Here is a 72,089-nt window from a genome sequence, read left to right as displayed (position 1 = left end):
TCCTTTAGGCAGAGTTATAGTAGCTTTTCCAGAGCCTTCAATTAATTTACTACTACCAGAAATTGTAGTAACATCTGCCTTACACATATTTAAATGAGAGAAATATTTTTTCTCTTTGAATATTGTATGTGTCGTACATGAATCAATTAAACAAATATTTTTACAATTGAACTTTGATCCAAGTTTGCTTTGTGGAATATCCATATTTGCTTATCATTGTTTGACATACAAAAGAAATACGTGAATAAACATTAGTATTTTCACAGAAAAAGAAAAAGAAACGAAGTTAAATCAATGATAGAGATCCAACAAATATATCATTGAACGAGCACTGTTGTAGTCTTGCTTATTCCGTAATGATTGCATCTTTTGAAACCAATTCAATTTGGACTTTGTCCTACTAACGTGATAATGTTCTTATTCTTTAAAAAGTAACAGTATTCATTATTCGATAAAGTAACATGGTGAAAAATGAGAAGTTAAAAGGATTTTGATACTACTGGACAAAATAATCAACTTTGCAAATTTTGACCGGTAGTATTCACAAAGAAGACAATACTCAATTCAGCGGAAATAATAATATATATATATTTTTGAACCATATGCTGGAAATAATATTACCGTATTTAATTAAAACTAACTAACAGTATTGCATAAAATAAATAGTACTTATTGGTACTAATGACTACTACTCATGCAAAAAACTATGATTACATGAAGTTTATTCACTAGCTACTACGAATAAGAAAAATAAAAATTAAACTACTCAATCTTCTTTAACCACAGATCCATTACCGATCAAGTGGTCTATTTTTCCATCAGGGCGCTCAAAGAAGTCTGCCACATCCAAGTGGGTGATGTCAAAATCATTGTCAGAGACAAGATTGGCTTCAAGGCCTTTATTCTTTAGAGATGCTTGATAAAGCTCAACCAAATGTCTTGGTACACGACAAATATTTGCTCAATGCCCTTTTCCACCGCAACGATAACATTCAGTTTCTGAACCATTTGCCTTTGGCTTCTCATCTTTTCCTTTCCACTTTTGGTGATTATTTTTCTTTGGGGGGTGATTAACACCAGGAAAATTTCTTCCTTGTCTACGACCACGACCATGACCACGACCACGACTACGACCACGAATAGGGCCACGACTTTTTCCACGCTTAGCATAATGGGAATACACCTCACCCACTTCAGGCAATGGTGTAGACCCAGTGGGTCGATTTTCGTGATTTCTCATGAGCAAGTCATTGTTTCGATCAGCCACAAGGAGAAGAGAAATCAGCTCAGAGTACTTCTTGAAACCTTTCTCTCTGTACTGCTGTTGCAGAACTATATTGGAGGCATGGAATGTTGTAAACATTTTTTCAAGCATATCATAATCAATGATAGTATCTCCACAGAGTTTCAATTTAGAAGTAATTCTGAACATCGCAGAATTATATTCAGAAACAGACTTAAAGTCTTTGAGCCTAAGATGAGCCCAATCATATCGTGCTTGTGGAAGACTGACCAACTTTTAGTTGTCATATCTTACCTTTAAGCCATTCCACAAAACAAGTGGATCTTTGACTGTGAGATATTCTATTTTTAACCCTTCATCAAGGTGATGACGCAAGAAAATCAAGGTCTTAGCACAGTCTTGGCTGGATGCTTTAGTTTTGTCTTTAATGGCGTCTCCAAGACCCATTGCATCTAAATGGATTTCAGCATCCAACACCCATGTCATATAGTTCTTTCCCGAAATTTCAAGGGCAACAAACTTTCTTTTCATAATATCAGTTATAATTAAAAGAGGAGAAAAGTTGTACCTTAATCTTCTTGAGACGGTAGAGTCTCGTGCTGATAACGTGTTATGAAACAATAAAAGAAGAAGAAGAGTATTGCAGAGAAAAGTAGGGAGAGAGAATTCTTATTGATTTTGGGATGAATTACAATGGAATAGAACCCTCTATTTATAGGGAGAGAGTGACTTAGCCACCAAGTTATAAACCTTATAATCTCTCTATAAATAGAATTCTATTCATAACAAGTTTTTTTTGCATAACCCTTTAAAAATACATTTAACATATAATTATTTGCCTAATTTGCCCTTTATTAAATGATATACTATACTAACTTGAGCAGTAAATGTAAATTTGGCACAACAAAAAAAAATACTATTAAATGCTTCTTATCTTTTTAAAACCTCAAATTCAATTTATTAAAACGACTAATATTTGAAACCAAAAAGAGTATGTTTAACCAAGATATTTGATGAGAACTATGTTGCTTGTCCATTACCTGATCTTGAACTTGCACATTTTTCACCCATGTTTTCTCAATTTGGAGAGAAGGGATACTCTCCTATGTTTCAGTTAAGAAGGTACTGTGTACAGCTAAAATTGGGATTCGACTTTGGGGCTACTATACCGCTCCAAACCCAACCTCGAAGAAGCCCGAAGCAGAGCGTGAGGCGCGATCCCGAGGTATGTCCCTCGAGGGAGCACATCGAAGGATCACTATGGTCGCTCTCGGAGCAGTACAATCAACGATCGTCATGGAAAGGCGGGAAAGCTCCCAAGGACACGTGGTTAGAACTGACCAGGTATGCAAGAATAGTACAAATCCGTACTGAGCCATCACACAGCTGTACCAATAACATTTACCCTTCATTATTAGACATGTACTATGTTAGGATCCCCCACCCCCACCCCCCACCCCCTATATAAAGCTTGTCATCTTGTAAGGGAATTGGAAAAATATTGAATACAAGACAACATTCTTTGCTCTCTCTGCTTAAACAATTGTTCTACACATTTATTGCTTATTCTTTCATTGTACATTTATTGTTCTTTATTTATTGCTCATTATTAACCGCAAAAGGCCATCTTTAAGGCCCTCATTATCATTGATTCTTGATCAATTGTTCATTGCTATTATCCTCATCTAGACCTCGAGGTCCTGATTCAGCCAGCTCGAGGCCCAGCCTTGTGACCATATTGGTTCACATATCTTATTCTCTTTACTTAAACTTAGCATCTATTGTCTAACAACTAGTATTGAAATAAATCACGTATTTTTAAAGCCACTAAATCAAATATAATAGTAAATACCATTTTCAAGGTAAGCAGTTTGGCACCCACCGTAGGGTTAAAAATAATATTGATTGTTTTGGTGCTAGTATTATGATAACACACGTTACTCTTCACACTTTTTCTTGTCAAAGATTCATTGATTTCAGGCTTAATCATGTCTAGCACACAAAATGCACCTTTTCACGACACTGAAGGACTTGGAGAAAATAGCGGCATGGGGCTGGGTGTACCACCTGTAAACCCTGAGGGAGTACCAAACGTGGAGCTAGTTGATATCAGCTCCCACAACATTTAAATACGGAAGCAGGCACAGACCCCGTGAGGAACAGATGCAGGGAAGCCCAGCATGGAGGCCAAGAAGAACGAGTGATGGAAGAAGGAGGAGTCAACCTCCAAGTCATTTTTGATATGTTGCAAGCACAATAAGTAGTTATTACTCAGCTGCAAAGTCAACAAAAAACTCCAAGCACAGCAGCACCGAAAACGACTCCTCGAGTCGAGTAGACACCAGAGAGATCGAGTAACAACGTGTCAGCAACGGACCCTACTATTGTGAAGATGCTCGAGGACATCACTAAAAGGATTGAATCAGGAGAAAAGAAGATAGAGGATAAAGATAAAAAGGTGGAGACTTAGTTTATAACTCGAGGGTCGATCAGATCCTGGGCGCGCCCCTAATTCTGAAGGGCGTAGATCCAAAGAAGTTCATACAAAAACCATTCCCATCAAGTGCGGCTCCGAAGCCTATCCCGAAGAAATTCAGAATGCCCGATGTCCCGAAGTATAACGGGATCACGAACCCCAATGAGCACGTTACCGCTTATACTTGTGCTGTAAAAGGGAACGACTTGAAGGACGATGACATTGAGTCCGTCTTGTTGAAGATTTTTGGAGAAACACTATCAAAGGGAGCTATAATGTGGTATCATAACCTATCCCCAAATTCAATAGATTCATTTGCCATGTTGGCATACTCTTTTGTGAGGGCACACGCTGGTGCCATCAAGGTCGCCACCAGAAAGTCCGATGTCTTCAAAATCAAATAGAGAGAAAACGAGATGCTAAGGGAATTTGTATCTCGCTTTCAGATGGAACAAATGGAATTACCACCAGTCTCCGATGAATGGGCAGTATAGGCCTTCACTCAAGGTTTGAACGAATGAAGCTCTATAGCCTCGAAGCAGCTAAAACAAAATTTGATCGAATAGCCCACCGCAACCTGGGCGGATGTGCACAACAGCTATTGGTCGAAGATCAGGGTCGAAGACGACCAATTAGGAGCCCTTGGGCTTAGTATATCCTAGCAAGTTCTTAACAAAGGAACAAAAGTTTACAAAAAGGGAGTAAAGATCAAACAAGGAAAGATACCAGCCATATGTAGAAGATCAAAGAAACGTACCAAGGCGTAATATACCTCGAGGTGATCGAAGAACAGATCGAGGTCTTAGTTCCTGGGGACCCATAAGTAAAGTCGGTTTCAATAGGCACACTAGGCTGGTAGAGGCACCCCGTCTATTTGAGTACAACTTCAAGTCGATGTCTCAGATATCGTATCGACCATAGGTAAAATCAAAGATACTAGGTGGCCAAAACCCATACTATCGGACCCTTCATAGAGGAACCCTAACTTGGTATGTAAATATCATGGCACTCACGGTCATAGGATCGAGGATTGTAGATAGTTTCGAGAAGAGGTAGCCCGACTGATCAGTGAAGGGCACCTTCGAGAATTCCTCAGCGATCGAGCTAAAAACCAATTTCGGGAAAGAGAGGAACAGAAAGAACAATTGAAGAACCATAGTACGTCATCCACATGATCATAGGAGGGGTCAACGCCCCACAGGGACCCGTTGTCAAACGGACAAAAATATCCATCACTAGGGAAAAGCGAACTCGGAGTTATATACCAGAGGATGCTCTCACGTTCAGCGAAGAGGACATCGAGACCTTGTCTCAGTCTCACAATGACGCATTGTTAATTTCTTTTCTTTTGGATAAAATTCAAATTAAACATGTGCTCGTGGATCCATGTAGCTCGGCCAACATAATCAGGTCGAGGGTGGTGGGGCAGCTCGGACTGCTCGACCAGATCATACCCGCCTCTCAAGTCATCAATGGATTCAATATGGCAAGCAAGACAACAAAAGGGGAAATCATCCTCCCGGTCAATGATCGCAGCGGACTCGACCTGAGGAAGAGTGGGCGCTAATACTTTTACCCAATAGCGGTATCGAGGTCAATTTTCTACAGGGAACTTCAATTTGGAGTTGCGTGTTTGTATAGTCTAGGACTATGTTTTAGCTCCTAATTGACTTCTAACATTTTTGGTTTTCTTTTGATTAATAGCTACAATTTATCAACTACAATTGTAAAGCTAAGTTATGCTAAAATTATGATTCTAAGTTGTATGCAATATAGAGAAAGGCACTAGGGCCGTGGCATGTACCTAGGTGGTCAACTAACGGGTAGAGATTCCTAATGCAAGAATGATGACTATGGGACTTATGCTATAACCATTGCACTTTTGCACTCACTCTCACACCTCTCGGTAGAGAGAGTGATTTTGCCCAATTGACTCTCTCGAGACCAATTGGGTAGGCCAATTTGCCCAAGCAACTTATGGTTCAAGTTGGGTAATTACTCTCTCGAGGTTTAACCCGTTAATTGGGACTACCATTCTCATGGGTCCATCCCAATTCCTTGTTAGAATTAATCTTGGGGTCATAGACTCTCTTTCTCAAGAAGAGTCAAGACTCACTAAGCTAGACTTAGTGTTTGCAACCACCAAATCTTAATGAAAACATAAGATTAATTCAAATAACAAATACCCAACATCATTCATGCACTAAACAATCACACCTATTAATTACCCACACTAGGGTTGAGCCACAACCCTAGCTAATGGGTTCAGCTAGCCATAACAGGAACAGAAATTGAAGAAATAATAGATGAAATTGACATAACAATTAACTACAATGTTAATCTACTCAAATCCACGTTAATACTAGAAGAGATTACCCAAAATAGGCTAAATTCATGAAATCCCAAGTTCAGCTGCTCTATGCTCTCTAAAACAGATCTGAAAAACTGCTAAAAAGTAAAATGTTCTATTTATACTACACAGGAAAAATTGAACAAAAATACCCCTGAGGGTCTGGCGCGGACCGCGTACAAATGTCACGCGGCCACGGAGGGCAATAAGTCTTCAAGTCTTGCTTCTGGAACTGAGGGATGCGGACCGCACAGATATGTCACGCGGCCGCATAGGCTAAGACGCGCGGACCGCGTAGAAATGGGATGCGGCCACGTAGTAGATTTTGCCCAAAACTCAACTCTCTGAACTTTTACCCACGCGGACCGCACTGATTTGATGTGCGGCCGCGTGGGCTTTTGCCTTGATTTTCTGGGTCTCTGAACTTCCATCAGTGCGGACCACGTGGAATTGATTGCGGACCGCGTGGCTTGACTTCAAACTTGCAAGGTCTCTGAACTCTCTTGCGCGGCCGCGCACCAAATCAGTGCGGTCCGCGCAGGTCATCTTGTTCCCCACTTCAGTTGTCTTTTGACACTTGGCAGATTTCCCTCCTTTTTGAGCCGATCTTTGCTATTTATCATCTTGTCACTCAAACCTACAATAAAGTGTAATTTGTAAGCATTTTGGGACTAATATATGGCAATTAATGCAAAAAGCTCAGGTAAGAATGAGTATAAAACATGTAGAAATCACACTTATCAGTCAACTTGGCCGGTACAATCCAAAATACCAAGTTTTATGTCATCGAAGGTGACATGAGATACAATGCCTTACTTGGAAGGTCGTGGATACATAGTATGAGGGAAGTGCCATCAACCCTTCATCAAACGATGAAATTTCCAACCAAGGATGGAGTAAAGGCAGTACACGGGGAGCATCATGCAGCAAGAGAGATGTTTGCGGTGCATGACATGGCATCAGCATCGACACCCTCTACATTAAAGAAGCCAAAAGACAAGTAAACAATCAGACAATCAGGTAGTGACCACAACCGCATTCTTGGCTCCATCCGAACGAGTGAATAAAGGACCGTGCCGCGTCCCCGAAGCAAGCAATTGAAATTTATCAAGGCTTGAACGCCATCATTGCTAAGGTACAACCCTCTCCCTTTTCATTTATGTTTTATTCTAACTTTTTGCAGGTGTTCGTTAGGAGGAATCAAAGTGCCCTCCAGCTCGAAATCCTTGGGTTTTAAAGCATGTGTTGCGCTCTTTTTCCCTTAGACTAGATTTTATCTCGAACGGGTTTTATCGCCTAGGTTTTTAACGAGGCAACATTCATATGCTACCTAAGGAGAACTCATCAAGTATTCAAGGATGCTCTTCGATCAACCTCAAATATTGGGGGGGGGGCATCACCCCGTGAGGTCACCTCTTGGAAAAAACCAAACTATGCCTAGGAGGACCTCGATATGAGAATGTTGTATTGGGCCAAACGGTCAAATGAACCGTGTCCATGTAGAATAGTTGAGCCTCCAAAGGCAAAAAACATGTATGCATATATCAAGTAATTGAGGAAGCCCCTTTGATTATCAAAACACTTCATGCCTCAAAGAAGTTCACTGCTTTCCCATAAGACGGCCCACAGGTCAGAAACCCTCGAACACTCGAGGACTGTTATCAAGAGTCAGTTCATCGAGCCATCGAAAACTTGAATTCGTAAGACCTCGAGCAGGCAACTTCGAGCTCGTAAGCCCTCAGTGAGGCAATATCAAATCTGTAAGACCTTAAAAAGGCATAACCCCGATATTAAGGCCAAGGCTATATATCGAACTTATAAGACCCCTAAAAAGGCATACCCTCGATATAGACGCCAAGGTGGTGACACACGGGGACTAAAGGTTGCGACCAAACATAAAGCCTACGACCGAATTAATGCGGCTCGAAGACGTCCGACTGCCGCCATAAAACTAAAGGCCTCCAAATACTTCGAAAATACTTCGAAAAGTCAGGCTACCCTCGGCATAAGCAAAGGAGCTTCGATAATATTAGCTCCGAACAATAAAAAGCCTTCGAAAACAATTAACCTTCAATGAAAAGGTTTTGAAAACTCAACCTTCGAGCGAGCCTCCCGAGGTACTTAGCTATCGTCATATATCAACTCATAATCGAGGTTCTCGTTTGAGCCATCGAAGAGTCGGACGAACATAAAACATGCCAAGGCATAATCAAAACTCCAAAAGTCTTTAGAAAAAATGAGGGAAAACTATAGCCATATTAGAGGTCGCATCGACCCAATCTAAAAAGAGCCTAAGGTCCAAAACGTAAGAGCCTTAGGGACAGCCTAAAGAGCCTAAGAGCCAATGCGTAAGAGCCTAAGAGCCAGCCTAAGGGCCAATATGTTGAAAACCTAGGGGTCAATGAGCCTGAGTAAAAACTTGATTCGAGGACCGAGCCCTGAACGGTCAGCTATTATCAATTACTCATCAAGCACAACCTAAGGGTTCCTATCTTAAAGTCCAACATATCGGACTAATTATCAACAAGTATCAACACTCAAAACATAAACAAAGACACAAGCAAGTGGGAATTCATATGAAGGGAAAACCAAAGGTTTCCTTTTTTATTATAAATAATGGTACAAAGATACATTTACAACATTCTCGTAGGGAGTCCTATACAAAGAACAAGAAAGAAAAACCTAGTCTACCCTCGGGAACTTAGCCTTGCCCCCTCGGGGACCATGTCTCCATCGGCTCTTTCAGGATCATCTCCCTCATCGGCCTCCTCTTCGTTGTCTTTAGCATTAGAAACGAGGAACTTGGCGTCGAACTCATCTGCCTTGGCCCGCTCTATCTCCTCGGAGAGATCGAAGCCCTTACCATGAATCTCCTCGAGAGTCTCCCTCGGGGATCTGCATCAGGCATATTCATTGCTTCTCCTCTCTCAATTAGAAGCCCCCCTTAACTTCATACGAGCTTCGGGAACATCTTTCAGATAGATGTCCACCTTCTTATTGGCCTTTGCTCGTACCTCTTCGGCTTCGGCTCGAGCATCCACAACTTTGGACTTCATCTTCAAAAGATCTGTTTCAAGCTTAGCAACCCTACTTACCCGAACCAAGTTGTTGTCTCAAGCATTATGAAGTTGTATCTCGAGGGCGGAGGCCTTAGCCAAGGCATTCTTTTTGGCCGCAACATGAGCATTTATATGTGCCTTTAAGTCGTTGCATTCAGGATTGACCTAGTTGGTTTCGCCCCGAAGGCGCTCCAGCGCCTCTGTTTTTCTCTTCAACTGGGATACTGAAACGTTAGTTTCCGAAGATGGGAGAAGAAACATGTATTCCCTCAAAATAGAAGTTACCTGTTTTTCAAGGTTGCCTTCGTAATCACGACTTCGGTCCAACTTTGATCAAAGATATATCAGCTCTCTTGTCTTTTTATCACAAAGAAGCCTAAGAGATTTCTCCCCATTCAAGGCTTTACGCAACTTAGCCTCACAGCGAAGCAGCTCAGACTTGAGCTTATCGAAGGCCTATGAGAAAGAAAAGTTCAGTTAAAAAGGAGAAAGTGTGAAGTTGGAAAAGTTATAATAACTTCAAAACTCACCTTAAAGCAGAGCCGTTGAGCTTCCTTGAAGGTCAACTTCGCATCTACCGGCTCGGTCTTATCGGCCCGGTAGAGTAACCCGAGGTGCTCTGATTGGGCGGAGATACGTCAAAGCCCATTCCCCTCGGAGTACTTCCCGACGTCCAAAAACCAGCTGCCAAATCAGGCAATGAAGGACCTTCACCTTTCCTCGCTTGTGGAATCTCTCCCTCGAAACTAGGGGCCTCGAGCCCAGCAAGCTCAACAGTCTCGGGAGACCTCCTGGTTCGAGCCATCAATATAGAGTCATCATCTCCGGGTGCATTGATGTCCACAGAACGACTGATAAAAATGAGGTTTTCATCAGCGGCAATGTCCTCCTCGCGCCCCTGGGCGGATCCTGCTTTGCTATGGGAATCCTCTTCTTTCGAGGACCTTTTCCTTTTATTATCCTTCCTTGTTTCAGAAATCGAAGGCCCTTCCTCCTCCTCGAAAGGGGACACTCTCACCTTAGAAAACTCACGGATGCCTGCTACAAAGAAATTAGTGTGCGAAAGGGAAAGTACTCCTCAAGAGAAAGACCACATAGCACATACCATGGTGCTTAGCCTCCCATTTGCCCTTCGACATATCTCGCCAATTGCACTCGTCATAAGTCGAAGAGGCTGCCAGTTTGTGGGCCCAGCCCGCAAGATCAGGGACCTCATTTAGCATCCACGAGATTGTTGCGGAAAAGGAAAGAAAATGCCCTTACAGAGTCTGGCTCCACCGAGAACAAAATTAATAAAATACAATGTATCACTTACGCTTGAAATTCCATTTCTCGGGAAACGGCAGGAACTCCGCAAGAAAATGTCAATAGTTCTCACTCGAACGAACCGACTCATCCATCCTCGATCCATGTCCTCCTTATCACTGGAAATAAAGGGCTTGGTGGATTGGCATCATAGTGTAATTAGACCTTGATAATTTAAAGGCCGATACAATCTGATGAGATGGCTAAGAGTGAACTCGAGCTCGGCCTTTTCCGCGAAAAATCTCATCATCGGCATAATCCGCTAGAAAGACGGATGGATTTGAGCCAAAGTAACTTGATATCTTCGACAGAATTCGAGCACGAGTTGGTCGAGAGGACCCAACGTAAAAGGGTACATGTACACGTTCAGAAACCCCTCTACGTGGGCCATAATATCCTCTTCCCGGGAGGGTACCTGCAGCCTCACCTTTTTCTCCTCATCCGCAGTCTCTCCTCACAGCCTCGAGGTGTCTCTCTTCTATTGATCAAATGAACCTCGATGCATGTTCTCGATGGCCCAGAATGTCAAGAGTTTTCTCTATCGTAAAATATTTCTTTGAGACGAAACAGTTCGAAGTTAGCTCACCAAACACCGGCGGTGTACCACCGGCCGGGGGGGAAGCAGAGGTGGGGCTTCCCTCTTCTTGGTGAGCGGATTTGGGCATGGTAGCCATAGCTCCTTCAACACAAGAAAGGGAAGATGAAAACTCAGGCGAAAGCTTTGATCTGATATGACACTAGAACTAGCACAAAAAAGGAACTCTACAGAGAAAGGTAGTTGCAAAAAGCGGCAAAACCTTCAAAGAAAGGAAAGCAAGTATATATAAAAAGAGCGGCGACTATTCATTAACTTTGATAGCCAATCATCCCTCACGATGCAATTATGACTTTTTGGGAAATGTACCGACGGGGCCATTTCGATCACTTCACGATCGTGTCATAGGAATAACGTTACCACCCCGTCTTCGAGGCATCGAAGAGTCAAATCGAGTCTTTACCAACCCGACCTAGGGAAGGTATGCAATCGAAACGAGAACAACCTGATCTAGAGGGTCTATGTTACTCCGAGACCGAGTTCGAAGAATTTAAATTCAAGTTCGAAGCTTGACTTCGGCATGAACACTAAAAGGCAAAACTTTGAAGACATTAAACAAGAAAACCCTTTGCATTCCAAAAATATATTTACAAAGGTGCATATACAAAACTCCCACGTGGAGTCCAAGTACAAAAAAAGAAGAAGTAAAAAGAGCAAAGGTGGCCTAGTCTTCATCTTCGCTACTCCCCGAGCCACTCGCAGAGCCCTCACCCGAAGTAGTCGGAGTTGCTGACTCCTCTTCCAAGGCCTTTGTTTCTTCGATCTCGGCAGAGAGATCAAAACCCTTGGCATGCACTTCCTCGAAGGCCTCTCTCCGAGCCTCTAATCGAGCATATGCAAGGGTGCGAGCCAGTTTGAGCTCGGCCTCCTCAGATATCTCCCTGGCTCGAGTATTTGCTGCAGCAGCGTCATCTCGATATGAGGATAAGAGTGCATCGGCTTCAGACTTGGCCATGGATAACGCGGCAACTGACTCAGTATGAAGCGCCTGGAATTTATGAGCCTCTTCCTTAGCACCTTGAAGAAGACCCTGGGTCAAAGCCAGCTCCCCTCGGAGAGTATCCCTTTCCAAGGCCATGCTGTCCTTGTACTGTTTCAGCTCAAGGATCTCGGCATATTTGGCCTCAATCTCTCCCCAAAGATGCTCTTCTAAGGCATCGTTTCACTCAATCTGCAAATGCCGAGTCAAGATAATTAACACCAAGTTATGAAAAAAAATCAAGCTTACGAATACCGAACTACCTGCTCAATGAAGTTGGCCCGCTCTTGGAGCACTTTTTCCGAGCTTGCTCGAAGGTTGTTCAGTTCCTCCCCCCTTCGGGCGTATAGAGTTTTTAGCTCTTTCGACTCCATAGCAAGCTTCTCGAACTCCTCCTCACTCTGAGTCAGTTCAGCTCTTAACTTGGAGAAGGCCTGGTCATACACCATCATGACCTATAGCACGAAGGAAAGAAATTAGAAAAACGAAGATCAAAACTCAAGGAAGGTTATGTCAAAATCACCTGTTTTTGGAGTTTCGTGGCCTCCTCAAGAACTACTGAAGCATCGAGATCAACATCCTCTTCAACACTAGCAAAAAAATCTCCAAATGCTCAAAACGCATCATCCTCCCCCGGGGTGCCCCCACATCAGCAGTCTCCCTAATCTGGGCATCCTGTATTTGCCCTGGGGAAAATGACGGTCCTGATTGAAGGCCGCCTATGACATTAACCTCTATCGAGGCTTCTTCTTGCCCTCAAAGGGCCTCAGAGCAATATCCTCCGAATGCGCCAACCAGGGGTTTATCGGCACAAGTTGTAACCTGTTCAGTGATCAGCTCGGGAACTGCATCCAAACCCTCCTCGAGGGGCTCCTCAATACGAGGTGGGACCGCATTGGCCACCTCTGAATCGGCAGTCTTCTGCCCGGCAACCGTCGAAGCACCAATGCTTCGTCTTGCCCTATGTACCAGTGGGCAGCCATCATTGTCTTCAGCATGAAAACTCTCAGTCGTTCCTGAAGTTAGGACCGTTGCATCAGTCCTGGGCTTTCGAGCCTTAGCTCTCTTTGATGTCGGAGACTCCGCCGGCGTCTCTTTCTTTCTCTTTCTATCCTTTGCGGGTTTTTGGGTCTCCTCTTCGCCAGGAGGAGGCGATCTCATCGAAACAGCTTCCCCAAGGCCTGCACAAGCATAAAATGTCAAACATACCGCCAGGAAATCTATTCATAAGGAATTTAGAAGTGACAACGGTGAAGGCATACCATGATATTTGGCCTCCCATCGAGTTTTGGCCAAATCACGCCAAACGCGCTTGTCATATAATGAGGTGGAGTCTAAAAGTCTAACCCAGCTCGGGAGGTCCCTGACCGCGTCGGGGAACCACACGGTGGCTACGCAACTAGAGGAAAATCAATTCAAATAACAAAGGAATTAGTTCGAAAGAGGAAAAGAGGACATTCAGATGATAAAGCATGCTCGGTGTAATGACACTTGCGTCTCATATTCCATTCCTCAGGGAATGGCATCTTCTCAGGAGGGATGAGGTCCGAAGTCCTGACTCGAATGAAGCGGCTTATCCGTCCCCGGTCTTTATCTTCATCAGTGTTGGCAAAAAATGCTTTGGCAGATCGATGTTGCAGTTTGACTAGGCCCCCTCGATAGAGGCGAGGGATATACCATCTAATAAGATGATTGAGGGTGAACGACATCCCCTCGACCATGTTCGAGAAATATCTAAGCAAATAAACGATTCTCCAAAAAGAAGGATAAATCTGACCAAGCGTCACTCGATATTCTCGACAAAAATCGAGGATCACCGGGTTTATCGGTGGAGAAGAAGAATCTACAGGACCTAAGGAAAAAAGATACGTATACACACTGAGGAAACCGGGTTTATGTGTAGTTATATTCTCTTCCAAAGAAGGGATCTCTACTTGTATTGCCTCTCTCCGGCGGCAATCTATTTTCACCTTCTTTATGTTAGTTATTAGACCAATGTACCGAGACATGGGCTCGCATCGGCCCGCTACCGAAGCAGGTTTATCAATTTTGAAATGAGAGGCATATTGAAGGTCCCAAGAACGCACTCCTCAACGCTGGGAGCCACTACCTTTTTGCTCTTAGACGAGCGTGACGAAGAGGGGGCTTCCTCTTTTCGAGGTACTGTCTTAGAAGTTTTGGCCATGGTTGTAACAAAAGTTTCAAAGCAAGTTGACGAAGGAGTGAACACAGAAGAAGGGTGAAGACAGGAAACTTTAACGAAGGTTTGAAGATCTGAAGATGTTGCAAAGGTTGGAAAGATAGGGAATTGGAGTATTTATAAGTTATCTGTGTACGGCCAAAATTGGGAGTTCGACTTTAGGGCTACTATGCTGCTCCACGCCCAACCTCGAAGAAGCCCGAAGTAGAGCGTGAGGTGCGATCCCGAGGCGTGTCCCTCGAGGAGCACATCAAAGGCTCACTATGGTCGATCTCGGAGCAGTACAATCGACGATCGTCATGGAAATGGGGGAAAGCTCCCAAGGACACGTGGTTAGAACTGACCAGGTCTGCAAGAATAGTACAAATCCATACTGAGCCATCACACAGCTGTACCAATAGCATTTCCCCATCATTATTAGATATGTACTATGTTAGGATCCCCCTCCTATATAAAGGGGACCCTTGTCATCTTGTAAGGGGGTTGGAAAAATATTGAATACATGACAACATTCTCTGTTCTCTTTGCTTAAACAATTGTTCTACACATTTATTGCTTATTCTTTCATTGTTCATTTATTGTTCTTCATTTATTGCTCGTTATTAACCGCAAAAGGCCATCTTTAAGGCCCTCATTATCATCGATTCTTGATCAATTGTTCATTGCTATTAGCCTCATCTAGACCTCGAGGTCCTGATTCAGCCAGCTCGAGGCCCAGCCTTGTGACCATATTGGTTCGCATATCTTATTCTCTTTACTTAAACTTAGCATCTATTGCCTAACAACTTATTGAAATAAATCACGTATTTTTAAAACCACCAAATCAAATATAATTCTAAATACCATTTTCAAGGTAAACAGGTACAAAGAGGTAACAACTGTTACTAAAAATAGAACAATGTTTAGTGATAACACAATGCCCAGTGCCGAAATGCTCAAAACTCCAACAGAGAGGGTTCGTCTAGCATGAATACTGTTTCAGTATTTACACTCAGATCTCTTGCACTTAGGGAAGAGAATTGGGAAGGAGAGAAATGGCTTTGTTATTGGACCTAGAAACTAATTCATGCTCTAGTGTTCAAATAAATAGTTGCAGCAACATTTGGTCAAAGGGCATTACAACCTGCGCAGTAATTGACAAAACATGAAAGTAATCCAGAGATTAATACTATAACTCTGGTGGCCAATATGCTGAGGAAAACAAAAGATTTTCAAACAAGAAACATATGAATCGTACAAAAAACCTCCTCAAGGAGATGTTAGATTAGTAGTAAACATCACTCAAAAAGGAAAAGGACGCAAGTTAGATAGATGAGAACCTTTTCTATGCCAAAAAAGTATATTACACAAAATTGTTGCTATATTTTGCACCCTGACCTATATTTACAAATGTTTCTAACATCTATTTTTGGAGGTTTCAGCATGAGGAATCAATACATATGATCCTTCCCAACTTCAAGCTAAAAAAAAGACATTGGGAAGTTTGTCATGTTGACTGCGAGGAAAAGAGATGAACTCTATGGTATTGGTTAGTGTCTCTTCTACATATCCGTTAGGACAAATATCGGTTGTCAAACTCTGCAGTTGAGAGCAAACTCTTCTTGGACTAATCAGGCTTAGTATACTCGAGCAACATGTGCGGAGACCTATATATCTTCACCAGTGTCCAGTATAGGACTTCCTCCACTCCAAGCTCACCCTCTGCTCTTGCAGCATATATATCCTCACAGATGGCAATCAATCTGCACGGAACCAAAATTGCTCATTTTTCCTTTAACTAGGACTCTTACTCGATTTTCTTTACAACAATGTTAATAATCAGACCATGACGTAATATTACCTGTCACATGAAGGAAGATTTTCATATGGGATTCTCATTCGCAAGTCGGAGCACTGCAGTCTGATGAAGCGGCCAACTGCTAAAACAAATGTGATATAGAGACCCCATATACTGAATTTGCTGAGAGTTTCACCTAGCAATCCCTCTAAAACACAAACAAATTGTTAGTGAACAACAACACTTCACTTAATTTCTCATCCTATGCAAAAAAATAATCCATTACTTACGCGGTGTTTCCTCTGATACAATTATGGCCATAGGCCCTCGCAACCCTCCACAGCCTTTTACATCCAGCGAGTTGATATCATGGAAGGACCACCACTCAGAGACTCCCCGATTTAAAATGATATCCGCGCTAACATCATTTTCCTATAAAAACCAGTTATTGACACATAAATATCTTTAGGTGGCTAATACTAAATAGAAGTTAAAATGCAAAACATTAATCGGATGGTAGGTTTAACCAACTACTTAAAATATCCATCAAAATTAATATGTTGATATGTTTGGTATAATTCAGCTAACTTCGCATGACAAGAAAAATCAAATAACATAGAATACATATTTAGCTTAAGTGCGTTTAAAGGCCATCTCACCTCCTGTTCGATAGGCCTAACTTCCCCCGAACCAGTCACACGAAAATATCTTGGATATACATTATACACGCGGAAGCTATTGGTTGAACCATTTAGAACTTTCTTAACTTCCGATGGCTTTGGACAATCCGCAGGAGCAAGACTTCTTTCATATTTCACTACCTCCTTTCCCTTAGGCCTGTCCCTTGTAAGAACCCAAGAAAATTTAACATCCATCTCTTTAAGAGACAGAATGAATCTTCTCTGAACCACATCCGGAACCAGCCACAGAGTACTTGCATCAGGTTGGCAACAAATAAGTTGGATATCATTTACATTGTATGGGTAAAGATAGCCTTGCGGATCAAGATTCAAATCATCATTGAGCTGATTAAATGGAATCATTTCACAAAGAGTAGATTGGTAGAGGGTTAACCTTCCTCCAACTCTTCTGCTGATATCAAGCTGAACTCTCGCATCTTTTACAGGATTTGCAATGTTAGTTGGATTACCACTGCTGTACATCTGCATCGAAGAACAGCTTTAATTTTCCCAATATACAAGATCACCCAACATGGATTTCAAAGAACTGATTAAAAGTTATACAAAAGTAAAAGTTGAACATAGTAAAATTTAAGAAAGTTCTGAATGGATTCTCTTCTGAGTATCCTTCTTACACCTTTGTTTCCTTTCGTTACATCTCATTAATGCAGGTACATAGAAAGCCAAAACATCACTTATCATTTACAAATATCAGTCTTTAAAGATTCTTAATCCACAAACTGGCGGAGAACATCAGGAAGGAACTGTGAACTGTCTACTTACTGATTTTCTCTCTCTATTTTCTTGAGCTCTCAGGCACACTCCCCGAGGAGCCTGAGAACAAGGAATCTTGAGGATCCATAAACACCATGAGCATGCTCACTCAATTCCGACCAACCCTCTGAAAACAGTTCCGACAAACAGCCTCTCACGCGCCGCCACGCGCGGCACTTTCCGGCGAGCCAAACGCCACGCGCCGGCGCGTGAGCTCAATCCCGGCCACTTTTCAAAATTTTTGTTTTGGACAGCATGATCGTTGGGAAATTCCGAGCACACCCATACAACTTTTTCTGAATTTCGACAACTTTTAGTTTTTCCGGTGGCGGGGAATCTCTCTCTGTCCAGAATTCTGGTTTTTCTGTCCTTTTTTTCAAGCTCTATAGCTCACGGTGATAACGTCCAAACAACCCCTAAAATTCCATAACCTGAGCAGCTGTTTAGTACAATATGGGAGACAACAGGATATACTTCAACGCAGGATTCAAATCTTTTGACATCACCAGATGGAACTCCAACAAAGATACTTGGTTTGAATGGGTGGAGAGAAGCCGCAACATGATGAGAAGATCATCCATGGGTAGTAAGGCAATGGAATGGATATGCTTTGCACTTAAAGAAGCGTCGACTGATCAAAACAATCGAGTGATGAGATGGAAGTACAAGGAGCAAATGACAGAACATTTCTGTACTAGGAAATTTAACGCACATGGAAGATATATGAGTATTCTGTCACTGAAGAGAGAAGGGAGGTCAGTGATTATAATCCCAGAGTTAACTTTGAATTCTGGCTGGAAAGACATAGCAGCTAAGATAGAGAGATTCATATCCACCAAGTTGAATCCCATAGTACCACCCAGAAATACTGTGGAAAATTTCTCTTATGCCCAAGCAGTTAAGGAGAGTAAATGGCAATCCAATACTCTTCGAGAGGCAAGGGTCAGCACGAACAATGGCGATATCACTGTTTTGGAACCTACTGGAGGAGAGGACACAGGCCTACTAAAAAGATGCATTATCGGGTCTTTAGGGAAAGAAATCAATGAGAGACCCACTTTAGCAGATATAAGGCGATGGGCTAGTGCTTCATGGAACAAAGCATCCGGAGTAAACATATATGAAATGACAGGAAACATGTTTCTTTTTGAGTTTCCAAACAGATTCATGGCAGAGCAGATTGTGCAAGGAGAATGGAGATGGAAAAAATACAAGCTTCATCTGGATTGGTGGAATCATACAGCTGGTTGCATTCCAAACTCACAAATTGAGGAAACATGCTGGATTAGAGCCATGGGGATTCCTTTACATCTATGGTCACAAAAGATCTTCAAAGAAATAGGAGATCTCTGTGGGGGTTGGTTAGCTACAGAAGAAGAAACTGATCTCAAAAACCATCTTAAGTGGGCGAGAATCAAAATTGTTGGTGATGGCAGAAAGACTCCCAATGAGGTGGGGATTGAAAAAGATGGTACCAAATTCTTCATCCCAATCTGGGCTGAAAGAAACACACGGTATGAGCTAAACACTGGTAAAGGAAAAGCAAGTGGACAATTTACACAAGGTTCAACTTCGATGAATCAAAGCAGTAAAGTGTCAAAAGTCAAGCTGAGATCCTATGGCCCCGATATGGCTGCACAAGTCATTTTTAATGACCTCTCGTGTGAGATCTCTGATGATACTGGGCTGAAGCCTTATATCGAGGAAATGGGAGGCCATTCTCAATCGGGGGCAAAAGAGTCACCTCCAGGGGATCAAACCTTTAATATGAATCGTGAAAGTATGCAAAAGGAAACAATTACCAGTTGCAGTCAGCTAGAAGGTGGAGTAGATTTAGCAAGATTGGAACAGAAGGAAGGGGAACAAAGCATAAACTCAAAGATGGGGAATGATCACGTGGGAAGTACTTTGGAACATCTAAAGCAATTTAGCCCTATTCAAGAGTGGGAAATTGAGGAGGTGAATCCTTTAGCAGTTCAGCAACACAATCCATTATTGGATAAAGACATGGATGCAACAATATGGGTCCATCAAAATATGATCAAATTGGGGAAAATGTTTGGAGTAGATTTCCAAGGACATGAAGAAGAAGCACTGGAATTGTTAATGCAAATTGACAGCTGCAGACAGGTTAGAAGGGTGGAGACAGAGTTGGAGGTGAAGAAACAAAGATTCAAAGGATCACTGGAATTAAAAGGTTTGACTTCTTTCGATGTCAAATTCAAGAGTGACGGGAAAAGGAGTAGGGGAAGAGATCTATCAATTATTTCTATATGAGGATCAAAGTAATTTCCTGGAATGTAAGGGGTCTAAATGATAAGAAGAAAAGGGAGATAATAAAAAGTCAAGTGCAGAATTGGAGGGCAGACATTATTTGCATGCAAGAAACAAAAGTCGAGGGGGATATCGAGGAAATAGTCAGGCAAATATGGGGTGGTAGATGGGTTAGGTATGCAAGTTTAGAAGCTAGCGGCACGAGAGGGGGGATTTTGTTGTTATGGGATTGCAGAGTATGGAAAGGGGAGGTGTTACAGACTGGTGCATACACTTTGACGTGCAAGTTTGACGCTCTTCTACAGAATTTTCAATGTCACATAACAGGAGTGTATGCTCCAAATTGTAGAATAGAAAGGAAAAAAGTATGGAATGAAATTGGTGCAGTGAGGGGATTGATGGAAGGTCCTTGGGCGGTTTGTGGCGATTTTAACGTTACAAGGTACCCTTCTGAAAAACGGGAATGCTCAAGGAGGTCCAGAGCGATGGTGGAGTTTTCGGATTTTATAGAAGATATGGAGCTGATAGATCTTCGACTTGAAGGAGGAAACTATACTTGGTTCAAAGGGGACAATCATACAGCGGCTTCAAGAATTGATAGATTTCTCATTTCAGAAGAATGGGATGTAAGGTTCAGAAACATCAAGCAAACTATCCAACAAAGGCTGATTTCGGACCATTCACCTGTGGCTCTAGACTGCGGTGCGTGGGAACAAGCTAAATCATACTTTAAGTTTGAAAATTGGTGGCTGAATGTGGAAGGTTTTGAGGACAGAATTAGAGAGTGGTGGGGATCTTTTGAATTCTCAGGAAGACCTGATTACATTTTAGCTTGCAAGTTAAAAGCTCTCAAGGGCAAGCTAAAAGGTTGGAGCAGAAGTTACGAAGGCAATTTGGGACTGCAGAAATCAAAATTGCTAAGTCAACTAGCAGATTTTGAGACAACGCAACAACTAAGAGCGTTGACAGAGGAGGAATCAGTCAGGAAAGCAGCCACTCTAATGGAGATTGAGGTGCAACTCAAGAATGAAGAATTTGCATGGAGACAAAAATCAAGAGCTTTGTGGCTCAAAGAAGGGGATAGGAATACAAAATTTTTCCATCGGACTGCAAATGCACGCAAGAGAAACAACAACATTGACCAAATAATGATTCGACATGAAGTAATTGAGGATCCAGAAAGAATAGAGAACGAGATTATTGATTTCTACAAGGAGCTATACACAGAACCTGAACAGTGGAGACCAACAGTCAATTTCGAAAATAGTCCAAGCATTTCTGAATCGGAAAGGGAGTCTTTACAGAGTAACTTTGAGGAACAAGAAGTGCTGAGCAGTTTGAAGATGTGTGCAAGTGACAAGGCTCTAGGTCCAGATGGATACACAATGGGTTTTTTCAGAAAGTGTTGGGACATTTTGAAGGAAGATATCATGGCGGCTTTTAACAACTTCCATTCACAGGAGATGTTCGAGAAAAGCTTCAATGCAACATATATAGCATTGATTCCAAAGAAGACAGGTGCGAAAGAATTGAGAGATTTCAGACCGATCAGTCTGATAGGGAGCTTCTACAAACTGCTCTCAAAAGTCTTAACTGAAAGACTTAAGAGGGTGGTTGGGAAACTTGTTGATGCTCAACAAATGGCGTTCATCAAAGGAAGACAAATAATTGATGCAGTCATGATTGCCAATGAAGCTGTGGATTCAAGAATAAAAAAGAAAGAACCTGGAATCTTATGCAAATTGGATATCGAGAAGGCCTATGATCATGTGAACTGGAGATTCCTACTAAGAATGTTAGAACAAATGGGTTTTGGGCAAAAATGGATTAGATGGATGAAATTTTGCATATCTACTGTGAAATTCTCCATTCTTATAAATGGAAGTCCTAAAGGTTATTTTCACTCACACAGAGGTCTCAGACAAGGTGATCCTTTATCTCCATTTCTATTCATCATAGCCATGGAAGGATTGAACAACATGATCAAAACGACTAAAGTCAGTGGATGGGTTAAAGGCTTTGAGGTAAATAGGAGTGGGGCTAATAATCTAGAGATCACACATCTCCAATATGCTGATGATACTCTAGTCTTCTGTGATGCTGGAAAAGACCAACTTAGATTCTTAAGGATCATTTTGGTTTTATTTGAAGGAGTATCAGGTTTACACATTAACTGGAGAAAGAGCAATATTTTTCCCATTAATGAAGTTAATAACATGGGGCAACTGACTCAGATATTGGGAGGAGAAGTTGGGTCCCTACCAACTGTTTACCTTGGGATGCCTCTTGGTGCAAGATCCAAATCAAAAGAAATCTGGAATTCAGTCATAGAAAAGTGTGAGAGGAAGTTGTCAAGATGGAAATCGCAGTACCTATCATTGGGGGGTAGGCTAGTTCTAATCAACTCAGTATTAGACTCTCTACCTACTTACATGATGTCTTTGTTCCCAATTCCAGCAGCCATTTTACAGAGATTGGACAAACTCCGAAGAACATTCCTCTGGCAAGGCAATAAGGAGAAAAAGGTCTTCCATTTAGTCAAGTGGAAGACACTAACAATGGATAAAAAACAAGGTGGATTAGGGATAAGGAATTTGAAGAACCAAAGCAAGGCTCTTAGAATTAAATGATTATGGAAGTACTCTAAAGAACCCCAATCTTTATGGGCCAAAGTGATCAAAGCAAAGTATGGTGAAGAAAACAACTGGGTGTCAAAAAAAGTCAGTACATCATATGGAGTAAGTGTGTGGAAATCCATCAGAGAACTTTGGCCAATAATGAAGAATCACTCCTCTATAAGAGTGAACAACGAAAGGAACACATCTTTTTGGAATGATAACTGGCTAGGAATGGGAAGCTTAAAGGAAAGATACCCAGATATGTTCGGTTTAGCACAAAACCAGCATAAGACAGTCGCTGATATGAGGAGTTGTCAAGGATGGGAAATAGCTCTAAGAAGACAGCTGAATGACTGGGAGATAACAAGATTAACTGATCTCTACAAAGAGCTGGAAGCATTCACAGGACTACAGGAAGGTTTGGATTCAATATGGTGGAAGAGGCACAACAAAGGGATTTACCGTGTGAAGGATGCATATAAGATTTTGAATCATGATAATCAACAGGTAGACACATGGCCTTGGAAACATATATGGAAAATAAAGATTCCATACAAGGTAGCCTGCTTCACTTGGCTACTAGCAAAGGAGGCTGTTTTAACCCAGGATAATCTCATAAAAAGGGGAATTTCTCTGTGTTCAAGATGTTTTCTGTGTGGGGAAAATGCAGAAACTGTCAACCATTTGTTTCTACACTGCAAGATTACAGACCAACTATGGAAAATCTTTATTAGTCTTAGGGGTATTTCTTGGTCAATGCCATACAGGATTAAAGATGTCATTTATAGCTGGGAGGAAGCTGGAGCTGAAGCAACGAGCAGAGATAGATGGAGGACCGTTCCGACATGTATTTGGTGGACAGTCTGGAGGGAAAGGAATACTAGATGTTTTGAAGACAGAAGCAATTCACTGCAGAAGATCAAACTCAATTGTATTCTTCTATTTTGTTTTTGGTGCAAACAGATGTACACAGAAGATACATTGACAATCATAGACATACTAGGATCCTGCTAGGTCTCAAATTAGAATATCTATAAATTCTCTCTATGTAAATTTGGTTTTCAGTGCAACCTATGTACTGATTTTTATTATATATACAATAGTTACCAATTCAAAAAAAAACATCAGGAAGGAACTATATGTCTAAAACCAACACAGCCTAATGTAAAAAGAGAAAAAGAAAAGATGAGAACTCTTATGAAATTGGTTGTTAGCAACACACAAGAGGGCTCCTCCCCTAATGGATGAGTATGAGCATGTTATACATTTCAAGTTAGAGCTCCCGGGGAAAAAAAAAAGAACAGTTTAAAAACAGCTTGCTTCCTTTATGTCATATATGAGATGTCCCGACCTTTCAAAGCAAAAAAGTAATCCACCATCGATTGAAGTCAAACTTATATATCAAGCCAAGAGAGCGAGGCCCAAGCAATTAGGGGAAGGGTGAGTGGGTAAGTGGGGAGTTATATAAAATAAGGAAAGTTTCCTAATCACTGAGATTTCTAAGTATTATAAAACAACTATTAAGAGCACTCCACATAATATTCTTAATGATTCTTTTTCAACTTTCACCAATAACACAACAATTAAGAACATCATACACACTAATTTTTATGATTCTCTTAATTTTCAACACAACCCCTCAAGCTTATGGTGGAGAAACGAATTTAAGTTCTATTATTTTGCGAAAAAAAAATTCTAAAAAGCTAGTGAATTAGTAAACAGTAGCCTGAATAGTGTTGCCGGAACAGAGAAAACGCAATTGGAACTATGTCCTCCAGAAATTCATAGGCAATTGGACAATGAAATTAGTAAAAGCGCATGGAAGGAACTATTCTTAATCGCTAGAAAGAGGAAAAGTTACTGAAATCTCAAGGGTATCATTGGAGTAGCTGACAAGAATGGTGACACAAAAAGTTGCTGGAAAAGTTTTCACAGGAATGACCAAAAGAGGCAGTCCCCAGATGGACATTCAAAGGAGACGTAATGCCGCCAGAATGGTAGAGAAATAATTCCGCCCAAATGGTCACTAGAAAGGGGCATGTTATTGCCAGAACAATCACTCAAAAAGAGGTTCAGATAGTAAAAACAGAAAAGAAAGAAACTTTTGTCCAGGTGGGCTGCCACAACAGGCGGAAGCTACATAAGTCTTTTATCAAAATTTTAGAGGCTCTAATACCATGTGAAAAAAGGAGCATGAGAAAGGAAGAGAGGAACTCCCTTCTTACAGATAATTCAAAAAGAGAGAGAGGGAGAGAGAGAGAGAGAGAGAGAGAGAACTCCCCCTCAATTACACTTCGATACTGACCAAGTAATTACTTGGCCAGACAAACACGCCAAAACCGTGTATTTACACCCGAATCCAATTCCAAGGTGTCTTTCCAAACACACCCTTATTAAAAATGGTTGTTAACATACAAAAGTAAAAGTTTCCTAATAATTAATATTGCTAATTGTCATGATAAATAATTATGAATATTCTATAGAATACTATTGGAACTCCTAATTTTCAAGACACAAAAGAAGAGATTCAAGAAAAAGCAAAGTAGTTGGGAAACTTTTCGACGCAGTGAAAAAATCTTCTTCTCAGTGAGTAGGATGGACGGAAAGCATATGCAGGAACTGCCCCAGTGTCAGCACGAGGGAGAAAAGAACAAAAAGAAATTTATTCTTTTGAGTAAGACAAATTCTACTAGTTGTTCGGTAATATTGAAGGGCTATGAAGATATAGATAATACTTGCTCCTTTTATCTGAAAGAAAATCTTGAGTTGCCAATTGTATAGCACATAGATCTGAGGAACAGTTCACAAACACTTACCAGCATGGGAGCCCATATTACACAAATCAATATGAAGAACAAACATATTCCGTTACAGAATTTGGTCATCTTAGTCTGCTTGTCTCCTGGTTTATGTGTAGCTCTGTTCAGAACAGCATCACATTTGACAAGGTACAAGCTTGCATTTATGTCTTCCAACTAGAAAAAGTGCCAAAACATCAGTCTCATGAAGAAAATCCTCAACAATCGAAGTAGCATCAATAAGGTGAGACATAAGCAGGTAAAAGTAACCAACCCCAGATTAATCATGGAATTCAAGCATACGTGAAAAAAATAAATCCTATAAGTATTTCCAAGGGCCCACAAGTAGACATAAAGAACCAACTGAGAAGGGAATAAAGGACAAACTGATAGAGAAAGTAAGATGAGAAGTTTGTTGGCCTTGCTTTAGGTCTAAAATAGGGTGAGAGGCTAGTAATGGGGAGAACATATCCTTCTGGAAGGACGTTTAGGTCGGAAATGTGCCTTTGATGTCTATGTTTCCAGATTTATTCTTATGAGCTGTCAATAATACAGCATCTCTGGCAACAAATAGAGTGAATCGGACATGGAATATCAACTTCAGAAGAAATCTCAACGACTGGAAGTTAACAGGGGTGCAGAATTTTTCAACCACTTGAGCACATTCCAACAATTTACCAACACGGCGGACTGAATTAGATGGTTACTTAACAGCAGGGACGTGTTTTCAATAAGTTCATATCACAGAGATCTTACAAGGGAGGAGAACCCACAAGGCCCTTGGCAATGGAAGAAAATTACATAGTCCCTTATAAGGTAGCTTTCTTTACTTGGATAGTGAGTATAGAAGTGTGCGTTATGCACGAGAGTCTACAAAAAGAGGCATGTTCATAAGTAGCAAATGTGGGAAAGAGTCAGAGAACATATGCCATCTGTTTTTGCATTGTCCAGTTACTATCCAACTGTGGCACTTCTCTTTCAATGCAAATGGGCTAATGGGTTATGCCTAGATCAATAGATGAACACTAAGATTTAGTACAGAAAAGGGCTAAGGCAGAACAAGTTGAGGTGGTGGATCACTATATGGACTGAAAGAAATAAACTCCATCTAACAACAACAACAACAACTATGGCTCAGTCCCAATCAAGTTGAGGTCGGCTACATGAATCCTCACTTCTCCATTTAAGCTCAACTCATGTCATCATCATACCAAATAAAAATAAGTTAAATATATATAAATAATAGTAAGGATAATAATAATATTAGACGTTCTCTAGCAAGACTAAAACCTATTCCCAACTAGTAGATATCACCTATATAAATCTTTTTCTTTCATTGTGCCCTATTTTTAGCTGTCTGTATGCTTTTGTTTTATTCATGGTGTAAATTGGAACACTTAAATGATGCTGAATCAGTTCTACAGACGTTAGAAGCCCTTCAGGATTAGATGGGGTATATTTTGCTGTCTTATGATTTCTAGAAACATTGTACAGATGTAACAGCACTCCCTTTGTGCTAGTTTATTTATGAAATAACTATACCTTCTCAAAAAAAAAATTGATTCTGTTTGAGTTTTGAAGGAAATTTAAACATTTATGATTAGAAAAGGAAAGGGTCTTCCTCATTTTTTCCCCATGCTCACCTTCTCACTTCTTTTTAAAGATAAATGTGCTCACCCTTCTAAGTCGAAGAACCAACAACAACAAAAAAAACAGTGGAATCCCACAAGTGGGGTTTGGGGAGGGTAGTGTGTATGCAGACCTTATCCCTACCCAGGGAAGGGAGAGAGGATGTTTCAAATAGACCCTCGGCTCTCTAACTCGAAGAACCAAAACAGGGAAAAAGGACTTCTTTAAAATTTTATTGCTTCTAGGTGCTAAACAAAGCAGAGATGAGTTGGACATCTTTACACCGAGTCAAGAACTCAAGATAGACAGTTATCTAATTAGGGCTTGTCGTAAACAGACTTGCTAAACCAGCTTTTTTAAATCTTTTTTTTTTTTGTTTGGTGGGGGGGGGGGGGAGGGAGGAGGGGGGGAGGAATTGCTGATAGATGATCTCACCTTCAGCCAGTCATACATTGTCAATGAAGTTTTAGTGCAAGACCAGTCCAGTACACACCGCAATTCATACAGGAAAGGGAGAGCACGATATAGCCGGTAGCCTAGATAATTGATTTGAGTAACTTTACTGGTGAGGAATTGGCGATACAATGTGCTCTTGTGTGGAACACCATACTGAATTTGTATGGCTTGCAATGCCAGAGATATTGCTTTAGTTAGATATATTGCACGGAGGGCTAAACCAGCAGCACTTTGCTGTGCATCTATATTCCAAGCATACTCCGTGATGACATATGTAAAAAGAATGAGATTGAAAATGTAAAAGATCACTTTTCCTGTGGCAAATGAACAGAGGTATATGACGCGATCAACCACAATCAAGAAGAATATTGCCTGCAGAAAGGTCATAGAAGAGAATCAGAGACGGCCGATTATTATGCTTTATTACTATTTCAGCCAGTGTATAGCAGCTTTCTACACAGTATCCTGCTAATCAAAATGGAGTACAAGAATCACTAGCCTATTCCTTCAGAATTGCAGTTCTGCCAATATATGTATATAAAACCTAAACAAATACTGCAAAAAAAAAAATAGAGGACAGCTGATCTACATTCTTTATGAGTTGGTCAGTATTGGAAGCTTTGACCAGTTCAGTCAAACAACTTTTCTCCATGATTAAAGAAAGGCTATTCCCATCTGGTTTTCCCCACAGCAGTGATAATATCTTTAATAATCTTTTTTCTGCAACGCATGAAATAGACAAATGTAAGAATGCTTACCATCAACATAAATACAAACTCCTTGGGAAACTGATCCTCAAGTTGGGAAACATCCAAAAACTCGCTTTTGTTTTTTATAACAGATTGGTAGAAAATAGCAACCAAGAAGAACACACTCAAATCAGCACCAAAAATATAAGCATAAAGATCAACTTCCCTTCTACCCCCACCTATGATGGAGAGTATAGGGTATGGAAATCCAACTTCTTCAACAAGACCCATGCTTTGTGCTCCACGAATCTCTTTTGCTATGTCAGCAGCTGGAGTGAGTGACTTGAACTGTTCAGGTGTACATTCTGTCGATGGGCAGGCATAAACCACCTCGAAAACAGCCAATGCGATGTATGGATTTTCACTACTCTTTTCAATGCTTTGAATTTGGACCCTACTAGAACAAGAACAATGGCTGGGGTTTTGGTTTTTGCATCTATCATCATGCATAAGCCTTAGCAATTGATTTATTCCAGATTCAATCCTCTCCGGTTGGATTCCATCCTCTGGCCACACGTGGACATCCATGGACAACTGGATAAAGTACGGTGGCGATTCTGCCTCCTGTGTTAGTGATTTCCAATACCTACAACAGCCTCTAATCACCATTTTCACCATATTTTTTATGGGAAGGAAGAGCTTGTTCGCCTTCTCACTCCACCCAGATGCCACGAGGTCCTCCTTTGGGTCCAAGAGTCTCCTTTTCCAATTACTGTATCCTAGAGAAAACCATTCACCATCTTTTGCTGTTATAGAGCTCTGTAAGAGGGTAAACAAGTAGACCAGAAATAACGGCAGCGAGCTTATTACAAAAGCAGATGTTATCCGTTTTGTAGGAAAACCCAACTCTTGAAGAGTAGTTGACTGGATGCTGAAACCACAGTGCTGAATAACTATTTGATAAAGATACTGGACTAAAATGTATATCTCTGTGTAGATTAGCATGACGACCCAAAAGATGTAACTTGGCCCAGTATTCACACAAAGAGCATATAAAAAGAGAGCTGCCAGGTACACCATAGAAAGCAAACTGAAATTCCAAAGGAAGACGAGAAGAAAGCAACAATAGCATACAACATCATTATTTGAACGCATCTGGGACCATATGTGATGGAAGATTCTCCCAATTTGCAAACTTGCTGTTTCAGACGTTCTACTCCTATCAGATTGCAGAGAAGAAGAACGATCCAGATGAGTGTGTGTAGCATTTTCACCCTCTCTCTCATAAGATATTCCATCCCCAGCAGTTGAGGTCCCATTAGAATCAGAATCATCTTGTGGAATGTTCAGAAAGCTCACAATATTGCTTACAGCCTGATTTCCGATGGACTGTACTTGAGAAACACCATCACCAATCAACTGTACTGCAGAAACCAAAGGGTTATCCTTGGATTGGCCTTTTCTTTTGTTTTCTTTATCCGGGTTCAAAGTATTATGACCTGCATCTTCTTCAATTTCACTTATCTCACATATAGAAGCTACCATCGGGTGATTCATTAGTTCTGTCGCCAAAGGGCTTTCTGCCCTGGCACTACTTGGAGATTCAGGGAAATCATGAGAAAACACAGGGTCTGAATTAACATTTATCTCCAGTTTATCTGGGTGTCTTTCCTCTAAGTTCGGATGTGAAAGATTCTTCCTCCTCCTTAAACCCTCACTAGCAGGAGAAGTGTCACCACGAGTGGCAGCAGAATTTGCTTCAGTACTATGAAGCTGTATTTGTAGGTTGAGCATCTCTGATTTCATCTTCTCCACTTGCAAATTTCGCTGGCGTTTCTTCTCCTCAGATTCACGAATGTGCTGTAACTGCGCAGTCTTCCAGGCAGCTTTCTTCTCTTGCTCGCGTACAACAGCACCAATTTGTTCCGCCTCAAGATAACGGAACACATAATCAAATTCTGGGGAAGAGAACATGTATGATTGCAGTGCGACAAGCACAAAAATAATGATCTCGACCAAAGCTGATCTCGAGGTAATTCGAAAGCCATAATCATATTTGTAGAATCCAATCATCTCATAAATGTAATCTATTGTTTCACATTTTCCCGCATTGAAATCACCAATAAATGGAGACTGGTAGGCCAGAGAGAGAACTATAACAGCAAAATTGTAAATGCGAAGATACTTGAATATCTTATTTTTCTTTTTCAAAATCGTAAGCCTCATTCGAAAGAAGATCAGAGCAAAGCCAAGATATCCAAGATGCAGAATATCATACTCGAGGGTACCTGTTATCAGAATCAAAGCAAGTACAAGATCCAGAAGATGACAATAGCAGTACAGCCTCAAGTAGTCCAGAAAGGTCCACATGCTTTTGGTTTCAAATGATAGATCTCGCCACACAAAAGAATTCTTGCGCTGTGAGACCATCTGACGGTACGTAAATGACCCTGATAAACTGGATGTGCGATCAGCATGGAGCTTGAAACATGCAAGCATGAAGACCACATAATAACTGATCAGCATTCGAGGGTCATCAACAGTAAGCCCTGTCACAAGGAAAAGTCAAAAGCAGCTCAGCAAGTACGACAAAAAGGTTTTCGGCAAAACATCCAGAACTACCAGCTACAGGCGTTAGATCTGAAAGTAGATAGTTAAAACAATACGCAAAAAAAAAGGATATTTTGTTCCAGTAAACATGTCAATAATTTGTTCAACTGTTTGTTCATCTCAACTATTTGTTCTCCAAGTTAGTGAAATTCAAATCCAAAATGGATAGGTTCTGGAATTTTTTTTCTCGATAAGGTAAATAATTTTATTAATAATGGGAAACTATCCCGTATACAAATAGAATACCAAAAAGGAGAGAATCTCCTACGTAATGTGTTTTTCTTAGTTTTTTTGGTACACCAATGAGGTTCCAATGTGTATAGAAGATTATTCGGTGTCTTTTATAAGGAATCGTATTTCTTTGTAGGTTCTCTACTTTTTGGTACTTGTATGCAGGTTTATTCCCATACATCAATAACTTTATTGCTACCTTATCATTAGAAAAAAAAAACAGGAACATTTTAGAACATAGGGATAATGCATGGAGGTAAAAGAAAAATCAGATGTGGCTGAAAAATGCAATGCCAAATACTACTGAAAGAATCATACCAAGCCAACACTTTTTACAATAATCAAAATATGCATCCGAGCTGCTCCAGCAATCATGACAATGCACGGACTGATTTGGTAGGTGCTTATTTAAAGGCATCAAGCTCTTCCACATGGCAAAGTACTCCAGCAGAAGAATCAAAGTAAACAAAAATACAAAAATCGGCCAAACTTTACGAATGATTCGCCGTCTCAGAAGAACACAAGCAGCTAGCAAAGCAATGTAGAGCAAGGAGACAGCATTAAGTAAAGCAAAGCTGGCGAGAAGCAGTCCAACCATATTGATCTCAAGCCCAAAGAGGTTGAACATATTCTCCACCCAAAACTTCAAATAAATTTTCAAGGTAGCCTTCTGCATTTCAAGTCTTTCTTTTCTCAGTGCAAGAACAAGCTTCTTATTCCATTTATGACTCTCCTTTCTGCTTCCCCAGATGGAACCAAAAGAATATTTTCTTCTACTGCTATCATCAGAGACTCCTGTTGTAGAGGACACGTCATGAGATGATTGATGGATATTCTGGCCAAAGTATGGCCATGACTTGCTTGTTGCCCGCATCCCTTGTGTAGACAATCCACTGGAGTTTGCAGCTGGCTTGTTTTCCCCATCGGAAACTAAAGGCAATATATCTTCTTCTGAGACAAACAGTGGACAAGGTTCCCCAGATCTAGTGCCATTTAAAAGAGAAGTTGGCATCTTTTCCAACCAATGGAAAACATTATACTGAAGTGTACATGCAGCAATCACCAGCACTTTAGCCCTCAAACCTGCTTCAAGTCCCCAAAAGCTTGGTCTATATACCTCAAGGCCCAAGATAAGAGATAAAGCATAATGCTTTTGACCAGGAAACATCCCAGCCTCTTTACCCCACATCTGAAACAGATATTCAGTGGCCACTATAAGTCCAGTGTAAATCAAGAACAGCTTGGATGGTATTCGGGAAGCTTTTGGCAGGGTTGAACAGAGGACAAGACCCAGAAGATAGAAAAGCCCAAATGCACTTATTGGAGATAAAGACGCATAAAACAGTGCAACGAACAAAATTTTTTGACTGTGCCAAATGAGAAACCGTCTGACGAAACCAAATATTCCAAATTGTGATGGACCAGGATCTTCCGAATGGATGTATTTGCTTTGTCGCCTTTCATAGCTATACATTTGCATTACAATTACAATTGCAAGAGACTGCCATACATTTTCCAATAGTGATGCTTCATGGTCATAGCCAAGGTACAACTGAATATCAAAATTTCTGGACATCCAGGCCTCAAAAGTTGGGAAAATGCTCAAACTATAGATGAGAACAAACACTAAAATTCCATAGAGTTTTAATGGATACCATAGGCGTCTTTTTGTCTTCTCGACTAGTTGTCTTCCAATGATCCAGAGGAGAAGAAGGAAGATGTACCCAAAAGATATGTAGTTGGGTTTCACCAGATACACAGTGATAAGAATGGTCACAAAAGCTATATAGGTTCCAAATGATCTATATACAGACAAAAATTTCTTCCCTATGGCACTGAGGTATGAAGCTATCCTTTTTTCTGCAAGGAAATCAACAACATTAGGATGAGACGGTAGTGTAGGACCAATTACGTTTAATACATCAGAATTCATACAATGACAATATCCCAACACTAAACAAGATAATTTCATGAGTATACATTGCTACTCCTTCCGTCGCATTTTACGTGGCGGTGTTTGATTCGGCACGGAGTTCAAGAAAGAAGGAAAAACTTTTGAAATTTATGATCTACAATGAGTCATAGATATTTGTGTGGCTACAAATCATCTCATTCAGGGTAAAGTAGGAAGTTTTAAGTTAGATTGTTTCTAAATAAGGAAGTATGATATTCTTTTCGAGACAGACTAACAAGTAAAGCATGACACATAATTTGGGACAGAGGGAGTATTACTTGAAGTTCCAAAAGAAAATCAGTCAATTTGTCTTCCAATGACATCTATCTGCTGCACACAAGTATTCATCAGAAGGTTACTAGACCATGAGAAAGCACATCTGAATTGAATATGCAGTGACCGATGATTTAATTTCTTCCTTGCACATTAAAAACACACAACCATAAACGAATTAGCGGAGAGAAAATCATACCATGTGAATGATCATGATCATGGTCTCTACTGCTGGAAGAGGCATAAACAGACAACAGGACTGATTTGTTCAACCCAGCTTTTAAAATGCTAAATCCCACAGGAGGACAGGGTGTATGCTGTACAATGGCTGAAAATGAGAATAACACATCAAAGCCATGGTTATGAACTGCACAGAAGCATGCAAGCACCGCTATTTCGAGGAAGTCCCAATAGCTATCACTTTGGAGGAGACCTACAGGAGTTTGGAAGGATGCATCAAAGAATGAAGAAAAAGCAAATTCAATTAAGAAAGAAAAGGTGCAAGAGCAAAGAGAAATGAGTTAACGATTCATCCTGTAGAGGAAATCAAGACCATGCAAATCAAAAGAATACATACCCAACTGAGATAGGATCACCATACTCAATGAGCTTTCACGTTCCAGTGTTTTAGAGATCAGATTAAGCTGAAGAATATACAGGATGGCAAAATGAGCCTCGCATAGAAGGATTAAAGACTGGCGCATCTTTTCATTGATATCGTGGCTCAGAAGATAAACAAAAAAGAATACCACTGAAACAATAGAAACAATCAATTATGACCTTGCACCAGATCATGCACCACATATGCATCTAGTTCAAACTCCTTTTTGTTCCATTACACTATATGAGATGCATCAATAGTCAAACCAGACTGTCTGATACTACTTACTATACACAGCATGGATGAATCCAGGTTTTGTTGCAATAAGGAATATTAATACTAGCATAATAGCCCGAGAACATTTCCGTAATCCCCAGGCAACTGTTGCCACAATCAACACTTTGGTCTCTTCTTTCACTGCAATAGAAGAAGAGAACACACAGGTATGTCACTGAAGTGTAGGGGAAAATGAAAAATCTAAGCGAAAGGCACAAACATTATAGAGCAGAAATTATCTTATATATTCTTCTTGTGCCCATTTCATGAATCAAAAGAATTCCTGATCAATAATAAATCAAGGAAAGGCCAGAAAATTATGAATCCTTTACATGCTTTCGACAGCAAACAAACAACTTCTGCATCTTCTAATGAAGATATGACCAGATTACACTACAGAAAGTTCAAAGCATCAAACCAAGTGTGTAGCTAACCAAAAAAGCAGCCAAAATAGCCAGATACATGGCACTCAATCTATGTGACTCTTCCAGATGATTAATGTATAGAAAACAATGAAACTCACCGCATTCAACATTCACTGAAATAACAGAAGAGAATAAGTAATCACGATCTCACCCATTTAGACGGTGAATCAATAAAATTAACACTCCAGACAATAATAGAAATAGAATTACTTTGTGGTGGCAAGTGTAAGTTTGCTTTTAGCCAATCAAAAGACACTATAGTTCTGCATGGTCGGTGTGTCACACTAATTTTGGACACATACAAATAGTAATATTAATGAAGGTCCGATTTATGATGTAAATCCTAGAGCACGACCCAAACAAGTGAAAGAATTACTTTAGCAATCTGCCACCATTCTGCTAATAAGAGGACTACATATACACCCACCAATATCCATATGCATATCAATATTTCAGAACTTCCATAATCCTAGCACTAAGCGCATGCCACCTTATTCTCCAAGATACGTAAGTAAGTTATTTTAACATCACAACACTAGACCCACAATGACGGCGAGTCAACCCAGAAAATGGAAGTCATCCTCAAATAAATTGTACATGCTGGCTGAATCGTCATCCATAACTTGGAACTGTATCATTCTCTTTTTCAAATCAATAAAGCAGCATAAAGCATATATTTTATCTGGACACCAGTATTTCAATGTTCATATTAAGGAAGTCCCAACCCTTCTTTACTCCTACCACAAAGAGCTATATATACAACAATGCCCAATTAGCATAAAACTACCACGCTAGCTTAGCTTACTCAACTAGTATAGGGGAGAGTATCGAAGTCTGACTGAGTAAATACGAGGACACAGTTCTATTTTCTGATTGAGATTAAAATAGCTATATGTACCTTCGTCACTGAAGCTGTCACTCGATGATTGGTTTTCTTCATCTGACATGCACAGAAAAACAGAGTTATTTACGAGATTACCAACTGCAACAAGGATTCCAAGGAAAAACTGTGCAAGCAGGAAGAAGCCAGGAATAGGATAATGCCACAACCCAACCATCTCCCAGATCTCCATGTCCTGAAAGTTCACAACAAAATGAACTCATTAACTTGCAAGAACTAACCAATATGACATGACTGGAAACTAACAGCAAAGTACAAGAATACCTTCCCGAGCTTCCAGTTGAGGAAAACGAAGCCCACATTAAATACATACGTGCTAACTGCCCACAAAAGAATGAAGACTAGAAGCAACCCATTCAATCGATGTAGACGAAACAAGGATGGAAAAGCGTACAAGATGTAGCCAATATATGCAAGCAGTCCAAACGCACATATACTTGCAAAATGGAAGCTCCAAAAAGAAAGGGCAAACAATGAGACCTGTCACATTTTCCATCAAAAGTTTTAGCATATATGAGAAGATGGTGAATAAGATTTGTTATGGGGATCCAATACAATGAAAGATGAAATTAGGAAAGTTACAAAATAGTATAATACATATAAAATTTTCAGAAAGTTAGTGAAGAAAGGACTAAGAAAACCTTGCACCTCCGTCCTATTGGGACCCCAAAAGAATAGGACTAAAGCCAATATGGACAATATTTTCCGTATCATTGATGGGAGAAGTGAGGAGATTAACTTTCAATTGGAATGAATAATGTGGCATTACATGGCATTACAGATAAAACAACGCACTACTAATCTACTATAGCATTTGAATTTTGCAACTGAAATCACCCATCAAGTCATCACGTGATATGTTACTTAAAGGTTAATTTCTAACAGAATGAGTTATATTAATTTGAAGAGAGTGACCTTACATTTCAGAATGAATCTGAGGATTTGTTTTCCGAGGGAAAACATTGATTAAAACCTTCTGGATTCGTTGAAAAGACGAGCTTCACTAGAAGTAGTTTTTCTTTTGATAAGGTAAAATAAGACGTGGCATGTGTTTGTAATATATTATTTGAAATTTCCAGCATATCTTTGTACTTTATCTCAGTACTAGCTAGGCACTGAATTTCTTTAATAAGATTTACCTTATAATGATCAAAAGATGGAATATTTTAATGTTGGTAGTAACAAATTGAATTTTTCTAAATAATATGCTATGTTCAAGAACGAATCAAAACCAAAGAACAAAGGAAATGCAAATGAAACTAGTGAAGAAGATATCTTATTGTTCTATGTAACAATTTATATGATCTCTCAATCAAATGTTTTAAGCTGGTTGATTGGTTAGATTATATCATTATAAAGCTCAGATCTCCAGACATTTTCATGTTATCTGGCTTAAAAGTCACAAGAATGTGATGTGTGTGGCAATCTGATTTGGAGCAGACAAATTACATCTTTTTGGACATGGCACTTAAGGAAATCAAAGAGGAAAAAGCAAAGACATAAAAGGACAGATCACAATTCATTGTCGTTTAAGGACATGTACCGGGAAGCCGTACGTGAAAAAGTTGATAGTGAAAATTCGGAAAACTGTTCTCCTCAATAAAACATTAGTATGCCTCACACCAGATCTGCAATCACATAAGAATTTATAAGCTTTAAGCAAGACTTCTTTAAATGTATCCCTCAAGAATTTCAAATAATGGGAAACCTTTAAATGTAAAAGAAACTCTCCCATAATCATCAGCAAAGAAAGCATTCCGCAGCAAGGATTCACAACCAGAAACAGAAAATGTAGTCCAGACTGTCAAAGTATGATCTTTCGAAATTTTCTAGGGAAGAAAAACAAGATTTCCATTGTCACCAGTCTTAACAAGTGGGATGTCAAACTTTGGCAACACTACTGCTCATACTCGAGCAAATTTGATACGGACTTTATTGTAACTCGAGAATTTTTCTGTGTGGCATCAGCCATGTACAACATAGGATCATCTTGTATTCAAACAGACCCTTCTCCAACCAAAAGAAGAAGAAAAAAGATGCAAATGGCACTTTTTAAGGTAACTGTGTATGCAAATTGGTGTAGTGAACTACTAAATAAGGTAATCAAATAAGTGGCATCAGATAGATCAAGAAATATTAATACAGTAGCACTGACCTGTTTTCGCGAACAAAAAAGGAATGCCGCAAGGGAAGAAGCCGCTCAGTTAAGTTCCCTTCGCTCATGGTCATGATGAAATACATTTCCTCCAAATCATCCTTAACCAAAGAGATCTGCATATCGTCAATAAAATCAGGTCGTTATCCACTCCAACTACCCGGACTGTTGAGAATCAGCTAGAAAGTGCACTTGTTTTAAATAACAGCATTTACAATTACGCTAATAAAGTACACATGAAATGGAAATAAACAAATTATTCTAATGCAAACTTTTCACAGCTGGATCAATCACAGATTAGGCCAACTACAAAGTTCTTCCCATTGAATCTTTCAAAAGAAACTAGTGCAGTACCAAAGTTCTGGACAGTTCCATGAAACAAGAGCGCCTGGAGTAGTAGATCCTTAAGAATGTGCAGATCATCTATCAAAGGGAAATAGGGAGAAGGCTTGAACAAAAATAGGAAAAGAAACAGGTTCAACTTGAAGATGAAATACAGGAAGATGAAGAGATGAAGAAAACTGCTACAGCATGGTGACAATAGCTCTCATTCTCTGCAGATTTATTCAACTTTGACCTCGCCGCCAAGTACTATTTCAGAAACTAATTTACACAAAAATCAGGGATTTTAAAAGCTTCAGATGTTTAGCAAAACTATGAAAACATTAATGTTAAAATAGACCTTCATCTGAAGAATTCTCAGTAGACGAGGAGAATATATATATTAGAGAGGAAGCAAGAAGTGAGAGCTAGAAAGCTTAGGTTATCATAGAGCATGTTCAGAGCTAAGCCAACTGATTCGATCTCTCTTCAGACTTAGGTTCTCTATCTCCTACAAATTTTATTAATATGACTGTCAGCACAAGAACAAGAACGTCCAAAGGAGATGCAAAGCTAGACGAACACATCAGAGTCTGCCTTCAAGCTTTTCAATAGATGTTACAATGACCAGCTTGCTGAAAACAACATGAGGCATTGAGGTAGCAACTCAGTGAGAATACTACAAGCAACGGCTTCATCTTCAGGTCTTTGTAAAGGTTTGCGGATTAAGTCTTAAGTTGTGCTGAGGCATCATGAAATTCATAGAATGTCACCTCCACAGTAGTTCTTTTTTCCTTGATAAGTGTCCTCTCCCCAATAGTTTAATCCTTTCAATAAGATGGTGCACATACCCAAATCTGGAACTAAAGTAGGAAAAAATCCTGGGCCTGAGTGTCACTACCTTACAACTACGCCTCAATCCCAAACAAGTTGGGGTCAGCTATATGAATCCTCACTGACCATATTTCTCCATTTAAGCTCAACTCATGCCATCATCATACCAAATAAAAATAAAAGTGAAATAAGTTAAATATATATAAATAATAGTAATAATAATAATTATATTAAAAGTTCTCTATATTTTTACTAACATGTAAATCTATGATGAGGCCAAAATACTCTTAGAAAAACATTAGGTTGAGTACTCCCATCAAGAGGTTCCTGCTGCAATGTTTGCGACTTGATATTGATGACAAATATCGAACTGTCATTGTTAAGTACAAGCAAAAAGTGGTTGCAAGAACTGTTGAGTAAAAAAGCTAACAGGTTTCAGCCAGCTGAAAAAACAGTCGGAGATAAGTAGTTTTGCTGGAAGTCTCATCTATATACAAGCTAACAAATGAAATGGTGTGGATAGTAATATACATCGAATAAGAAAGAGAAGGAAGTAGAATGGTATATTTAATAGAACAAAAGAGAAGAAGACAGTACATAATACGCCAAAAAAATGGAAGTAGAAGAACTCAGTTGTGTAAGCTCGTGACAATTCCCCGTGTATCAAAAGCATTCATCAGCCCGTTCTATCTTAATATTTGATCCGTGATAAATTGAAGACTTTACGAGAAATAGCAAATGGTTAGACCAATGGATAGTTGGTCTTGGGATGGGGCTGGGAGATTTCAATATTTTAATTCATCTTGTGTCTTGTAATGGTTATGTAACTTGTAGTACTCTATGATAAATACTATAATTGGGCCTTTGGACTCTTCATTCCACCATAAATAACACACAAATTCTTGATAACAAGATCATATGCTCAGTTCCTTGTTAGCATTTAGCCATTTATTACTCTGTAAAATCCTTGTCTTTCAAAAAAGTCAGCAGCGCACCGATTTATATTGGGTAGCGCAAGGAATAAAGCACATCAAAGAAATGACAATTGCTAGTGATTACAACAGGTGCAGCCTACGCAGTGTTATTAAAAGTGACCACTTCATCACTTTGGCACAAACTGAGGGCCTATAGCTTCACAGGTGACGCAATGTATTTCAGAGAATGTGCACATCAAAAATGACACCCAAAGTGATCCAAACGAAACAGTCGGTTTTTTTAAACAAGAATTGGTTTAATATCGGCATTAGTGTATATCTTATGCTGAAATTAATCATGTTAATTGCAACTAAGATTATTATGGAACAAAATTCATGTGTCTGGTATTTTCTAATTTTCCTTAAATTTTGTGCTTCACTTCGAAGGAGCATGCGCTTCACTTCTTGCTTTTCTTTTCAAGCCCTATAAACATTGTCCTTTTTTTTTTTTTTTGCGCTTTTCACTTTTAAAAGCAGTAGGCTAAGGTCAGTCAAGCTCCTCCTCATGTATATAGCACTAGGAATGCAGATAAAAGGGAACTCAATGCTTCAATATCATAAGTATCTGAAGAAACAGTTTGTTCAAAGAGAATATCAATTACGAAGGTAGTGTTAGCTAATTCCAAAATTGACTTTACTGCAGAAGATGTGAGCGTACCAAATAGTAGAATGCCAAAAGAGAGAGGCCAGAACAGATTTCTTGCCAACCAGAGTTTGTTGATATCTTGTATAGACCAATATAATCAGCTACTACATAGAACATCTGTGGAAATGCGATAGGGAGCTGATAAAAATAAAGCAGACAAATGTTGAAACCAGCATATAGCCAAAGAAACTTCCACCACCTAAATTCATCAATAGAAGAAAAATAAAACTTAGGATTTAGCAGCAAAAGGACAAAGGATTTTAATACAGAAAAAAACAGAAAAGGATCAGCGATATAATTACCTGAATAAACCTAAAAAGTTGCTTGTTAAAGACAAATCAACTAGGCCCACACAGCTACAAATAAAGAACGGTAGAGAAAGCCAAGAGGGATTGCTAATTCCCACAATCAATTGAAGAGCAGGCAGAAATAAGCAAGAACTCACTCTAAGACAGGAACCTTCCATGCCAAACATAAGATGAATAAAGTCAGCTTTTGAAAGAGACATAATTTTATCTTACGGTAAATGCAAAATAATTGAAGCTCAACATACTGAAGCTATTTTCTTTTATCAAGCAATAAATTTCATTAAAAGGGGCAAGAAAACAGCCCATATAGTACACCAAAAAGTAGAGAACCTTACAAACACATACCGCAGCTATTAATCAAAGCAAACCCAACAGCCCTAGTATTCATAACAAAAAAAAGGAAAAAATCAAATTGCAAAAAAAAAAAAAAAAAAAATCCAGACAGGAAATCCTGCTTACACCCGAAAAACAAAGTAAACAACGAGCTCAGCAATATCAACCATAATAAGATGAATGATATTTTACAAGTAACACAATAAACAATGATTATATTGCTAATGAAATCACACACGCGCACACACACACACACTCTTACATACAATAAGTACCATACTGGAATAAATATGTTCAGAATATGAGTAGCCAATAAAACTTAGATAGTAAAAAGATCAGCTCCATCAGTATTTATTCGTTATTTAACTTTGTCTTTAAAATGCTTGCAGTGAGAAATCACATTCCTAATCGTGCATCATCTTTAGCTGTTATGTAGTGAAGATACAACTCCCAATGGAGCCATAGACACAATGTACCAAGTTCAAGGAGATAAATGTAAGACCACAAAAAATATCTAACCAATTTCATTATATTGTGTTGTGTCCTTATTTGTAATTAGGTAAAATAATTCAAATTTATGATGGGAATAAAACTTCCTTCTACAGAGGTATACCAAAAAAGTAAAGAACCTAAAAAGAAATATGATTCTCTACGAAAGACATACAAGCTTCTATACACAGTTGGAACCTCAGGGTGCACAAAAAGAAATAAGGAATAAGAGGGTATTCCTTAAATGTACAAAATCATTATGTCCCTTCTAAAACCCTCCTATTTCTTCCTTTCCATACAACCAACATGAGTGCCAGGGGAGCACTATCCCACACCCTCTGTCGTCTCCTCCATCTTCTAAAAGCCTAGTTAAATAGTGCCTCCTTTTTTTTTTTTGAGAAGGTAACATATTTGTATATTGATATATAGTCGTCATTAAATTTGTGAAGACACCCATAATTACATAGGAGAGCCCAAAAAAAGAAAGTAAAGCACCTATGATCCTTGGTCTTCTCACAAGGAATCTAGAACATCAAAAATGAATTCATGATCCTCTAAAGATTTTCCTTTACACCAAAAATAGAAAAGAACTAGACACTTCATCTTTGTCTTCTGGATGTTACTGGACTTGTCTTCAAAACAACTCTGATTTCTCTCTTCCCAGATTGTCCACCAAATACAAGTTGGGACAATGCTTCATCTCTCTTTATAGCTAGAAAGATTGCCCTCTTTATTCCAGCATGCTAGAACATCAAGAGTTCTTCCTGGCATTGCCCATACAATTCCCCTTAAGCTAATAAAAATTCTCCATATTTGTATAGTGAATTTGCAATGCAAAAAGAGATGACTAATTGTCTCTGCCTCCTCTCCACACAAGCAACATCTAGAACACAAGTGAAATCCTCTTTTACTTAGATTATCTTGAGTTAGAACCGCTTCCTTTGCTAGTAGCCATGAAAAGCAAGCAACCTTATAGGGGATTTTCAATTTCCATATCATCTTCCATGGCCAACAACCAACCTGGTTGTTTGACAGGTTGAATTCCTTATATGCGGACTTAACAGATTATTTCCCTGCATGTTCCCTTGCCATATGATGAGATCTTGATTAGAGTTGGTTCCAGTGAATAGCTCCAGGGTCTTGTAAAACTCAATTACTCTGCCAATTTCCCAATCATTTAGAAGTCTTCTGAATGTAAGGTATCAATGTTGATTAGTCCATGCCTCGTCTAAAGTTGCTTATTGTTGTTGATTCAAGGTATATATGTCAGGAAAGAGTAGCTTCAAAGGGCCTTGGTCTAGCCAGTTGTCTTCCCACAAGGAAATCTTCCTATCATTCCCAACTTTGAACTTTGTCTTGTCAATCACTTTTGGCCACAAGTTCCTAATGGACTTCCATACACTGACACCAGATGGACTTCTCACTGGTTTGGTTGTCCATTTTCCTTCCATTCCATATTTCTCCCTAACTACCTCTCTCCACAGTGTTTGCTCCTCAGCCGCAAATCTCCATAGCCACTTCATCATCAGACTCTGGTTCTGAATTCTCAGATCTTTGATTCCTAATCCCTCTGTCTTCTTGCTAGTGGTAAGAGAGTTCCATTTGACCAAATGGAGCTTCTTCTTGTCACTGTTGCCTTCCCATAGGAAATTTCTTTCTTAATGCATCTATTCTCTTCGCTACATTAATTGGCATTGGAAATAGAGACATCATATAGGTTGGCATAGCATCAAGAACAGAGTTAATCAAGATTGGCCTTTCTCCTATAGATAGATAACGATTCTTCCGGTTTGCTAGCTTCTTTTCACACTTTTCCAGCACACCATTCCAAATTCCTTTAGACTTACTCTGCATCCCCAAATAAACAGTAGGTAATTCACCTACCTTTCCACTAAGAATATCAGCAAGTCTTTGAATCTCCAATACCTCATTAACCGGATAAATGAAGTTTTTATGTCAGTTAATGTGTAGTTTAGAGGTGGCTTCAAAGAGAATGAAGATCACCCTTAGCATTTTCAGTTGTTCTTTATCAGCTTCACAAAATACCAGAGTGTCATCAGCATACTGCAAATGGGAGATCATCATGTTGCTATCAACCCTCGAGTTCACTTTGAAGCCCTTGATCCAATTGTTTGTTTGAGCTCTTTTTAGCATATCATTTAGTCCTTCCATAGCAATGATGAATAGGAAAGGAGAGAGGGGATTCCCTTGTCTCAAACCCCTCTGAGAAGGGAAGAAACCAACTAGTGCTCCATTGATGAGTACTGAAAATCTCACAGTAGATATGCAGAATTTTTTCCAGTTTATCCATCTTCCTCCAAAGCCCATTTTTCTTAGAGTTTCCAGAAGAAAGTTCCAGTTCAGATGATTATATGCTTTCTCTATGTCCAGCTTGCAAAGTAACCCAAGTTCCTTGCTTGTTTTCCTAGAATCAATGCATTCATTGGCGATTAGGACTGCATCCATGATTTGTCTTCCTCTCATGAATGCCATCCGTTGAGTATCTATCAATTTGTTGACCACTTTCTTGAGCCTCTCAGTTAATAATTTGGAGATGATCTTGTATATACTGCCTATCAAACTAATAGGCCTGTAATCTCTCAATTCTTTTGCCGCCACCTTCTTAGGAATCAAAGCCACAAAAGTAGCATTGAGGCTCCTTTCAAACATTCCTTGTTCATGAAAGTTCTGAACAACACCTACCACTTCCTTTTTAACCACATCCCAGCAGTTGATGAAAAAGGCCATTGAGAATCCATATGGGCCAGGTACTTTATCTCCAGCACATGCCTTCAGACTATCCTATATCTCCTGCTCTTCAAATGGACTCTATAACATTAAATTATCTTCTGGTGTAGTCATCTGGTTGTTTCTGATGGTACCTAGTGGCCTCCATTCTTCTTATTCTTTGTAAAGCTTTTGGTAGAAACTAAACACCTACCTCTTGATATCTTCAGGATTCTGAATAGATTCCCCTTCCACAATCAACTGGTCAATGTTGTTACATCTCCTGTGAGGATTAGCTGTTCTGTGGAAGAATTTTGTGTTCCTATCTTCCTCTTTTAACCAGAGGGCCCTGGATCTCTGCCTCCATGCTACTTCTTCATGGCTTGCAATCTCCTCAAACTCCATGGTCAATGAAGTTCTTGTGAATATTTCCTCCTCTGTCAAGCTTCTTTGGTCATGTATCTTCCATCTCTGCAAGTTGACTGAGAATATTTGCTTTTTGCAATGCTAAGTTGCCTTGTAGAGTTTTGCTCCATTCTTTAAACTTTGCCTTCAGTGCTTTAAGTTTAAACACTAGAATGAAATCAGGCCTTCATTCGTATGTGAAAGAGTTCCACCATTCTTGCACTCTTCCTTTGAACCCTACTGTCTGCAGCCACCAATTCTCAAACTTAAAATATGATTTGACTGGATCCCAACTGCCACATTGAAGCATCAGTGGGGAATGGTCTGAAGTCACTCTATGAAGCACAGATTGCTTTATGTTTCTAAAGTCTTCATTCCATTCAGTAGAGATCAAGAATCTATCCAGTCTGGCTGTTATTACATGTCTGCCACCTTTTCTCCACGTGTACTCACTCCCTGATAATTGGATGTCTATCAGCTCCATGTCTTCAATGAAATTTGAAAACTCAGTCATAGCTCTTGTGAATCTGGAACAATTCTTCTTCTCTGATGGGAACCTTACAGTGTTGAAGTCCCCACATACCACCCATGGTCCATCAAAAAGACCTCTTGCACTTGCCAGTTCCCACCACACTTCCTCCCTCTTTCTTCTGTCATTAGGAGCATACACTACTGAAAGGCGCTATGAGTAATCCTGAGTTTTGCCTGAAAATTTGCAAGTGATACTTCCCCCTTCCATATTCTCTCATCCCACATTACTACAATACCCCCCTCTAGTCCCACTAGCCTCTAATTGTGCAAATTTCACCCATCTATTACCCCATAATTCTTTTACTTTCTCCCCGATATCCCCTTCTAATTTTGATTCTTGGAAGCAAACAATCTCTGTCTTCCACCTGAGAATCAGACTATTAATCACTCTCCTCTTTTTAATTTTATCAAGTCCCTTGAAATTCCAAGATATGATGTACGCTAACATTGGCTATGATTGGTAATGTAGCCCCCCTGCTTCTAGTTCCATTGCTCTTGAAACTGCTCCCAATCTCTAAACTTTTCAATTCTTTGATTCTTTTCTTCTTTAGAGTCTGAACCATCTGTGTAACTTCTTTCCCTTTATTTGCTTGCCTTCTGTTATCAATTTTCATGAAAAATTCCAGTGCTTCTTTCTCGCGCACATTAAAATCCACCCCAAATTCTTTGCTTAATCTTATAATGTTCTGGTGCACCCAGATGGATGCCTCAAATTCTAGGTCCTCTTCTGCCTCTAAGCTTTGATGATTCAGCGGCACAGCTTCCTCAATTGCCCAGTCCACAAACATCTCTGATTCCTTTGATTGCATGTGCATGCTGTTGTAGTCTTTCGTGTCTACTCCCTTCTCTTCATGTTCCGTAATAATCGACATGGCATTATCCCCCACAGTATCTTCTTGTAGACTTTGTTTATCTCTATCGTCCTCTCTCTTTTCTTCCTCTGCTTCTGGTTTGTCGAGATTTCTGGGTTCAACTGTGTGTGTTATTAATTGGTTTCCCACAGACTGTTTGAGATGTATCACTTTTATTTCTTCATTAAGGGGATCTGACCTGGGCTTTACATTGGGCCATTTTGAAGCCTTCTCCTCAAATATTAATTGGGCAAAAAAATCTGGGCCCAATTCCTTTATATTATGCTTTTGGGCAGCTTTGTTATTAACCACTAAAGAGTCACGTGACAATGCTTTTTTAGAGATTAGTTGTACCTGATTTGAACACCCCACGTGCCCCATCACACTTTTATAACCTTGAGCCCCTCCCCCTGCCATCTGCATGCCCTCTTTTAACCGCTGGTTCTAACGGTGTTCTTCTTCGTTCTCCTCGGCGTACGATCTCACCGGAGCTTCGCACCAGATTTAGATTTCGAAGACTACCCCTTCAAATTTTATCTTCACTGCTTTTAGGACTGCAGAGCCATCTCCTCTAACTTTTATTCTTGCCCATTTCAAGTGGTTTTTCAGTTCCGTCTCCTCCTCCATTTGGATCCAGCCACCACAAAACTCCCTTAGTTCTTTGAACACTTTTTGGGACCATAAATGTAATGGAAGCCCTACTAGCCTAATCCATACATGGTTCATCTTCTTATTTCTTGGAATTGACCCCACCATCGGATTCCACCATTGTAGCTTAACTTTGTGTTTCTTCCAATATTAGTCACTTTCCAATACATGGTCAGCTATTAGTTTCGAGTGCAATTCGAAGAGAAATCAATTATGATCCATCTCATAGATACTGGTTCCATGTGCTTGTTTCCAGGAGTTAGATGACCATCTATGAACTTCTGACAAAGTTGCAAATTTCAGAGCTTTCTTCTAGGATGAACCCCACCAAGCATCTTCCGAGTAATTCATTGTGTGTTGAATCACCAGAGATGCATATAGTGTCCTCTTCTTGTTGGACCACTACTTCATTCATTTCTCTGCTTGCCCATTTATGGTTTCTGACAGTGTTTGAGTAAAGAAGACCTTCCTCAATGATTTTGGGAGCATTAATGACATTCCTCCGTACCCCGCTATTAATGAACCTTTCAATTTTTGTTGCAATATCAAACCATCCTGCATTATGACACCTCTGGAACTATAATAATAGACCTCCCCCTGCCTTGGACCCTAATGATGGTTATATAACGCCCGTGCTGGTTGTAGTTCCTGGCGAAGAATATTTTTGAGAAATGATTCTTGATTTTCCATCTTTTCACATAGTTTCCTTTCATCTTTGATGCTTCCTTTAAGTTTTCGCACAACCACACCATTGTCCTCCTGCTGAATGTTGTTCTTCTAATTAGATTCCTTCCTCGTTTTGTCCACTCGTACCATTCTTCAGCATTTGATGAGCATCTCTCAATGTATATGACTTGAATCTCACTGCAAAGAAGATGATGTTGTTCTCCCTCATAGTAGGATTAACAATTTGGTGTGTTTTGGTCAATATTTTTAACTTAATAAAACAAGTAGAATTTTAAACGTACCTCTTTTTACTACCTGACAATGTAAAGAGAGGTGATCCACGTCTTCGCCCAAACTCTTACACATGAAACACCAATTGACATGTGTAATCCTCCTCTTCCTCAAATTTTTAGCTGTCAGAATTGCGTCTTGCTAACCCAAGTGGAGAAACACAACTTTCTTTGCGCTCTGGCCTCTGGGGATCCAATCATAGATGTGGCTTGGAAAGGTTGATTCGTCCCTAATCTAGAGCTTATTATAATAAGACTTTTCAAAACAGAACAGTACTCCCCACCCCTACCTCCAAGAATCCCAGTTGTCATGCAAAGAACTTTGTTCATAGAGCAATCAAACCAAACTTTGGAATTCCGCCACCTCCCACTCCAGAATATTCATTCTAAAACTTAAGTCCCTGGGAACTTCCCCTTCCTTTGACCTCTTGAACCAGTTGGACTGTCACATTCTTCTAGCGAGAAGTCAGAGAGCTTGTGAGGGGTCTGAAAATGATTTGTGTATCTGAGAAATAGCCTCTTATACTTAGTTTATGGTGCACCCATGAAGTTCCTGTCTGTTTGGAAGATTGGATGAAATTGGGAGAGAACCATATTAAATTGTGTAGGTTCTGTACTTCTTGGTATACGGCTTGTGCACGGGAATTTCCCAGATTAATGAAATAATATATCTTAGTAAAACAAATGGAGTAGATCTATCACTATGTATCCACAGTTAGATATTTCAATATGGTAAATAGTTCTCTATTTGTATTTTTGATAGCAACACAAAAATTAAACAAGGGAGCTCGCTATCTTCCAAGCTACTCAAGTAGGTTACCTTTGTGGCTTTGGAGTAAAGGGAGTGGTCAATAAGGAAATATCAACATCACACCTCTTATTTGCAAAATATATGGTAATCTTTAGCGAATCTCAAAACAAATAGAGGCATTATTCAGGACACAGATTTGGTTCGACTGGTTTCAGGACTACACATCGACACAAAGAACTCTGAGCTTTGGTACCAGCAGGACAAATATACAACATCCAGGATCCAGCACAAAGAGAAGATAACAAAAGCTTAGTTAATATATTTTGATGTTTGAACATCCCTAGTCTAAACTTCTTTTTTAACTTTTATAAAAGCTTAAACAAGCACAAATCCAGATCACCCAGCTCTTCATATTAAATGATACATATTCAACTTTTCAAGTTAATAACTATATGCAGAAAAGCTAAGTTGCTCCGACACTTCAGTTTAGATGTCGCACCCATGTCGACACGACACTAGTATGGGTGTGGGTATGGGATCCGTACCGGATTTGGTCAAACACTTTTGGGTACTTTGACCACATCGGACGGAAAAATTGATACAAGATATAATTTGATTCCCAAAATCAGAACCAAAACTATGATAAATTTGAAGAAAATAACATACCTTATCTACTACATCAATTCTTTACTTATTTACAACTTGAGAATAAAAAAGAAATTCACACTTTACAAGCTATACGTAAGTATTCCACTAAATTTCTTACAAATTTAGAGATATTTTTATTTTTATTTTTTTTGAATTAATTTTAGCTAGATCCCTACACTTGTATCCATACTAGGATCTGTATCCCCGAATCTTAGAATTTACATCTCGAAGGATCCGACCTCTAGATCCGCACCCGTGTCGGACACCTGCACCCGTGTCCGAGCAACTTTGCAGAAAAGTTTCCTATTTAATATGCTTAACTCGTGAGAAGATGATTAGCATTCAATTAGGTGGAGTTATATTTGACTTGAACTTACCAATTTGTTCCAGAACTGATAAGAGATGTTCCCATTGGGAATCCTGCAGCTGAGCCAAGCGAAATCTGTTACCATAGATTTCAAATAAAGTAACGCCAGCAGATAATAGTTGCAGAACCAAGAGATAAATTACTGAGGGCGACCTCCATGACTTCACTCTGCAAAAGCATATACGACAATGTTCTTCATACGTCCTTATCCAGAATGTTGTGTGAATATCAGAAAAGGAAGAGTGAGTTACTAACACTAGGGGAAAGAAAAGGTAGCAAGAAGAAGGAATGAAATCTCACTTCATCAATCCAATAAGTTTCATCCACCAGGCATCAGCTAATGCCCGTTCCGCACCCAAAATAGCCGATACAATAAGAAAAACCAGTTCCAGCAGAATAGTAAGAACTGAAAATAGAAAAACAAACCACAACAGAACTCTCCCTTTGAAACGGAATCCTACATAAATCAAAAACATTTATGAGTAATAAAATATGTGTAAAAAGGGGGAGAGGGGGGCGCAGAGAGGGAGGGGAGAGAGAGATTCATATTGCTAATGCTGTATAATGCTGTTTCGATGTATTTAATAACAAATGCACATTCAGATAATTGGTTTAGATGTCATATACTTCTGCACCATTATCCAATTTGGCCATCCTTCAGAAGGATCAGGTGCTTGTGCAGAAAGTGAACATAATGACTCATCCAGATTTTGCCAAAAAACACTGACCAATTATCAAAAAAATAGAGATAGCATGAAGAGAAGGAAATTTCATCTTTGAAATGCATCCTTAATCAAGGCTAAAATTAGGAAAAGCAAATCTTGCAAAAGCAACTTTACCTCTTTTTGGTGCAGTAAATCGCAGAAGAAGAGAAGATACCAAATTGACAAGAGAAATCAAACTCCAATTGAGTAAACCGGCTGCATAGAGACGGCAGAGATAAGATAGGTTCAGTCACAGAAGAACCTTTGTCAGTTAAGTTACAGAAGAATGCCCACAAAAGGGACATATGTTAAACCAAAACTACGAAGACTGACGGTTTTCTAATCGGTGACTTTACTCTATATTATGTCAGACTTATTAATATGAAATTGAAAACAAAAATGAGATAACTTTTATAGAAAAATAAAATTTCATTAGAGGGTAATAGTAGATAATTACAACATGGAGGACCAGCAGTTCTCAAATACTAAAATAATCAAGAACCAAAAACCTTTACTACTGTATACCTGTTGCATATGGGCTTCGCCCATTTTTGCCCGACAAAAATAGTTTACTCATTCAATAGCAGAAACAGGAAAGAACTCTGAAAGTGACACAGACCCAATACTATGTTTCAATTACATTTAGGTAGCTCTTTTCAAACCCTTCATCGTAATTGACCGCAGTCATCAATATTTAACTACCCTTGCCAATCTCTCTTCCTTCTTGTCTTGATCCTTGGTGGCGAAATTCAGTTGGGCAATTACTCCTTGTATTCACAAGTTTTACTAAATCATGATATATTATGCCTTGCTGCTATCCAGAGTTTCCTCTTTCTACTAACTTCAATCATGGATTAATTTGACATTACTTTTAGGCCAAAGGAAAAAATAGAAAAGAAAAATGCCAAGCATAGAATGAGATATAAAAATAACTATGCCTCAACTCCAAACTACTTGGAGCCGGCTTTATGAATCATACGACTACAATAATTATGCCCCAATTCCAGGCCTTTAAGGGCCTGAATTTGCAATCCCTCTATTTATTCCAGATATTTCCAGGCCACCACAATTCACAAAACCTGATCTAGGGACCCTGACAAGGGGATCGGCAATCACTATACTTGTACCATACCACAATGGAAGCCTACAACTCAATTGAAGATCAAGTACCAATAGATACTTATTCCATGTTGGTTGAAAACATAAAATAATGTATGAATTGAAACAATTGGTGTGTTTGTACATTGCACAAAGGTTCATTTTTCTATGACAGTGGCGTCGAGGTCAGCTTACGTGCACCTTGACTATTCTCCGCGTAACTGCTACCTCCCACCCGCACAGTTACTGGGTACATCTACCCACAAAGATTAGGTAGATGGGAAGAGATCACCTAGCCTTTTAAGACTGCAGAAATGTTCTACTTATAGGATCTAAAGAATTGAGTTGATTAAAAACATCGGTTAATTTTTACATGATTTAAAATACTTAGCGTATATAAATGTTCCGGATGACGGAATTACTGTAATTTTATTCCGGTTATATTACTCGTGATTCATAAAACTACCTAGTGGCTGAAAAAGTACCACGCCTAAATATTTTATCACATAGCTCACTCTACAAAATGCATGAATTTGTTATAGTAGCCTCAATTTTCTTATTGAAGTTGCAAGACAAGGTTCCAAATATTTCAGAATTTGAGGCCTTAAATGCACGCCAAGTTTTGGAGTAGTAGAACTACAGAAACTGTTTACTTTGTACAGAAGATATGCTTGCGATACATCTAGTCTGATCAATATGCCCAAAATTTAAGAATTTGAGGCCTTAAGATGCAGGGCTTTAGGCCTTAAGAAGTTACCCACCTTTTTTTGCATTGCAGGGTTACAAGCCAATTATGAAACATGTTCTTTTCAATATTTGGTATGTCTTGGACCATGCCTAACTCCAATACAAAAATGCTGAAGTGCTGGACCAAGGAGGGTCTATGCAAGAAAGCTCAAAAGACCTGGAACATTGTTCCTCAAGTTATCTAGTGGTCTGTCTGGCTTGAAAGAAATAGTAGAATTTTTGAAGGCAAAAGAAGAAATATACAGTGCCTTAAACTTAAATGCATTTTGTTGATCTCTTTTAGGTGCAAACTAGTTTCTGTACCAGATGTAGATGATATTTTAGACGCAATTGCTGATTTGCACAACCTGTAAGTACGCCTGTTGCACTGGCTTAGTGCAAATATTTATATAATATATTATTTACCCATCAAAAAAAGATGCAGGCTTTAGGAGAATACTAACACTCTACGGTGACTGATTGACCAGGTCTTAAGGTCAGTACTAATCCTATTTATTACTACTAAGCAAACGTTCGATAAATTCAATTCGTAGCTTTTTGAACAATTCATGTCTTTACATTCTAAAGATTCGCTAACTTTTTCGTGATTTCACTTCTAAGGAGGCAAGCCGTGGGGAAATGGTAGTGTTGCTCCTTTGTTTACCCATAGATAACGGGCGTGAGACATGGATATAGCCTCTTAAATGCAACGGGAAGGCTACATACAGTAAACCCCCGTTCTTCTCCTACCCCTGAACAGCTGCATTCGTAAACCCCTTAGCAACTTCTTTTCTAAGATACATGACCTGAATATTCTGTAAGTTCTCGAACATTACATGCTGTCCGAAAGTGCTACACAATATGCTCTAATGCTGCTCGTGTAATCTAAACTTCCAAACCGCAAATACACAGACCGTGGTAAACTTGAATTGCGCAAGCCTAACGTGGCCGTTACTTCAAATACTGTTCAAGATTTCTAGGTGACAGATCACAGTCTTCACCAAAGTCAACATCTTCCAACTAATTATTAGAGCTATAGAGTAATTAGTACGTTGAGATAATTTCAAGATTGTGAAATATGAATCAATGTTTAGTCAAAATCATCCAACTATATTTGAGTGTCATTTCAAGATAACACAGCACTTAGGTACTTTTACCAAGAATCTGGAATAAAAAATTAGTAAAGGAGATAAAGTTTAAATCTTTACCTGATAAGAGCAGAGATGGCAACACAAAACCACGAAAAAAACTTCCCATTATCAGCTCTTTTTATCAATTCATCCACATTACTCAATCCAATGAAAGATTGGTTTGAGAGCCCAAATTAAATCACAAAAAGCTACTGAGGCCTATAAGATAATCAAAGATTCAAATCTTGATTAGAGAAGAACCCCATTAAGAAATTGGGGTTCTATTAAAGTAATTGTATTGTATGTGAGAGGAGCGGAATTGATGGTGTGTCTACAGAGAGGGCCTGATTTGATCGTTTTCATACTAGGAAATTTGGACCAATGGGGTTCTTCCAGTTTGAGACACGAGGCTGTTCTAGCCATGGGTTGAACAGAAGGGTATTCCTGTAATTTAACGTATTTTATGTTTTTATCTTGAAATGATTACTTTTGGTTTTACATTTTAAAAGAATAATAATAAACATTGAGTATTGTGTTGTATCTTCAAATAATTGGTTTTACGGTTTTTGTGAGAATTGATTTTGGGTTTTTTTTTTTTTTGGGGGTGGGGCGGGGGGGGGGGGGGGTGACTATTACCAAAATGCTTGGCGAGTCTAATAAATAAGCAATGATTAAAAACTTTGTTTTTTACCGAGTATATATATATATATAAAGAATTAAGAATTCACACCAATGCCTTAAAAAAATATAGGTCCACTCAATATTTTTTTAAATACTTTGAAAATGATCTCATATCAATAAGTAATATAGCATGATTACAATTTGTAAGTGCTCACACTCACAATAGGTGTACACATGTTTACAAGAACAAGCAGAACGGACATAAAAATCAAAATTTAACACTACACTTTCTAATTTCTATGTAACGTTCTAATTGTTAATTAAGTTACATGTGTTTTTTCCTCTCAGTATTATATGAAGTATTTTCTTGTTAATTTAACCAGTTTGACTTGCAAGAGTCCACTTCAAACTAATTGGATGTCGGCATATCACTTATAAGCAATGAAAAACATTATTTGAAAAGGAATGAAAAAATAGATATAAACCTAAAGCCTTAACCAACCATCTCCACCTTTATTCCTCTTACTTTTATACATTCTTTACTTCTCGTTCTTATGTGATTTTTTAACTATTAAAGGAATTTTTAGCGTTTCAGAATGGTTGTGATAGGCATTGCAAGGCGAAAGACATGGTGCTTTGATGAAATTGGAAGGGAATGCTTAATAATTAAGATGATTGATGACGAAATTACAATTGCTAAAGTACAACTTCTTCCCTTCGTGTAATCAGTCGATTTTTTTTCGCTAGCCAGTCAGGCCAATACATTTGCAAAAGTCCAGTCTGGGAACAATTAAAAACACATGAACTTTGTAAAAACTTATACTCATGTAATTTATTTATATTTTATAAACTATCACACGTTATTTAAATTACTATTTTTAAATTGTTTACCAATTGGCTTCTACAACAGACCAAAAATGGTACATTGGAATTTGATAGAGTCGATCAATCAACAAGATGCTTTTGGGGACTTCTGGGAATAACTGTAACTTGAGAAATCGAAAATTTCATATCCCTGGACCTTGTTAATGATGTTCCTCAGGTGAACAATTTGATCTTTGTTCATTACTACTATTTAGCAAATTCTGCAACTATGGTAGAAGATATTCAACTACTTAATTTTTTTAAAGGATTATTGCAGCCAGAGACAAAATTACAATAAGGATGCTCTCCAACAGACATTTTCTAGCATTAGAAAAGAGAAGAAAACCCAAGAAACAAACAATGAACCAAGGTTTCTCACTTTGATTTCTTTCCCTGCTTCTTTTTTATCACTTCATCAATGTACATTATACCTTTGCCTTTGTAAACTTCAGGGGGCTTACAGCTCCTTACAGAAGCAGCAAACTGATGTACCCTATACTTGTCAATCCCAGTGCAGCAAATCACATTGGGTTTGAAACAGAACACGCGAACTGCAGGGGGCACACTCAGTTCAACCTCATGACTGTAGCCGAGCTTGAGGTACAAGAGACGACCCTCGGATTCTGCTCTAGCCTTGAAACCCACTCCAACAATCTTGAGAAACCGAAAGAATTTAGCTTCCATGGGATGAATTTTATCAATCAGCTGAAACATGAGATTATATGACGAAAGCTACATCAGTAGAGTAGAAAATTATTGTAGGCCAAACAAGAAAAAACCTAGACAACATTACATCAGTAAACATTTTTCCACTAATTTAAAGCAAGCAAGGAATTGAGATTTTATTCAAAGAGAAAAATCTCAAATATCTCGAGTTTCTTTTTGGATGATCCGATCCACAAGGATTATGATTGGGAATTGTTTGATCAACTTTCTATGAGAAAAGGACAAATAGAATCAACTTGACTTCGAAATCGTTATTCGAAGTCTTGGTGGAATACTGGATTTCAGCTTTTCATGAAAAAATACCAATTGAAATGGAGGATTTCTTCGAACAGCAAGGAGCTGGGTAAACTATTCAATCCAATAATATTGAGCCCCAAGTTTTTTTTCCTAAACGAGGTGCATAAGTTTAATAATGATGGAAAATCTCATATTTACACTAAAGAAGAGAATCTACAACAATAAAGAAAGTGGAACCTCATTACCAAAAAAAAAAAAAAAAAAGACTTTCACGATGTTTCTAAAATCTTCCTTTTTAACAAAACTAGTCAACAATTATCATCCTAAATCTAAAGCCCTCCTACATAGTTGTTGATCAAATTTCCAAGAGATAAATGCTCCCTCATCCTATTGACCACCTGGAATTGGTTGAAAGCCTATTTTTGCTTAAACTAGTTTCACCTTATGGGGAAAGTTCACACACTTTAACGTATCATTATCTCTTGAGTGAGAAGTTACAGCTTATCATAATACTTACATTTTGAATTTACTGTCCCTTTAGAATCAGTAAACTTTTAAAAATTTACCCACTCAACAGATCTAATAATTCCATTTCTTTAAATCAGTTCCATTTGTGGATATGTTACCTGTGGTTTCATTTGAAACCTCGCTGTCACCTACTTGCAATCTCTAACATCTATAAAAACAAACAATAATTTAATATCAATTGCACATTTGACTTATTGAAGAAGAAGAAGAAATTATTTAACCTTTGGACCTGCCGGTGATTCTCTCACAGACGACTATCGTAGATTGAACCACTGCAACTCGTAGTATGGCGCTCGTCGTCGGAGAACCTGAGACTGAAGAGGAGGAACGGGGAGATTGTGAGGGGAGGCTGAAACCAAATAATAAAACCCTAATAAACCTTTTTAAATTTTATCGGCTGGCCACAAGGACCAAAACCACAAGCTGTCCTTTGGTTCACTTTGCTAGTTACGATGTTTATGAAGTAACTAGTGAACTTATTGCGCCAACTAAAAATATTAGTAACACTAGTAAATTTATAAAATAAATATTTTATCAACATATATGGGAAGTTATAAAATAAATATTATTGAAGCATTCCTAAAAAAGTACAAAATTAACATTCATTTTCTAACAGTTAGTTTTTGTTTTTGTCCTCGTTCTTTCTTTCATTTCTCTTTTTTTATTTCACCATGTATGCATTAATGTCGTGACTCATAATCTTCCACCAGTTTCTATAAATTTTTCACATACTAACGACTAATTTTCATATATTCCTTTTTTTTATTTGGCGAACTGGCTTCCTAACCACTTAAACTTGTCGGGTTTTTTAAAGCCGATACATAAACTTATAATTTTTTCATTTAAACACTCGAACTCGTTTTTTCCATAACTAATAAACACATCTGACCATTGACCATGTGCGCGTGTATTACACATACACATACGTGTCCATCCAGTCAGCAAATGACCAATGGATGTCTTACACGTAAGGGCGCGAAAAGTCAAGCAGCAACTCCTTCTCTTTGATTGCTTTAGCGTTCTTCTTCATCAACCATTTCAAGCTAATTCCAACACCCCTAGCAACAGAAGAACGTTTATCTGTGCTACGCCTATCTCTGCTCATTTTTCTTCCCTTCACCACACAACACTCCACCTGATCAATTTTCTTCCTCAATCAAAAGCTGAGGTTGCTGTTTGGAGGTTTGTCGTGGTTCAGTTTCGTAATTTTCTAAATGTTTTAGTTCAATGAATCTATTTCTATACAAAAGCAGAAGCCAACCTTACTTGGAATTTCAGAGAGAATCTGAAGGCCCTCCTTATTGAAACTTGAAATCCCCCAGAATCTCTTCTTCTATGCATAATGTTAAGGTCCTTCATTAGACATTTTTAACTAACTGAAGTTCTCATTTACAGGTACTCCTGCAATGACATCAAGGGGATTGGTTGAGAAGGACTTCGAGCAGATTGCTGAGTTCCTCCACAGGGCTGTTACCATCACCTTGAACATCCGGCAACTAAAGAGGTAGCGAGACTAAGCACAATTTCAGGAAGAGTTGGACCCTTGCCTCTAGGCTTCCTTCTACCCTTATGCTAAAGGACAGAAAAAACAACTTCTTTCTTAGTGAGGAAAGATTTTGAAGGATTTCAATCAACGAACTTGGAAGGGGAAGATATGGGGAAGTTCAAAACTTAGCTTCAACTCTACAATGACAAAATATACAACTTTTCACCATTTTCACGGTCTAAAAAATGAAAAAAAAAATTGGAAATGGAGCTTTAGATTTTTAAAAATGGAGGAAGGGGGTATTTTGTACTGTTGGGCGTTGGGAATGGGGTTTTCACGCTCCTGTGCGTCGTATTCCTCACGCGGGCTGCTGATTAGGACCAACTAACGCTACATGAGCATGGTCAATGGTCAAATGTGTTTTATTAGTTATGGAAAAAACGAGTTCGAGTGTTCAAATAGGAAAGTTATAAGTTTATGTATCGGCTTTAAAAAAACCGACAAGTTTAAGTGGCTAGGAAGCCATTTCGCCTTTTTATTTTTTTGTATTATGACTATTTTATTCATGTTAACATCCAGCTGCCTCATTGGCACTTATGGTCTCTGCACGATCAAATGGGGGAGTTTAGAAAGCATCGAACATTTTATTATTATACTCTACAAAGTATGCAATATGCGTACACTCATACCAGTTTTCTAGCATAAAAGAGTGGAGTATATTTTTTCAAATGATAATAAACGTAACACCAAAAGAATTAAGTAATGGGAGATAGATTTGCATAGAAGAAAGAAAGTACCTAAATCTTCTTTGTCATTAGCTATAGTACTGTATAGGGTAAAATCGGTTCATATTAAATATTTGTATAATAGAAGCGACACGTGGAATTGGAGATAGATAGAAAGTGAGACATGTGAAAACCAAGATCAGAGGCGGCAGCTTCGGTTAGCACAGGAGAGCCCCCGAAGGGAAGATTCCTAATGAAGACAAACGAATGTCTGCCACCCGATAGCATTCAATGAAGAATATTTTGTAATTTTAATTACACAGTCCGCTATAGAGGATTATGGCATTCATAACATGCCGTTACACATTCTTCAATGGCCCCTATAATTATCATTTAAGAGGGGCTTGATCCTAGGACCTTGTTCTTTAGGTGCCAATATAAATAGGGATTCATCAACCATTGTAAGAGCACGAATTTTACAAACTTATGTTATACATTATTCTAAGCTCAATAACACTTTATTTCTTGTTTATTAGTATTATTATTGCCTACAGAAGCTCTGCTCCCGGAACCAAGCTATCTGCTATCTTATCTCGATTTCTACGCTAAGTCTTGTATTTTTGTTTAATTTATTTATCATTTTGGGATCAAATCGATTAGCTTGTCTATAAACCACATATAAATTCAACTGTACTATTTTACGGGTAAACAGTTTGGTGCCCACCATGGGGCTTAGACAATTGCGTAATTGGATTGATCCTTGCATCTATTACTAACATGTTTAAATTATTTGTTTCTTAGCGAAAATCATAAAAAATGGCAGATGACGATGTCAACATTACACAATGTTGAGGCCCAAGAAAATTAGCCTCAACACGAAGATTCGATCAGCGATACTTGAAACAAGGAGGGCGTAGCCACGCTGATTCATGGCAGACAGTATCCATAACACGTTCAAGAGGCAACTCCTAATGATGTTGAAGACGAGCGCGTTGTGGAAATAATGAGAATCTTAACGGAGCAACAAAGAGCTATTATGGGCCATCTCTCATGACAATATCAATTCATGACGGAGTTGAAGCAAGCGTTGTTGGGTGCTTCCAACAAGGCGAATGGAAGAGGTCCAGTTCCTCCCTATGCTCCCCCAAACCAAACAGCACAAAGGGTTGATAACAACACTTCGAGGGGTGAGGTCGGCTTCGACAGGGCTGGGGGGAACGACGACGGATTCGGTAACAATAATGAGAATGGTCCCTTCAAACTGAACTCATGCGGTCCATGAGGGAAATAATTGCCCGAATGGACCAAATCCCGGGTGCACCATCAATGTTGAAAGGACTGGACTCAAAGAAATACACCAGTTGCCGTTCAAACCAATCATGGCACCGGAGTTGATCCCGAAGCGGTTCAAAATGATGGACATGCCAAAATATGATGGGACTTTGGATCCTTAGGAGCACATCACCATCTATACAATGGCAGAGAAAGGAAACGACTTAGCGCCATGCGAGATTGAATCAGTCTTGTTGAAGAAGTTCGGGGAGACCCTCACGAAAGGGGCCCTGACATAGTACTCACTTTTACCTAAGCACTCAATAGATTCCTTCGAGATGCTCGTGGATTCTTTTATCAAGGCCCATGCCGGGGCCAGGAAGGTACATGCTCGAAAGGCTGACATATTCAGAATTGCACAAGTAGAGTCTGAATTGTTGCAGGAATTTGTGACCAGGTTTTGGAAGGAGATGATGCTGCTACCGGTCGTGCTGAACGAATGGGTAGCGGAGGCATTTACTAAAGGGCTGAATATAAGGAGTTCTGACGCTTCCCAAAAATTGAAAGAAAGTTTGCTCAAGTTCCAGGCGACAGCATGGGTAGATGTTCACAACCACTACGAGTCGAAGATAAGAATTAAGGATGACCAACTCGGTTTCTCGACATAAACCAAGGGTCAGGATCGAAAGAAGAATAAGTAAAAGTAGAAGGATGATTTTGACGCAGACCGACGGTCTTCCATAGGTCGATTTTTGCCCTGCGGCCAAAGGACACGACAGAGGTTTTCAGCTGGCAGATAGCGAATAATAGATCGTTGCAAGACAAAGAGGTATTGGGCCCCTGGGACTCTACCTACCCTAGGCTGTCCGAATACAATTTCAACGTTAGTGTAGTGGAACTAGTATTGGCTATGAGAAATATTAAGGAAGCACAATTCCAAGGCTGATGAGATCTAACCCAGTCGGAGGGATCCTAATCTATAGTGCGAGTACCATGGGACCAACGACCATCGGACTGGGGATTACCGACATCTGCACGAGGAGGTGGTGTCATTGCTGAAAAATAGCCATCTTAGAGAATTCTTAAGCGACCGGACTAAGAACAACTACGGACGTAATTAGGATAACGCGGAACCCTTAAAAGAAGGAGAAGATCCCCATCATCTAACAATCAACATGATTTTATGGGGGAACGAGATTAATGGTGTAACCTTTTCGGCAGCAAAAAAGACAAAGGTATATGTGACCCATAGTAAGAGACTCCGAGAAGTCATCGATGACGACATCACCTTCATGGAGGAAGACGCAGATGGACTCCTACTACCGCATAATGATGCCCTGGTAATTTCTCTTCATGTTTTAGAGTTTAAAATTAAACGTGTTTTGGTGGACCTAGAGAGTTCAACCAATATTATCCAATGGAGAGTGCTAGAACAAGCCATGCTGTCAGAAAGCATTGTTCCAGCCACAAAGCTCCTCAGCGGGTTCAATTTAGCAAGCGTGACAACCTGAGGGGAAATTCCGCTGCCCACAAATGTCGAAGGGGTAATAAAGACGACCCTTTTTGAAGTAGTAGATGGCAATATGGGCTACAATATTGTTTTGGGAAGACCATGGCTATATAAGATGAAAGTTGTTCTGCCAACATATCATCAACTTCTAAAATTCCCAACTCCGGGAGGGAATTAAACAAACAAGAGGAGACCAACCGGCAGCAAGGGAGATAAACACGATCTTAGTTTCTAGTAGCAAAGGGAAGGAGCATGCGGCATAGCAATTACAGGAACCGACGCCTGCTCCCGAGCCGAACGAAGTCAACAGGGGGAGGAGTCATCGAAATCGTATCAGGTACCAATATATTTAGATGTACCACAAGAAACATACATAACCAAATCCACAGCGGAAGAACTCGAGCAAGTCGCATTGTTTGAGAAATTCTTGGAGAGGAAGTTCCATTTGGGGACAGGACTAAACCTCGAGCTTAGGTTAGATTCATAGAATTTCTTAAATTTAACGTTGATTGTTTTGCGTGGTCGCACGCGCTTATGACAGGTATCCCGCTAGAGGTGGCCATGCATAAGTTAAGCATGAATCCTAACATCCCTCCGGTAAGGTAGAAGAAATGCCCTATTTCGAGGTCAGGAACAAATTTGTCACAGAAGAGGTAACTCGATTGCTTGATATCGGGGAGGTAAATATCCTGACTAGCTAGCTAATATAGTAGTAGTTCCATAAAAGAATAATAAATTTCACATGTGCGTAGATTATAAGGATATGAATAAGGCGTGCCAAAAAGACTTATTCCCATTGCCAAATGTTGATCAAATGATTGATGCGACGGCGGGGCATGAGTTGATGAACAAAATGTTTGAAAAACGAATAGGGAAACAATGGAAGTTTACATAGATGATATGTTGGTTAAGTCTTTGAACGTAGGTGATCATCTAAAATACCTCCAAGAAACCTTTGACATCCTAAGAAAGCACAACATGAAGCTTAACCCTAAAACATATGCATTCAGAGTCGGCTACGGCAAGTTCTTAAGGTTCTTGGTGTCACAAAGGGGGATCAAAGTCATTGCTGATAAAATTAAAGTCATTGAAGACATTGCTGACCAGTTGTCAAATGTGAAAGAGGTTCAGAGGTTAATAGGAAGACTGACTGCTTTAAGCAGATTCATTTCCTGATCTTCAGAAAAGTGTCATCGCTTTTTCTCAATTCTGAAGAAGAAGAACAACTTTGTATGGACTTTGGAATGCCAAAAGGCTCTGAAAGATTTGAAAAGGTATTTATCGAGCCCTTCATTACTATCAAAATCGTAGGAAGGTAAACACTTGGTAATTTACTTAGCGGTCTCAGAGGTAGCGGTAAGTGCCGTTTTAGTCCATGAAGATGAAGGTACACAATCTGCTATTTATTACATTAGTAAAATTTTAACGAGAACGGGAACTCACTACCCACACCTCGAAAAACTAGCCCTACTCTCGTAGTCGTTGCTCAAAAGCTTAGGCCTTATTTCCAATGTCATCCGATAGCCGTGATGATAACCTTTACCCTACGGAATATCCTTCACAAACCTGAACTATCAGGTCGACTGGCCAAGTGGGCAGTTGAAATGAGTGAATTTGACTTAGAGTATAAACCTAGGACTACGATCAATCGCAAACTTTGGCCGATTTCAGACCTAGACTGCTGACTTGGCCACTAAAGAAGAGATGATGGGTCACGGGCAGAGCTTCCAACATAAAAGGGTCCAGGCTCGGTGTAGTATTAATCACGCCTTCAGGAGAATCCTGAGGCAGGCCATAAAAACTATTTCCTTGACTAACAACGAAGCAGAGTATGAGGCCTTGATTGCAGGACTCGAGTTGTCCCGGGGATTGGACTCCGAGGTCATAGAAATCAAATGTGATTCCCAGGTCTACAGAATCTTCGACAATAAAGAGGAATGCACGAAATAGTATGTAGTGAATGTCCAAGCTCTACTTGCACGGTTCAGGGAATGGTCGATAACTTATATCCTAGGAAGGAAAATGCAAAAGCAGACACACTGGGCAATCTGGGCTCGTCCACAGAAATGAAGGGATTAGACTCTGGTACGGTCGTACAACTTATGCATTCGGTATTGGTTATGGACGACTATTATGAAGTAAACGCGGCTAATTTGGTCTGGGACTGGAGGAATGAGATCATTGATTATCTCGAGCACGGAAAACTACCCAATATCCTAAGGCATTCCGAGAGCTGCGCACTAAAGCAGCCCGATACTGCTTCAAGGGAGGTCAATTGTATAGAAAATCTTTCCACGACCCGTTGGCCCGATGTTTAAGAGCCTCCGAAGCTAATTACATCATGAGAGAAGTTCACGAAGGAATCTATGCAAATCACTCGGGCCACGAATTCATTGTTATTAAAGTTAATTAGGGCACGATACTACTGGCCTCGGATGGAACAAGGCACTAAGACTTATGTTTAGAAATGCGATAAGTGTCAACGCCACGCGTCATTGGTGCATCAACCGGCAGAGCTATTGCACTCAGTTATGTTGCCCTGGATATTTATGAAATGGGGGATGGACATAGTCGGTCCCCTGCCATTGGCTCCCGGTAAGGTAAGATTTCTTTTGATTTTAACTGACTACTTTTCTAAGTGGATTGAAGCAGGTCTGTACCAGAAAATCGGGGAGCGCGAAGTAGTCAATTTCCTGTGGAGAACATAATTTACAGGTTCGGGATACCAAAAGAGATAACATGCGACAATGGGCCATAATTTATAGGCGCAAAGGTCACAAAATTCCTAGAAGACTTGAAAATCAAAAGAATCATATCATCTCCATACCACCCGAGCGCAAACGGCCAAGCGGAATCTACAAACAAAGTGATTATTCAAAATCTAAAAAAAGGTTGGAAGCAGCCAAAGTAAATGGCCCGAAGAGCTACCGGAAGTGTTGTGGGCATACCGAACAATGACTAAATCAAACACGGGGGAGACACCTTTCTATCACCCCTATCCTGGTGGAAATAGGAGAACCTACAATGAGATTTTTCCAGGCGGATGAAGAAGCAAATAACAAACCATTATTGGTCAGATTGGAGCTGCTCGACAATGCAAGGACTTGGCGCATATAAGGATGGCTGCCCAAAAACAAAGAATGGAAAGATATTACAATCGAAGAACCAATTTATGTTATTTCAAAGTGGGAGACTTGGTTTTAACGAAAGTGACTCAAAATACCCGAGAGCTCAACATAGAAAAGCTGGGTCTAATGTGGGAAGGCCCCTACCGGGTTTTAGTTGTCATCAGGAAAGGATCATACGAATTGGAAAATCAAGATGGAGTAAAATTTCCAAACAACTGGAATGTAGAACACCTCAAAAGACACTATTGCTGATGAGCACCGTCTATACTGAAAGTATGTGCTGTACTCTTTTTCCCTTAGTCCAGTTTTTGTTCCAATTGAGTTTTTCTAGCAAGGTTTTTAACTATGCAACAACAAAAATCATACTACGGAGAAAGCACCGTCAGTAGAAGTAAGACCTTCAAATGACAAGACATGGAAGCAATGAACTAGTGGATAGATAATATTTTTCTCGGTAGCAAAGTTCCTATTCGGAAGTTAAAGTTTTCTATCGAGCCAAAGGTTATCCGACCACTCACGAGTGCAAGCCACTGGGGGTGGTTAGAAAGTCTTTGGTTCTAAAGAAAAGTTCCTAACGATAAATAAAGCTTGCTATCGGGCCAAAGATTATCTAACCATTCACTAGTGGGATCGTCAAAGGAACAAGACTTCCAGTGTTCAAATTCGCATTGTTCGCATTCGAACACTGGTGGGGAATGATATGAGAATACATGTGATGACCCAAAAGGTCATCACTTGTTTTAGAAACACATTCTATGTTCCTAGGCCTTAAAACCTCCTTTTTACCTCACCTTAATTTGCATGCGCAGTCCGGGCGTGTATTCCGAAAGCCATTATGTGAAAAATGGTGAATTTTGCTTTTAAAATGAATTTAAGTTGACTTCGGTCAACATTTTGGGTAAACAGACCCAGACCCGTAATTTGACGATCCTGGAGGGTCCGTTGGAAAATATGGGACTTGGGCGTATGCCCTAAATCAAATCCTGATAAATGAATTTTTAAAGAAAATTATTTTCTGGAATATATATGAGTTTTTGGAAATGAAATATATTTGAAATTGATGGTAGCGGGCCCGTATTTTGGTTTCGGATCTTGGTACAAGTTTGAAATAATAATGAGGTTGAATCTGTAAGATTTGGTAAAGATCGGTATTGGTTTGGTATAAAACGGACTTAAAGTAGAGAAAATTGGAAATTTTGGTGTTCTTGAATGATTTCATGAATTTGGGGTTTAATTCATAGTTGTTGATGTTATTTTGATGATTTGATTGCACGAGCAAGTCTGTATGATGTTTTTAGGTTAGTGTGCATGATTGGTTTGGAGCCCCGAGGGCTCGGGTGAGTTTTGGATATGCCACAGAGTGGAATTGAACTTAGGAAGTTGCAGATTTTCAGCTGGTATGTGTTGCCGGCCCTGATCTCGCAATCGCGAGGTCAGGTGTCGCAATTATGAGCCTATTAGGCTTGGGAATTGCGAGGGTCACTTTGCAATTGGGAGGTATGCCCTGGCCAGCTTTCCTCACAATTGCGAGAAATTCTTCGCAAATGCGATTACCCCCAGATGTCCCCAGCCGTCGCAAATGCGACACCCCTTCGCAAATACGAGTTCGCAATTGTGAATATATGACCACAAATGCGAAGATAGAAGGTTCCTTATTGCGAACCCTGGTCGCAATTGCCACATCTGCAACCTGCTATATCATAACTTAGACGCATTTTCAATCATTTTTCAACCCTTTTCAAAACCTAAACACCTTTGGGCGATTTTTCAAAGACAAGTACTCTTCCAAATCGATTGTAAGTCATTTCTAACTCGTTTTTATTAATCTTTAACATCTTTTTAGATGATTTCAACTCAAAATCAATGATTTTCATGGGAGAAATTGAGTGTTTTGGGTAAAACTTAGGTTTTTTAAATTTTGGGGATTTGGACCTTGATTTGAGGTCCGATTCCAAAACAAATTATATATTTGGGTTCGTGGGTGAATGAATAATCGGGTTTTGGTTCGAACCTCAGGTTTTGACCATGTGGGCCCGGGGTCGATTTTTGACTTTTTGGGAAAAACCTTAGAAAACCTATTTTCATGCATTAGAATTGATTTATTTAGCATTTATTGATATAGTTAAGTAACTTGTGGCTAGATATAAGTGAATTGGTGGTGGAATCAAGAGGTAAAGCGATAGTTGAGGCTTGAATTGTGTTCATGACATCGAGGTAAGTGTTTGGTCTAACCTTAGCTTGAGGGATTAAGAGTTGTGTCCTATTTGCTATGTGTTGGTTGTTGAGTACGACGTATAGGCATGGTGACGAGTATCTATACGTTGGTGTCAAGCATGCCCGTGAGTCTTATACTATGATTAATGTGACTCTGTTTGTATTGTTCATGTCTTATGTGATGATTTCTATTGTTGAGCAAGGCATGTGGAAGAAATACTGGTATTTAAACATTGAAGAGTGTTGGCTCAAGTTGTAAAATGATTGGAGGAAGTATAATTGGTAATTGAACCTTATAGAGCATTGGCTCAAATTATGAATTGGGTTGTGAAGTAAATGTGAAAAAGAAAAGATGATTATAATATTGTCTCCCTTGCCGGGATGTTGTTGTTTTAATGTTATCTCCCTTGCCGGGATGTTATTGTTTTGATATTTTTTCCCTTGCCGGGATATGATTGTTGCACTATTGTTCCCTTGCCGGGATTTTATTGTGAATTTGTTGATTTCCTTGCCCTTATTACTTGTGATTGTTGTTTGGGTGAGGAAGAGTGTTAAAGCACGAAGGGTGATGCCGTGTATTGTTTTGGTAAGAGAGTGTTAAAGCACGAAGGGTGATGTCATGCATGATATTTGTGAGAGAATGTTAATGCATGAAGGGTGATGTCGTGCTGTACGATGTACCATTTTGTGCCTATATATGAGTATTAATGCGCGAAAGATCATTCCGTGCCATGATTATGTGAGTTAAAAGCACGAAGGGTGATGCCGTGCCAATTTTATTAATTTTATGGTGAGGACGAGAGTAAAAGCACGAAGGGTGATGACGTGTACTTGTTTTTGGTTTTTCTGATTTCTATTGATAACTGAGTTACGGTGTTCTTTACATTTAACTATTGGTTTCTGTTGCTAATTGTTGTCCCCCGCAGCATGATTTCCCTTTCCTGTCTTTAGTTGTCAAATTTTGCTTTTATTTTTCGCTGTATATGATTTAACTTCATAGGTTTATTTGGTAGTCTGGTCCTAGCCTCGTCACTACTTCGCCGAGGTTAGGCTAGGCACTTACTAGCACATGAGGTCGGTTGTGCTGATACTACACTCTGCACTGTGTGCAAATCCCAGTATTGGAGCTTACGGACCTTAGCTTTGGGTTGCTGTCTTCAGTCCATTCGGAGATCCGAGGTAGTCCTGCAGGCATCCACAGTCCTTGGCATCTCCTTCTATCCTTTCATCCTATTTCATTTATGTATTCCCGAGATAGTATTGTATTTATCTTTCGGACCTTTATTTGTAGTATTCTTAGACCATTTGTGAAATTGTGACACCAATTCTGGGTAGTTTATGTATGAATTGGTATTGACATCTTTATTAAAATATTACATTTCAGTCTTCCGCTTATTAAATTCCGCTGTTTATCTAATGTTGGTTATTAATTGTTAAAGGATTAAAATGGAAAAAGGTAAATAATTCAAATAGTCGGCTTGCCTAGCTTTCACTAGTATGTGCCATCACGACTCCCGAGGGTGGAAAATTCGGATCGTGACTAGTTGGTATCCGAGCTCTAGGTTACATGTGTCTCACAATTCACGGACAAGCTTAGCAGAGTCTGAGAGATCGGTACAGAGACGTCTGTATTTATCCCCCAGATGCTACAAAGTTAGGAAAAACTTCACATCTATTCTTTCCTATCGTGCGATTTGGATTTTCAGTGCTAATTAAATTTCTACTCTGTTCTTTCGTAGATGACGAGAACACGCAGGCGAGGCCGAGGCCGTGCTAGTGTTCGAGGTAGGGGCAAAGCTCAGCCCAGAGCAGCAGCACCAGTGGCGGAGCCTCAGGTTGAGTTTGATGATGAGGTTCCGGCCCAGGCAGTTTCGGTGGGCCTAACTCAGGTCCCAAAAGGGTTCATTGCTACACTAGTACTCCAGGATGCCCTGGTCCGTCTAGTGGGCCTTATGGAGAGTGTCACCCGGGCAGGCTTGCTTCCTATATCACCAGCCGTCTCTCAGGCTGGAGGAGGAGCCCAGACTCCTACTACTCGCACTCCGGAGCAGGTAGCTCCCCAGTTTCAAACTCCAGCAGTTCATCCAGTTGGAGCAGTTCAGCCGGGTGTGGTAGCTCAAACCGGTGATGGAGCAGCTATGTCTGCTGATGCCTTGTGGAGATTGGACAGGTTTACCAAACTCTTCACTACCACTTTTAGCGGTGCATCTTCTGAGGATCCCCAATATTATTTGGACAGTTGTTATGAGGTTCTTAGGAACATGGGGGTCGACTTTTCTACTTTTCGCTTGTCTGGATCCGCCAAGACTTGGTGGAAATATTATTGTTTGGCTAGACCAGTTGGGTCACCAGCTTTGACTTGGGATCAGTTTTCTCAGCTATTTCTAGAGAAGTTTCTTCCTATCACTTAGAGAGAGATCTATTGGAGGCAGTTTGAGCATTTCCAGCAGGGTTCTATGACTGTTACTCAGTACGAGACTATGTTTATTGATTTGGCCCGTCATGCTCTTCTTATACTTCCCACTGAGAGAGAGAGAGAGAGTGAGGAGGTTCATTAAGGGACTCATTCAACCTATTTGACTTTAGATGGATAAGGAGACGGGGAGCGAGATTTCCTTTTAGAATGCGACCAATGTGGCCAGGAGGGTTGAGATGGTTCTATCATAGAGGGGTGGTTAGGGGTATGACAAGAGGCCTTATCATTCAGGCAGATTCAGTAGTGCCTCGTCTGGAGGCAAGGATTCGTATGGTAGAGGCCATCCTCCTAGGCCTTTTCAGTCAGCACTTCAGGTTTCTCACGGTGCTTCAGGTGGATGTGTCTCTCATATGCAGTATTCTGATCAGCAGTCCTACAGTGCACCGTCAGCTCCTATCAGTGCACCACCGCTCCAGAGTTTTTGGGGTGGTCAGTCAGGTCGTCAAGGTCAGCAGTCTCAACAGTCGAGGGCTTATTATACTTGTGGTGATATGGGGCATATTGCTAGATTTTGCCCTTGAGCATCGAGCATCTCTTAGCATCAGGGTTCCCGTGCTATGGTTCAGTCACCGAGTGTTCCACAGCCTGCTCAGCCAGCTAGAGGTGGAGGTAGAGGTGCTAGAGGTGGAGGTAGAGGTACTAGAGTTGGAGGTCAGGCTGCTAGAGGTGGAAGCCAGCCTACAACAGGCCGTCCCAGAGATGTAGTTCAGAGTGGTGGGGCCCAGCCCCAATGTTATGCTCTTCCAGCCAGGCCTGAGGTTGAGGCTTCCAATGTAGTTATCACAGGTGCTATTCTGGTTTGTAGTAGAGATGCTTGAGTTCTATTTGATCCAGGATCTACGTACTCCTATGTGTCATCTTATTTTGCACCGTATCTGGTCATGCCTAGTGATTCTCTGATTACTCCTGTATATGTGTCTACACCGATAAGTGATTCTATTGTGGTAGATCGTGTCCATCATTTATGTATAGTTGTGATAGGGGGTCTTGAGACTCGAGTAGATTTGTTACTTCTGGACATGGTTGATTTTGATGTCATATTGGGGATGGACTAGTTATCACCTTACCACACTATCTTGGACTGTCATGCCATGACTGTGACCTTAGCCTTACCGGGGTTGCCTCTTTTAGAGTGGACAGGGACTCCTGTTCATTCTACCCATAGTGTTATCTCATATATGAAGGCTCGGTGTATGGTTGAGAAGGGGTGTTTGGCCTATTTGGCATATGTTCATGATTCTAGCACTGAGGTTCCTTCTATGGATTATGTGCCTATTGTTTGTGAGTTTCCTTAGGTATTTCCTTCAGACCTGCCAGGGATTCCACCCAACAGGGATATTAACTTCTTCATTGATTTGGCCCCGAGCACCCAACCCATTTCTATCCTGCCGTATCGTATGGCCCCTCCTGAGTTGAAAGAGTTGAAGGAGCACTTGCAAGACTTGCTTGATAAGGGCTTCATTAGGCCTAGTGTATCACCTTGAGGTGCGTCAGTGTTGTTTGTTAAGAAGAAGGACGGATCGGTGAGGATGTGTATAGATTACCGGCAGTTGAACAAGGTTACAATCAAGAATAAGTATCCATTGCCAAGGATTGATGAATTGTTTGATCATCTTCAGGGTGCCAAGGTATTTTCAAAGATTGACTTGAGATCTGGCTACCATCAGTTGAGGATTAGGGCATCCGATGTCCCTACGACAGCTTTCCGCACTCCTTACTGGCATTATGAGTTCTTGGTGATGTCATTCGGGTTGACAAATGCCCCAGTAGCTTTTATGGATTTGATAAACCGAGTGTTCAAGCCTTACTTGGATTCGTTCGTGATAGTTTTCATTGATGATATTTTGATCTATTCCCACAGCCGGGAGGAGCATGAGCAACATCTGAGAGTAGTTCTTCAGACTTTGAGAGATAGTCAGTTGTATGCTAAGTTTTTGAAGTGTGAGTTCTGGTTGAGTTCAGTTGCTTTCTTGGGTCATATTGTTTCAGCAAAGGGTATTCATATAGATCCAAAAAAGATAGAGGCAGTCAAGGAATAGCCTAGACCCGCATCAGCTGCAGAGATCCGGAGTTTCTTGGGTTTGCAGGCTATTATCGTCGGTTTGTGGAGGGGTTTTCATCTATTGCAGCCCCGATGACCAGGTTGACCCAGAAGGGTGCCCAGTTCAGGTGGTCGGACGAGTGTGAGGTGAGTTTTCGGAAGCTCAAGACTGTTTTGACTACGACGCCAGTGTTGGTTTTGCCCACAAATTCAGGGCCATATATAGTTTATTGTGATGTATATCGTATTGGACTTGGTGCGGTGTTGATGCAGGATGGCAAGGTCATTGCTTATGCTTTCACGACAGTTGAAGATTCATGAGAAGAATTATCCAGTTCATGATTTGGAGTTAGTAGCCATTGTTCATGCATTGAAGATTTGGATGCATTATCTATATGGCGTGTCATGTAAGGTGTTCACGGATCACAAGAGTCTACAGTACTTGTTCAAGCATAAGGAGCTAAATTTGAGGCAGAGAAGGTGGTTGGAGCTGTTGAAAGACTATGATATCACCATCTTATGTCATCCGGAAAAGGCCAATGTGGTGGCCGATGCTTTGAGTAAGAAGTCACCCAGTATGGGCAGTCTTGCGTATATTTCGGTCAGTGAAAGACCTCTTGCTTTGGATGTTCAGGCTTTGGCCAATCAGTTCGTAAGGTTGGATGTTTCTGAGCCCAGCCGTGTGTTAGCTTGCACAATCGCTCGTTCTTCTTTATTGGAGCGTATCCGAGATCGGCAGTATGATGATCCTCATTTGTGTGTCCTTAGGGACACTGTGCAGCACGGTGGTGCCAAGCAGGTTACATTAGGAGATGATGGAGTTTTAAGGCTGCAAGGTCGAGTTTGTGTGCCTAATGTGGATGGGCTCCGGAAGTTGATTTTAGTAGAGGCCCATAGTTCCCGATACTCTATTCATCCGGGCACCACTAAGATGTATCAGGATTTTTGGCAGCATTATTGGTGGAGGAGGATGAAGAAGGATATTGTTGCATATGTGGCTCGGTGTTTGAATTGTCAGCAGGTAAAGTACAAGCATCAGAGACCTGGTGGTTTGTTCCAGAAGATTGAGATTCCTGAGTGGAAGTGGGAGCGTATCACTATGGACTTCATTGTTGGACTCCCACAGACTCAGAGGAAGTTTGATATAGTGTGGGTTATTGTTGATAGGCTGACCAAGTCAGCACATTTCTTTCCTGGGGCAGTCTCCTATTCTTCTGAGAGGTTAGCTGAGATCTATATCCGGGAGATTGTTCGTCTCCATGGTGTGCTCGTGTCTATTATTTTGGACCGAGGTACGCAGTTTACCTCACATTTCTAGAGAGCAGTTCAGCCTGAATTAGGCATACGGGTTGAGTTGAGCACAGTATTTCATCCTCAGACAGGCAGTCAGTCCGAGCGTACTATTTAGATTTTGGAGGATATGCTCTGAGCTTGTGTCATTGACTTTGGGGGCTCGTGGGATTAGTTTTTGCCTTTAGCAGAGTTT

At 39.9% G+C, this 72,089-nt stretch overlaps 2 protein-coding genes across 6 annotated transcripts; both read right to left on the bottom strand.

The window, feature by feature from the left end:
- Positions 1 to 15,515: 15,515 nt before the first annotated feature.
- LOC107804676 (piezo-type mechanosensitive ion channel homolog) lies at positions 15,516 to 53,108 on the bottom strand. Of its 4 annotated transcripts, XM_075243472.1 has the most exons (21): positions 52,854 to 53,108; positions 49,957 to 50,037; positions 49,418 to 49,574; positions 49,128 to 49,285; positions 40,406 to 40,562; positions 40,116 to 40,302; positions 37,329 to 37,444; positions 36,717 to 36,801; positions 35,438 to 35,653; positions 35,171 to 35,348; positions 33,860 to 33,988; positions 33,548 to 33,721; positions 33,170 to 33,403; positions 31,062 to 32,603; positions 27,972 to 30,451; positions 27,193 to 27,585; positions 25,147 to 25,305; positions 16,644 to 17,147; positions 16,275 to 16,416; positions 16,048 to 16,192; positions 15,516 to 15,949 (listed from the first exon to the last, which is right to left on the bottom strand). In XM_075243472.1, exons 1-21 carry the CDS (start codon positions 52,900 to 52,902, stop codon positions 15,814 to 15,816), a joined length of 7,422 nt encoding a protein of 2,473 aa, XP_075099573.1. In that variant the 5' UTR covers positions 52,903 to 53,108; the 3' UTR covers positions 15,516 to 15,813. The 4 variants fall into 4 exon arrangements, with proteins under 4 accessions (XP_075099573.1, XP_075099574.1, XP_075099575.1 ...); XM_075243473.1 differs by lacking the exon at positions 25,147 to 25,305; XM_075243474.1 differs by lacking the exons at positions 40,406 to 40,562; positions 49,957 to 50,037; positions 52,854 to 53,108 and having other exon boundaries at positions 49,418 to 49,557.
- Positions 53,109 to 54,401: 1,293 nt separating this feature from the next.
- Positions 54,402 to 56,210, bottom strand: LOC107804677 (large ribosomal subunit protein uL6m). Of its 2 annotated transcripts, none has more exons than XM_016628598.2 (3): positions 55,973 to 56,210; positions 55,850 to 55,899; positions 54,402 to 54,965 (listed from the first exon to the last, which is right to left on the bottom strand). In XM_016628598.2, the coding sequence occupies exons 2-3, from the start codon at positions 55,859 to 55,861 to the stop codon at positions 54,636 to 54,638; spliced, it is 342 nt and encodes a 113-aa protein (XP_016484084.1). In that variant the 5' UTR covers positions 55,862 to 55,899; positions 55,973 to 56,210; the 3' UTR covers positions 54,402 to 54,635. The 2 variants fall into 2 exon arrangements, with proteins under 2 accessions (XP_016484084.1, XP_016484085.1); XM_016628599.2 differs by having other exon boundaries at positions 55,981 to 56,210.
- Positions 56,211 to 72,089: the final 15,879 nt, after the last annotated feature.

The sequence above is a fragment of the Nicotiana tabacum genome, chromosome 22 (assembly GCF_000715075.1).
Source record: "Nicotiana tabacum cultivar K326 chromosome 22, ASM71507v2, whole genome shotgun sequence".
In the NCBI taxonomy this organism is placed as follows: domain Eukaryota; kingdom Viridiplantae; phylum Streptophyta; class Magnoliopsida; order Solanales; family Solanaceae; genus Nicotiana; species Nicotiana tabacum.
This window is presented reverse-complemented; position numbering and strand designations above follow the sequence as displayed.

Bases quoted from the DNA above. Each gene is read 5' to 3' on its own strand.
- LOC107804676 (XM_075243472.1), bottom strand. From the start codon at position 52,902: ATGGGAAGTTTTTTTCGTGGTTTTGTGTTGCCATCTCTGCTCTTATCA. The intron at 33,722-33,859 runs GTAAGTAGTATC...CTATTGTTTCAG, and splicing joins ATTCATCCATGCTGTGTATA to TGGTATTCTTTTTTGTTTAT. The intron at 15,950-16,047 runs GTAATATTACGT...GGTTCCGTGCAG, and splicing joins AATCTTCCTTCATGTGACAG to ATTGATTGCCATCTGTGAGG.